At 50.6% G+C, this 70,553-nt stretch overlaps 2 protein-coding genes across 2 annotated transcripts; one reads left to right on the top strand and one right to left on the bottom strand.

The window, feature by feature from the left end:
* Nucleotides 1-1,051: 1,051 nt before the first annotated feature.
* NLRP11 (NLR family pyrin domain containing 11) lies at nucleotides 1,052-32,181 on the top strand. The gene is made up of 10 exons (XM_070063472.1): nucleotides 1,052-1,331; nucleotides 5,261-6,827; nucleotides 7,829-7,990; nucleotides 10,588-10,755; nucleotides 11,167-11,337; nucleotides 15,285-15,455; nucleotides 20,282-20,452; nucleotides 20,667-20,837; nucleotides 23,644-23,909; nucleotides 32,078-32,181. The coding sequence occupies exons 1-10, from the start codon at nucleotides 1,052-1,054 to the stop codon at nucleotides 32,179-32,181; spliced, it is 3,231 nt and encodes a 1,076-aa protein (XP_069919573.1).
* A 4,299-nt stretch (nucleotides 32,182-36,480) lies between these two features.
* On the bottom strand, nucleotides 36,481-39,283 carry RFPL4AL1 (ret finger protein like 4A like 1). The gene is made up of 2 exons (XM_070063204.1): nucleotides 38,994-39,283; nucleotides 36,481-37,036 (listed from the first exon to the last, which is right to left on the bottom strand). Exons 1-2 carry the CDS (start codon nucleotides 39,277-39,279, stop codon nucleotides 36,507-36,509), a joined length of 816 nt encoding a protein of 271 aa, XP_069919305.1. The 5' UTR covers nucleotides 39,280-39,283; the 3' UTR covers nucleotides 36,481-36,506.
* Between the last annotated feature and the right edge of the window lie 31,270 nt (nucleotides 39,284-70,553).

The following is a 70,553-nucleotide window of genomic DNA, read 5'->3' on the forward strand; positions in this document are numbered from 1 at the left end:
GAGCCATTAGGGAGCTAACAGGTCTCAGACCGAGGCAAAGCCGTAAAGTAGGAGCCGTCTCTGACCGGCTGAGCCACCAGGACGGCACAGAGCACCTCCTGACGCTCGGGTTTCCAGAGGCTGGCAAGACTGCCTGGAACGCGTCTGACCGACAGCACCTCCTTGCGGGAGGGCTTGCAGGTGCCCAGGTGCGAGGACGCGCACCCCAGGTGGGCAGTCATTGAGAAGGCTGCAGCCAGGTGTCATGCAGGTCACCCCAGCACAGGGCCGACTCTGGTGAGGTGAGGAGCACAGCCCTCCAGCCTGCACGAGGCTGACTGTCGGCCGCCAAAGACCCGTTCCCACCGGTTCACTCAGTTCTCACAAACCCAAACGCTGCTCACTGCTCAAGAGTTGCTTTCTACAGTGTGTGCATTGCTTTTTTTTTCTTTTATTGGAAAGTCAGTTACACAAAGAGAGAAGGAGAGGCAGAGGGTGGGGGTGGGTCTTCCATCTGATGGTTCACTCCCCAGTTGGCTGCAACAGCCGGAGCTGTGCCAATCTGAAGCCAGGAGCCAGGAGCCTCTTCTGGGTACCCCACGCAGGTGCAGGGGCCCAAGGACTTGGGCCATCTTCTACTGCTTTCCCAGGCATGTTAGCAGGGAGCTAATTGGAAGAGGAGCAGCTGGGACTAGAACCGGTGCTCATATGGGATGCCGGTGCTTCAGGCCAGGGCATTAACCCGCTGTGCCACAGCGCTGGCCCCGGGCATTGCCTTTTAATAGAACATATATTCTACGTTTATCTCAGCTTAGAAGTTGACCAAATTCAGTGGAAAAACCCATTTTCCCAGAGAAAGTTCAGACCTCCTTTACTGGGTCATCCAAAGAGGTGGTTTGTTTTGTTTGTTTTAACCAGACCGCCGGAGTTCTCCACTAGTCGGCTTCGAGTGAACCAGCGCCGCCACGCCGCCACGCGGTGTGAGTCTCTGATGGCGTCTCCGTCTTCCAGACCCTGCCCGCCTGGCTCCTCCGGAGCCGGCCTCTCTGAAACCAACACCCTGGAGAAGCAGATGGCGATGCTGGATCTCACCGACTTGGACCTGCTGTGGTTTCTCCAGACTCTCAGTGACAAGGAGTTCCAGAGCTTTAAGGACTGTCTGGAACGTGACCCCCTGGCGCTGGGCCTCACGCAGCTGCCGCTGCTTCCGCTCAGGAGGGCCGGGCGGGAGGAGCTGGTCGACATCCTGACAGCCACTTACGAGGCCCAGTACACCTGGATGATGGCCGGCAACGCGTTTGACAAGATCAACCGCATAGACCTCTGCGAGAGGATCAGGAGGAGGCGGAGGCGTGAGTGAGGCCCCGAGCAGGGTGGGGGCGGCGGGGGGGGGGGTTTCAGGAAGCTCCTTCCTTTTCCTCTTTCATGGTTGACAGGCGGTTGTAGAGACATGAGTGGCATGCGATGGCGACTATCCACAACTCAGAGCTGGAGGTCAGGAGAGAGGGTTTGGATTGGGGTGGGCTGTGGCCGGCTGGTGACTTGCCCGCTCTGCCCCTGTTGTCAACTAACTGCCTTAGAGAAAGCAGCCAGAGGCTGAGACCCCAGGAAAGTGCCGGCCAGAGGGGTCCCAGCGTGGCGCATTGCCCCGGCACAGCAGGGTCCACGCGGTGTTTTGAACGACCTGCAAAGACCATGAGGGTTCGCATCCCAGGGCCTCTGTGGAACAGGTCCGTCCAGAGGCCCCTTCAGTCCCTGGCATGCCCAATAGAAAGAAGCAGAGTGGCCGGCGCCGCGGCTCACTAGGCTAATCCTCTGCCTTGCGGCGCCGGCACACCAGGTTCTAGTCCCGGTTGGGGCGCCGGATTCTGTCCCGGTTGCCCCCCTTCCAGGCCAGCTCTCTGCTGTGGCCCGGGAGTACAGTGGAGGATGGCCCAAGTGCTTGGGCCCTGCACCCCATGGGAGACCAGGAGAAGCACCTGGCTCCTGCCATTGGATCAGCACGGTGCGCCGGCTGCAGCGCGCCAGCCGCGGCGGCCATTGGAGGGTGAACCAACGGCAAAAGGAAGACCTTTCTCTCTGTCTCTCTCTCTCACTGTCCACTCTGCCTGTCAAAAGAAGCAGAGAAGCCAAGCTGCTGGGAGAAATCCCTAAGGTCCCCAAGGGGGCAGAGCTCTAAGACTGTGAGGTGTAGCTGACTGTGCACCCCAGGGTTTTCTCTTGTTGTTTCTCCCTCCTCCACCTGGGAAGACTCAGATTCCCACGGGGACCATCCAGGCAGGCAGCACCAAGGTCCACTCGCAGCTGCCTTGAGGTTAAACATGTCTTCAGGGTCACAGCAGGCTGAGGCTCCCTTAGCTGAACGGCCGGGACCAGAGTGTCTCAGCGTCTGGATTTAGGAAAATTGGCATCGGCATCGCGACATGTTTGTGGGAGGGGACCCAAGTGGAAACACAAGTCACTGACGCTTCACGTACGCCTTAGCTACCCCGAAGGCAGTTTTAGGGGACATTTCTGGCGCACCTGGGTTTGATCAGCTCCAGTCCCACGAGGTCAGGTGTGGCATTTTCTGCTGAGTGTATCGCAGCTCAGCTTTCGGCTTACAGAAGCTCAGCCTGTACCAGCTCTTGTCCTCCAGACTGGCCTGAGTGACAAGAAGACTCCAGGCAGTCCTCAGCCGTAGCCCAAGAGAAGTCGCGTTAGGCGGCTGCACACACTGCGTGATGGCTGTCGGCTCTAAGTGCAGCCAGGTTCTCTGATGTGATGAGAAACCCTGGAGGTGGGGACCGTTCTGGGCCTCTTGGGACATTGACTTGCTGACAACTATTTTTCAAAAAGGTGATGACTTGTGGCGGAAGCAGCACCCCCTCTCGGGCTGTCCTGGTGGGGTAGTGGCACAGAATGAGGGGTGTGGCAGACGGAGAACAGCCGGGAGCCGTGGCCTGAATCTCACTTGGCCCCTTATTTGAAAACTGAAAATGCTTTGACCTTTATCTTTTCACGTCTTTTCTCATAGGACACGTTTATAGTCAGACAAGATAAATTTGATGTATAACTGGATATTGAAAGAGTACAAATGAATACAGAAAAATGGAAACAACCCTGCTCTTATCACTAAATGTTAAGATTTTTTTTTTTTTGACAGGCAGAGTGGACAGTGAGAGAGAGAGACAAAGAGAAAGGTCTTCCTTTGCCGTTGGTTCACCCTCCAATGGCCACCGCGGCCGGCGCACTGTGGCCGGCGCACCGCGCTGATCCGATGGCAGGAGCCAGGTGCTTCTCCTGGTCTCCCATGGGGTGCAGGGCCCAAGCGCTTGGGCCATGCTCCACTGCACTCCCGGGCCACAACAGAGAGCTGGCCTGGAAGAGGGGCAACCAGGACAGAATCTGGCGCCCCGACCGGGACTAGAACCTGGTGTGCCAGCGCCGCAAGGCAGAGGATTAGCCTAGTGAGCCATGGCGCCGGCCAAGATATTTTAAAGTAAGTTTAAAAAATTTGAAACCAGGGCTGGTGCTATGATTGACAGATTGGGCTGCCTCCTCCAGTGCCGGCATCCCATATGGGCGCCAGTTCAGGACCCAGCTCCCCTACTTGTGATCCAGCTCCCTGCTATGGCCTGGGAAACCAGCAGAAGACAGCCCAAGTGCCTGGGCCCCTCCACCCACTTGGGAGACCAGCACGAGGCTCCTGGCTCCTGGCTTTGGCTTGGCCTGGCCCAACCCTGCCAGTTGTGGCCATCTTGGGAGTGAACCAGAGGATGGAAGACCTCTCTCTCTGTGTCTCTCCCTGTATCTCTTTGTAACCTTGCCTCTCAAATCAATAAATCTTAAAAAAAAATCTGAAACTGTCCCCATGCTGGGTTCCCTCCCAGGAGGTAATGACTTAGCAGGTTTCATGTGTATCTTTCAATAAACTTATGTCACTCAGTGTATCAGATCAACTTTAGTGGGCACAGGGGGTTATAATACATAAAAAGCTTCAGATATAAAAAAAATCCCATTAGCGAATCTGCCTGTTGGATGCAGAGGGTTAGGGGAGACGATTGTGTCACTGGCTAGTGAGAGACAGACGTGTCCCACACGGAGGGCCCACGGGCCAGCCCTGCAGAAGGCCTAGGGTGATCTGCGCTGGCCAGTGAGGTCCCAGACACACCGCAGTATCATGGTGACGACCCCTGACGCAGGTGACACTTCTTAAAATTGGTACCTTGGGCCCGGCACCATGGCTCACCTGGCTAATCCTCCACCTGCGGTGCTGGCATCCCATATGGGCACCGGGTTCTAGTCCCGGTTGCCCCTCTTCCAGGCCAGCTCTCTGTTGTGGCCCAGGAAGGCAGTGGAGGATGGCCCAAGTGCTTGGGCACCTGAACCCACATGGGAGACCAGGAGGGAGCACCTGGCTTCTGGCTTTGGATCGGTGCAGCGCCAGCCATAATGGTCATTTGGGGGCTGAACCAACGGAAGGAAGACCTTTCTCTTTCTCTCTCTCTCTCTGTCTGTAACTCTACCTGTCAAATAAATAAAATTCTTTAAAAAACTTTTAAAAAATAAAAATTGGTACCTTATTTCTATGTTAATGTAATATTAACACAGAATTCGGACTCTGTATAGTTCATAGATGTAATTCTAAGAATATAAAGATGTTCTCCCTCCCTCCCTCTCTCTGTTTTTCTTCATCTTCCTCCTCTTTTCTTTCTTCCCCCTACCTGTTTCTTCATGTTCTAGTTTTAGAGGTTACATTTTAAAAAATCTATTTATTTATTTGAAAGGCAGAGTTAAAGAGGCAGAAGCAGAGAGAGAGAGAGAGAGAGAGAGAGAGAGCGAGCTTCCATCCACTGGTTCACTTCCCAGATGGCTGCAAGGGCTGGTGCCGCACCAATCCGAAGCCAGGAGCCCTCCAGGTCTCCCACACGGGTGCAGGGGCCCAAACACTTGGGCCATCTTCTACTGCTTTCCCAGGCCACAGCAGAGAGCTGGATCAGAAGTGGAACAGCTGGGACTCGAACCAGCGCCCACATGGGATGCCGGCACTGCAGATGGAACTGTACTCACTGCACCACAGCACTGGCCTCAAGGGCATCTCTTGAAGGATAAAGAAGAAATGATAAGACAACTGGAAGAGTTGGGTCAACTTAACCTCTTTCTTTTTAAGCAGCATGCGACAATATCCTAGTTTCTATGTTTATGCTGAACAGTAGTAAGTAGAAATACTGGGTGAAACTGTTTTTCCATTTTGAGTTTTTACCCATGTTCTGCATTTCTCCTGTGCTCGCTGGTTTAGGTCACGAAGAGATAGACAAAGTTGTCGTAGGAAGAAAAGTCCTATACCAGTGGGAACAGTGCCCTTTTGCAGAGGTGCACAACTACTTCTACGGTGAAATTGCCATCAACACTTTACACGTACTGCAGAATTCGTATACGACTAACAGTGACTACTCAGCTAAGAACCTTAACGTGTTCCTGTTCGGAGAAGGAGCGATTGGGAAAACCATGGTGATAAGGATGGCGGTGCTAGGGTGGATCAAGGAGGAGATCTGGAAGGACACAATCTCCTACGTTGTGTACCTCACTTCTCACGAAATCAACCAGATCACCTGTTGCAGCTTGGTCGAGCTCATCTCCAAGGACTGGCCTGGTGGCTACGCTCCGGTGGCAGACATCCTGGCTTACTCTAAGCATCTCCTCTTCATCCTTGAGGACTTGGACAACATCAACTGCAGCTTAAACGTGGACGAGCTTGCCTTATGCAGCGACAGCAGACAGCAGGTGCCAATGTCGGTTCTGCTGGCCAGTCTGCTGCAGAGGAAAATGGCTCCGGGTTCCTGGTTCCTCATCTCCTCCAGGTTCGGCGGCGAAACCGCCATGAGGACACTGATGAAGCACTCGGATTACTGCCTCACCCTACAGTTCTCGGATGAAAGGAGGAAGCTGTATTTCACCTTATTCTTTCGCAACGAGCAGAAGGTGATGACAGCTTGCAGACTTGTTCATGACAATGAGATGCTCATCAGCTTGTGTCAGGTCCCCGCGTTATGCTGGGTCACTTGCACTGCTCTGAGCCGGCACCTAGGCAAGGGTGATGACATAAAACTCTCCTACCAAACACACACTGACGTCTTCACCCACTTTCTTGCCAATACACTGACACCTGAGGCTGGAGCGACAGGCGGTCAGCATCGACTGGTTCTCCTGGAACGTCTTTGCACGCTGGCCGTGGAAGGGCTGCTCCACGACACCCAGAATTTTAGTGACGAGGACCTCAGGAGTGTTGGTTTGACCGAGGATGATGTCTCCCTGTTGCAGGCCCGCAAGATTCTCGTGCGGTGCAGCAATATTCAAGACCGGCACACGTTCATACACTTGAAGGTCCAAGAGTTCTGCGCGGCCATTGCGTATATGATGATACTGAACAGCTGCCAAATCCCCTCGGCCAGCAGAAAGCTTAAAGAGAAAAGGGAAACATACCCTGATTTCAGTCCAGTAACTGTATCCATCTTTGGACTTCTCAATGAGAAGAGGAGGAAAATTCTCGAGACGTCCTTTGGCTGTCAACTACTGGTGGAGCCGCTCAGACAGTACTTTCGGCAACAGATGGAGTGTCTGAGTAACAATCCCAGAGCGATGGAATACCACATGCCCGTGTTCTACTGCCTCTTTGAGAATCAGGAGGAAGAGTTTGTGAAACAGATAATGGGCTTTTTCTTGCAGGCTACTGTGAATATTCGAACAAGCAGAGACCTGATGGTTTCGTCGTATTGCCTGAAGCACAGCCAGACTTTGCAAAGACTGAAGCTGGGCGTGCTGTTTGTCTTTAAACACAAGGATCCCAACGTGAAGCTGACTTCTCGGTGAGTCTTGTGAAAAGCACAACTTCCCTTTCTGTATTCCTAAGACCCCCCGGTGCCGTTGACCATGACGACACTGTACTGGAGAGACTGCAGAACTTGGAGTCCTCTCTGGTGTCTCGCATCAAAGCACCGGTTTGAAAATCTCTGTGCTGCAGTTTACGCCAGGTTTCTGGGTTAAACCTCGGCATGACTGATACTTGGGGCCACAGAATGCTTCGTGGTCAGGGGCTGAATTGGCTGAGGGAGGCTGTCTAACAGCACCCCTGGCCTTGCCAAGTGTCTCTGTGAGGCTAACTTGCCTCATGGTGAGAATCAGTATTTTAATCTCGTTTCTTCTTTACGTTGTATGGCTCAACTGAGATAATCCTCACGGAATCGTGACAGGACACAAGAGCAGTTCCTGTCGACTGTACTTCTTTTTTTTTTTTTTTTTTTTTTTTGACAGGCAGAGTGGATAGTGAGAGAGAGAGAGAGAGAGAAAGGTCTTCCTTTGCCGTTGGTTCACCCTCCAATGGCCGCTGCGGCCGGCGCACCACGCTGATCCGATGGCAGGAGCCAGGTGCTTCTCCTGGTCTCCCATGGGGTGCAGGGCCCAAGCACTTGGGGCCATCCTGCACTGCACTCCCGGGCCACAGCAGAGAGCTGACCTGGAAGGGGGGCAACCGGGACAGAATCCGGCGCCCCGACTGGGACTAGAACCCGGTGTGCCAGCGCCGCAGGCAGAGGATTAGCCTAGTGAGCCGCGGCTCCGGCCAACTGTACTTCTTAGTAGTTGGCATTTTCACGTCCAAAGGCACTGTACTGGATCGGTTGTATCTTGTCTGACCTCAGAATTACTTTCTTCACGGGTCTGGATGTTACCGTTCATACTTGACCATATTTTATTTCTTCCCACCTGGTACTCGGGCTGAATCAGTGAACAGCTACTCTGAAAAGAGACGTTAACGTGTGGGCTGGATTGAATGGATTCTACTGTGCGGTGACATTTGTGTTCTGTGTAGTCAGGTGAGGAACCTCGCCTACTGGAGAGATATCTGCTCGCTGCTCCACACCAACGAGAACCTCCGGGAGCTGGAGCTCTGTAACAGTGACCTTCACAGCACCTCGGAAAGGATTCTGTGTAAATCGCTGACACATGCCAGCTGTCGGCTCCAGACACTCAAGTAGGTGCCTCCAATCCCAACCTCCAATTTCCCCGAGGAATAACAGGAACCTCCTTTTCATTTTCTGGTCCAGGATGATTCCAAGTGATAAAAGCAGTACTGGAAAAACAAACTGAAGCAGGTGAACAGAGCACACGCAGTGGGGCTGCAGTGGGGTGGGGAATTCCGGAAATTCCTGGCCACGTTTCAGAAATTAGAAGAAGGAGATGCTGCGTCACAAGTTGTCTGGGTGAACAGAAGATGCTGTATCACTTCGTTTTTGTTTTTTTTTTTTTTTTTTTAAGATTTATTTATTTGAAAGAGTTACAGAGAGAGGTAGAGACAGAGAGAGAGGTCTTCCATCTGCTGGTTCACTCCCCAGATGGCTACAACAGCCAGAGCTGAGCCAGTCTGAAGCCAGGAGCCGGGAGCTTCTTCCAGGTCTCCCAGGTGGGTGCAGGGGCCCAAGGACTTGGGCCATCTTCTACTGCTTTCCCAGGCCATAGCAGAGAGCTGGATTGGAAGAGGAGCAGCCAGGACTAGAACCGGCGCCCATATGGGATGCCGGCGCTTCGGGCCAGGGCTTTAACTCGCTACGCCACAGCGCTGGCCCCATGCTGCATCACTTTGGATTGTATTCAAGCACTTGTAACAGAACAGCCTTCTCTTCCCCAAGAGCAGCTCTATTGCACAGGGCTTGATTTTCCAACCCACACAAAGGCCTTGTGGGAAGCCTGCGGTAGACAATCCTGCAAGCCCGGTCTGTCTTGGTCTAGGGCCCCATACACCTCTCTCAGCCATCTGCAGTGCACCTCCTAGGATCAAGATGCCCTTGGCCATGAGATTGTGAAGCCCCAGGCACTGGGCCTGCCCTAGAGGCAGGAAGCAGCAGGAGGGAGGGAGGGGCAGCTTCCTGGCTGGAGCCCTGCTGGAAGGCTTGCTTGGATCACTTTGGTTCGCATTTCATTGACCTGCTCATCTTGTCACCACTTAACCTTGCAGAATGCAAAGAGGGGCTGAGAAAGAAGTCTTTATTCTTGGTTGCAGTTGGAAATAGTGAAAAACTGGAGTTGTCCTAAAGAAGAAAGCAAACAGACCATCATTGTAGGGGCATTGGGAACAATGCCTCTGCCTGCGAAATGGGCACCATTTTGAGACCAGATTGCTCTACTTCCAATCCAGCTCCTGAGGAGGCAGCAGGAGACAGCCTTGGCCCTGCCACCCATGTGGGAGACCTGGAAGTGGCTCCTGGCTTCAGCCTGGCCCAGCTCTAAGCCGTTATGGCCATCTGGGGAGTGAACTAGGAAATGGAAGATCTCTCTGTAACTTGGCCTTTCAAATAACTAAAACAAAAAAAAGAAAGAAAAAGTTTTTTTTGTTTTTTTTTTGTTTTTTTGTTTTTTGTTGTTGTTGTTGTTGTTGTTGTTGTTGTTGTTTTTGACAGGCAGAGTGGACAGTGAGAGAGAGACAGAGAGAAATGTCTTCCTTTGCCGTTGGTTCACCCTCCAATGGCTGCCGCGGCCGCCGCGCTGATCCGATGGCAGGAGCCAGGTGCCTCTCCTGGTCTCCCATGGGGTGCAGGGCCCAAGCACCTGGGTCATCCTCCACTGCACTCCCGGGCCACAGCAGAGAGCTGGCCTGGAAGGGGGGCAACCGGGACAGAATCCGGCGCCCCAACCAGGACTAGAACCTGGTGTGCCGGCGCCGCAAGGCGGAGGATTAGCCTAGTGAGCCGCGACGCCGGCCAGAAAAAGTTTTTTTTTAAAAAGCAAAAGTATGTCAGGGTGGGAGTCAACCACTTCCCCAGAAGCCCATCAGAATAGGGTGAAAACTTGTCAAGCGTTGCTGAGAACACAGCACTGGCCTGAGTTTGTTAGCGGCTCTGCAGGAAATGGTACTGAGTGATTCAGTACGGCCAAACATAAGGGGGTGTGATGGTCTCAGAGCCTGGCAGCCCAAAGGCCAGCTTTATTTTCCTTTGGGCAGGAGGCCTGCTTGGCTGCAGGTCCAGCCTAGGTATCTGGGTTCTCTCAATGAACGGGAAAATAGATGCCCCTGCTTCCCATCCAGTGAGATTGAAAATGGACGCACATGATACTTAAATTCATGCGCTTTAAGACAGATAACAGGTTATGGGGAGAGAGGGAGAATATCAATGAAAGTTTCTTACGAGTATACTTTGGTGGTGGTGGTGGGGGTTCATGTGCTAAGCTCCAGAGAGGCGAGATTGGCCATAAAGGAAGAGATGGATTAGGTGAATGGTTGGTCACAGAGTGCCCCTGGGAGAGTGGTCCACGGAAGAAGGCTTGGTGTGCTCAGAGGAGTTCAGAGCCCCCCATGTGTAGACCACTGTGGGGGGGATGGTCCCAGGGACATAGCTCGTGGGTGTGCTTGGCAAGATTTCAGGTGTCATCAACAGTATCAACAATGGATTTTTCTGGAATGAGGGGTGGGGTTTGGAGCAGACATACCATAATATGAGTTGCATTTTAATAGGCTCATGATGGAATCCGGAATCTGTTCTACAGTGCAGCAGGCTATGAGAAAACTCGCCAAGAAGATCCTTCTCAGTGTGATCCTCTCTTCACTGGAAGTCTCCTCCTCTCTCTCTTCCACAGGTTGTCAAATCTTGCAGTGGGCTCTGAATTTGATGACTTGTTCAGGGCTATTGCCCAGATCAAGAGCCTGACTTCCCTGAGCCTGAACCGCATGGACATGTCCCCAAAGATGTTTTCACTTCTGCATGAGATCCTGGATAGCCCAGCCTGCAACCTACAGCACTTGTGGTGAGCAGCGTTCAGCTTGTGTGCCAGGGGCACGACCGGGCAGTGCCGCAGATGCCCTTGAGATGGTTCTACCGCCACCTGCTTGGTACCATTCACTCCTAGACGGTTCTCTCCTGCCACCATGACTCCTATCATCTTGGTCGATTTCAGCTTCTACATAGATGATCTTTTCTGTAATTGGCTTGACTCCTATTTCTTTAATGGTCTAGTTCCTCTGACCACTCACAGCCCTGCTGGGTCTGCAACCTTACCCAAGTATGAACTAGCGTAGGATGAGATTAGAAGCAGAGGACTCTACTGACTTCCCAGTGTAAGCGTAGGTATCCTAGCACTTGGTGGGGACTGACTGCACTTGACAGAGAAATGACATAGAAAATAGCCCCATTTACTCCACTCGAATTGTTCTTGCAGCTTGATGAAATGTGACCTGAAAGCTAGTGCGTGTAGAGACGTCGCCTCGCTCCTTGTCGACAGCAAGAAGCTGAAGAAGCTGACCTTGTCCAACAACCCACTGAAGAACGATGGGGTGAAGATACTGTGTGACGCCTTGCTCCACCCAAATTGTATTCTGGAGTCGCTGGTGTAAGTTGGCTTGGGCAAACCCACCACTTAGGAACTGGGACTCGGGTTTGAAAGTCTGTGCGTACAGCCAAGTACCAGAGGGGAAAGCACACGGAAGCCTGTTAGCTGAAGAACCATTGAGTGTCTGGGCTTGGACAGGTCTGGGTTCGTGGTCAGCGTTGCCGATGAAAATACGGCAGCAGGCTGGCATGAAGTTTTCTCAACTTGCTTTCACCGCCTGGAGCACGAGGTCACCACACAACCCCCTTACCACTGTGGAGAGGGAGTTCAGTGTGGTGCCAACGCGATTCCACACGTAGACCCTGGGCTACAGCAGCGGCATGATGAGAGAGGGGAACCTGCGTCGGTACCTGGACAGGAGCACAGAGGCCAGGTGTGGTGCGGGACGTGCTGTATCTGGGGGCACAGGAGGGAAGCCGAGGAACGGGGCCTGGTGCTAGACCGCCTTGAAGTTGTTTTCCTAGCTCTTCTTTCAAGGTGGCCGGTGATGGGATCCTCCTGTGCCTGCCCCTGTCCCTTGTTTCTGTCATGGAAGACAATCTCTTTCTCTGCTCTGGGAAGTTTCTAGAAAAGTAGGTGTTTCAGGTGGTCAGGGCACAGAAAATAGAGCAAAAGCAGAAAAAATGGGACAGAAGTAAGGCATAGACGCACAGATGAAAGGTGGTAATTTGCAAGGGTGGTCAGAAAGACAAAATGGAATAAGTAACTAGGTGGGTTAAAGGACACACCACCTAAATTCAGCTTCAATTAAATTCAGTTCTACATTACCAAGGGTTTAAGAATGCAGTAGGGCTTAATTTTTTCAGACTACATGGAGTTCCCAAACATGACAGTCTAAACTGAAACGGTATTCCTTATGTTCTCTATTCATATATGTTGCTATGGAAACATGTATGTGTTTGATTACAGGATAACATCATGAACCCTGGTAGGATTGCATAATACTGCTTTATAATTGTTTCCAAAATCCCAGCTGGTTGGAGGATATCTCTGAGCCCCCACAGGGATTCCGTAGAAAGTGATTGCCAACTTGACTAAATTCATACTACGAAAGAAGGAAACATGGAAAAAGGGCACCGGGTCATTGGCTTGGCACTGACTCCAAACAGGGCCACCTTCATCTCATCTTCACATCCCACAGCGTTTTTTTTTTTTTTTAAGATTTATTTATTTATTTATTTGAAAGTCAGAGTTCAACAGAGAGGCGAGGCAGAGCGAGAGAGAGAGAGAGAGAGAGAGGTCTTCCATCTGCTGGTTCGCTCCCCAATTGGCCGCAACAGCCGGAGCTGCGCCGATCCAAAGCCAGGAGCCAGGGGCCTCTTTCCAGGTATCCCACATGGGTGCAGGGGTCCTAGGACTTGGGCCATCTTCTACTGCTTTCCCAGGCCATAGCAGAGAGCTGGATCAGAAGTGGAGCAGCCAGACTAGAACTGGTGCCCATATGTGATGCCGGCGCTTCAGGCCAGGGCATTAACCAGCTGCGCCACAGCACCGGCCCCCACCCCACAGCTTTGAGATATACATCATGTCCCAGAAAACTCACCTATTTAAGTGCATATTCAGTGGATTTTTAGCACACAGTTAACGATCACCACAGTCTGACTTTAGAACACTTGCCCTCACCCCGTGAAGTTGCTGGCATGCACGCCTTCATAATTCACATCTATATTTCAAATATTGCAGATATAGTCAAGCAAGAAACATTTTTTTCTCTTATTTTTTAAGTAGGCAAGGAATTTCCAAATCCAAAAGCAGTGAAAGAAATTGTAGTAATCTAAGGAAAATGTCTAAAAAGTCACATTAGATGTTGACCAAATCTTATTGATGGAAAATATTAGCGTCCTAGTCAGCCGATAGCATTGGCTTTGGAAAAACTTTGAAAAACAACAGAGGGGCTCTTTAGTTTTTCTGATTTTTTGACTTTACATGTAATTTCTAAAAATTGAACACTAGTTTCTACACAAAGAGAATCCAACCCATGACTCTGGTGTTCTGATGGCCAAGTCAGCACACGCAGAGCTCCCGTAATGCACAGCCCCGTTCCTCGGCTTCCCTCCTGTGCCCCTGGATACAGCACGTCCCGCACCACACCTGGCCTCTGTGCTCCTGTCCAGGTAACGACGCAGGTTCCCCTCTCTCATCACGTCGCTGCTGTAGCCCAGGGTCTACGTGTGGAATCGCGTTGGCACCACACTGAACTCCCTCTCCACAGTGGTAAGGAGGTTGTGTTGCGATCTCATGCTCCAAGCTGAGAACTCTAATTAGCAGGCATAACAATACGTAAAAACGTTGTCTAGAATCCAGCAGAAGTCGGTAAAAGCTGATATTTGACTTCTAACACAAGTTTGACATTCAATAAAGCTTAAATAGTCAAACTTGTAATAAACGTTATTTTCAGTATGATAAATGTAACAGATTAAAATAGACCTTACCATTTAGAGGTAGCTGTGGAACTATTCACAGTGAGGAACTGGGGTGTCCGGTGTTTGCTTCAAAATGTGGCTGAGAAGTGGGTAAGATACAGAGAGCAAACGAGACTGACCATGGACAGATTGTTGATAGGGATGGTGTGGGACTCAATCTAGCATTGCCTGATGTTTGAAATACCGTTTTAAGAATGATGTAAAACCACCCAGGTACTCTAGGAAAATGAAATAAATTGAAGATATAGATGGCAAATACATATTAAGATATTAATAAATATTACATGTTGTTGATGTAATCTTAGCTATAGGGTCACAGTTTGTTAAATAGTTTTATAAAATGTATAAAATGATATTGCTAAGCTTAAAATCCTAGGGGCACAGAAATCCAGATCTTGTCATAGATATGATCATTTCTTCCCTATGCATAGAACAAAAGAAAGCCAGAAAAGCCATGTCAGTACTGCTTCATGAGTACAGTTGCACCTGAGGGTTGGGTGCCAGGACCCCAGACGCATACCAGAATCTCTGGTGCTCAGGTCCCTGATCCATAACCTGCACACATCCTACCCCACACTGTGCTTTAAATTCCCTTTAGGTTACCGCTGTGCACAATGCCAAGGCTGTGAAGTAGCCACGCTGTGTTGTCATGAGAATAGGACAAGAAGGAAGTCTGTGTGCCTTCAGTACACACTCAAGTCTCCCTAGTGTTTTTGATCCGTGGTTGGTTGACTCTGTGGATGTAGAAGCTGACGATACGGAGGGCTGTGTATTAAAATCTGAATTTCATATCAGTTCCATCTGCCACAGTTTTCTCTATTTCCCAGTCATTCAAAAGGTGAAGACCATTTCTAGCCCATGGGAGCTGGATCTGCCCGCTGGCTACACTTCACCAATCCCTGCTCGGGCTTATCTGATCCCCACATAGGAACAAACACCCAGGGTGGTGACTTCCAGGTTTTTTAAAGAAAACAGCTAGAGATAAAGATTGGGAACAAGTGAAGCTTTCAAACATTGGCGATAGATTAAAACCACGAAAACGGCAATTGTGGGCGCCACAAGGTGGGTTTACCAACCCATAACCAGAGGGTTCCAATGCACTGCCCATCTTTGTCCTAAAACTTTTCAATAGTTCCCTTATTCACTTGGAAGCAGCAAGATAACTGCTAGAATCATAGAATTTTTAACCCAAAAGCAATCTCAGGATTAAGTCAACTCGAGCACGTCCTGTCCAAAAAGGAAGAAGCCGAGTTACTGCAGTCCTCTGACTCTCCAGTGGGTGGAAGTGGGAATGTGACTGTTCCCATGCCCTGTTTGTGGCGTGCATCCTGTACTTGAGCCTCCGCACCGCGTTAGGTACTTCTATCCCTTCTTGTCAGTGGGAAAGTGACGGGTGGCCACCCGGGGCTGGGGCAGCAGAAGGCAAAGCGGCCTCCGTGGCCTGGGGTGGGCGGCCACGCGCAGCCTTCTTTGAGCCCGTCCGCTGTCGCCGACGCGCGGCTCTCTGCCGGTGTTCCCACGCAGGTTGTTCTTCTGCTGCCTCACCGAAGCTTGCTGCAGCTCCATCGGGAGAGTTCTTCTACTCAGCAAAACCCTGAAGCATCTAGACCTGAGTGTGAATTTCCTGCAAAACCACGGAGTGCTGGTCTTGACCCTGCCTCTGATGTTTCCCGCCTGCAAATTACAAGAGCTGGAGTAAGTTCCCCTGGCTCCCTTGCAGGTCCGCATCCCTGCTGTGTAAGGCGTGGGTGCGAGAGCAGCCAGCAGAAGCGAGGAGACTGGAGCAACGCTCCCCGTAACAGGCAGCATAAAAGCAGGGCGAGATCTGACGGTGAGACCAAGCGGGCACAGGGTACGAAATCCCTGATGCTCCGTGTCTCAGAGAGACCCAGCTAGCAATGCCGGGGCGGGAGTGGTCACACAGGAGAGCGGACCCAGGGAGTCAGCCCTGCCCTGGCCCCCGTGTTGGTGGAGGAGGGGGAACGGGGGGCGGGGTAGACAACAATGAGGGCATCTGTGTTTGGCAATAGCTTTTTTGGAAAAAGGGGATGTTGGGAGCGTAGCTAATGGGGAGACGGCAGAGCTGAGCCCACTGGTGTGGAAGCATCTAAGGGTGCTTCAGAGAGTTCATGGGAAATGGAGTTAAAGGGTTTATTTTGGTGAAAAATCTGAAGTCCATGAATGGTCTTCTCATGAAGTGTTTTACAGATCCTCGACGCACACACACATGTACACTCACACACGTGCACACACGTACACACTCACACGTGTACACACACACACACACTGTGCTCCCTTGGTCACGAGGCGATGGCCTTGGACTAAGCTCTCGGGGGAGGCAGGTGCAGACACACATGTACACACACATGTGCACACACGTACACACTCACACGTGTACACACACACACTGTGCTCCCTTGGTCACGAGGCGATGGCCTTGGACTAAGCTCTCGGGGGAGGCAGGTGCAGACACACATGTACACACACATGTGCACACACGTACACACTCACACGTGTACACACACACACTGTGCTCCCTTGGTCACGAGGCGATGGCCTTGGACTAAGCTCTCGGGGGAGGCAGGTGCAGACACACATGTACACACACATGTGCACACACGTACACACTCACACGTGTACACACACACACTGTGCTCCCTTGGTCATGAGGCGATGGCCTTGGACTAAGCTCTCGGGGGAGGCAGGTGCAGACACACATGTACACACACATGCATACACATGTACACACTCACACGTGTACACACACACACACACTGTGCTCCCTTGGTCATGAGGCGATGGCCTTGGACTAAGCTCTCGGGGGAGGCAGGTACAGACACACATGTACACACACATGCATACACATGTACACACTCACACGTGTACACACACACACACACTGTGCTCCCTTGGTCACGAGGCGATGGCCTTGGACTAAGCTCTCGGGGGAGGCAGGTGCAGACACACATGTACACACACATGTGCACACACGTACACACTCACACGTGTACACACACACACACACTGTGCTCCCTTGGTCACGAGGCAATGGCCTTGGACTAAGCTCTCGGGGGAGGCAGGTGCAGACACACATGTACACACACATGTGCACACACGTACACACTCACACGTGTACACACACACACTGTGCTCCCTTGGTCACGAGGCGATGGCCTTGGACTAAGCTCTCGGGGGAGGCAGGTGCAGACACACATGTACACACACATGTGCACACACGTACACACTCACACGTGTACACACACACACTGTGCTCCCTTGGTCATGAGGCATGTACAGACTTGGCAGGGCCTCGCCTCCGTGCCAAACCACATTGTCAACTTCTGAGTGGATGAGAGACATCATCTCTCTGAAAAACAGTTGCTGTGGTTTTTATCCTTTGGAGATACTTCCATTGAAGTCGTATTTTGAAAATGTAGCTCCAGTGTCCTCCTTCAGCTCATAAATATGAAAAATGTAAATAACACGTGTACTTTTCATAGGCCAGCAGCACCATGGTTCATGAGCTCCTGAGCCGCAATGCCCAATGCACTGTGATAATTTAATCAGCGTTATGGCGTCCTCTTATTTGAAATGTATTTTTGACGTGTAGTTACAACTTAAATCCACGTCTCACTTTAATTTGGGAATAGGCGGGTCAGCAGGAAGGTAGAAACTCTGGGGGCCTCCTTTCTTCTATAGTCTTGGCTCTTCCGGCCTCTCCTAGGCACCTGTCTTAGGGAGTGTGGCACAACCCTTGTTTCTCTCCTTTGGTTTCCGTGGGTGCTCAGTAGGTTGAGGTACATTCCCTCAATGCTGTGGAGTAGGAGTCAACACGCATTGTCTCTGAAAGATAAATAATGTTTGCAGCTTGGTGGGCCACATGGTCTCTGTTACAACTGCTCAACGCTGCCACGCCGATGAGCAGCCGTGAACAAATCGATCATTGAATGGATGTGTCGGGTCCCATTGAAACTCGCCCTGCGGACCCAGAAGTTGTCAGGCTTCAGCTCACGGCTGCGTTTCACCTGTAGACCCCAAATGCGATGCTTCGCTTAGTCTTCAAGTCTACCCCCTCGGTCTGGGCTGGGGCCTCTCCCGAGAGCTCCCATACTCATCTCAACCTCAGCATCGTTGGGGGCACTTCCTTTCCCTCTCAACTTGAAGATGTGGGTGTGCTTTGTCACTGCAGGTGTGGTTGGCACGTTGTTACTGTTTCACGATTATTAAATAGAGAATACGCTTACGGTTTTTTAGAAACTACTTCCGGCCGGCGCTGCAGCTCAATAGGCTAATCCTCTACCTTGCGGCGCCGGCACCCTGGGTTCTAGTCCCGGTTGGGGTGCCGGATTCTGTCCCGGTTGCCCCTCTTCCAGGCCAGCTCTCTGCTCTGGCCAGGGAGTGCAGTGGAGGATGGCCCAAGTGCTTGGGCCCTGCACCCCATGGGAGACCAGGATAAGTACCTGGCTCCTGCCTTCGGATCAGCGCGGCGGCCATTGGAGGGTGAATCAATGGCAAAGGAAGACCTTTCTCTCTGTCTCTCTCTCTCTCCCTGTCCACTCTGCCTGTCAAAAAAAAAACAAAAAAAAAAACCTACTTCCAAAGTTACTCAGCAAATAATTACGAAGTGTGGACTAGGCGGCAGGCGCTCCTCTAGGTGGCTTGGATACATCAGTGAACACACAAATCCAATGTCTTAAAGGATCTTGCTTTGGCACTGTGGAAGACAGAAGAGAAATAGGACATGAGCACATTATGTATCGTTAGGCTAGGGACCAGCAAATTAGATCACCCGGGGGCCAGGTCTAGCCCTTAGCCTGTTTCTGAAAATAAAATTTCTGAAACAGTCACTCATCTATATGTTGTCTGCAGATGCTTCTGACCTACTATGGCACAGGTGACTGGCTGTGGCAGATACCATGGGGTCCATGATGCCTAAAATGTTTATCATGTGGCCCTTTATAGGAAAAGGTCATTCCCTCCATCAGACATGAAAGGTGCTATGGGAACTTGGAACATAGTAGCCATTTCTTTTTTTGTTTTTCAAAGATTTGCTTTATTATTATTTTTAAATGTCAGAGTTACACAGAGAGAAAGAGAGGCAGAGAGAAAGAGGTCTTCCATCTGCTGGTTTACTCCCCCGTTGGCCACAATGGCTGGAGCTGTGCTGATCTGAAGCCAGGAGCTTCCTCCGGGTCTCCCACGTGGGTGCAGGGGCCCAGGGACTTGGGCCATCTTCTACTGCTTTCCTAGGCCATAGTGTAGAGCTGGATGGGAAACGGAGCAGCCAGGACTCGAACCGGCACCCATATGGGATGCCGGCACTGCAGGCGGCGGCTTTGCCCACTGCACCACAGTGCCAGCCTGATAGTGGGCATTTCTAAGCAGGATCCATCAGTGTAAGCCTCATTGACAAGGGGACACTCGAGCAGCACGTTGGCGGAGAGAAAGATCTCAGTGGTGCAGTGCACTAGGGTTGGGCTTTTAGGGGAGGACACTGGCCAGGGGGCCAGGGCAGAGGGCTGGCGCATCAGCATCCCACAGTGCTGGATGAACAGCGAGAAGGGCAGGAGGATGGGCAGTGAGTGCAGCTGTGGCGGTAGAAGACGTGGGCGACACGGGCAGGGAAAACACAATGGCAGAGCGTGTGAGAACACGCACAAGTGTGAGGACTTGGGGAGGAGGAACCACGGGGTGCATTTTGGGTTATAAACAGAGTGCATTTAGCCGGCGCTGCGGCTCACTAGGCTAATCCTCCGGCTAGCGGCGCCGGCACACCGGGTTCTAGTCCCGGTCGGGGTGCCGGATTCTGTCCCGGTTGCCCCTCTTCCAGGCCAGCCCTCTGCTGTAGCCAGGGAGTGCAGTGGAGGATGGCCCAGGTGCTTGGGCCCTGCACCCCATGGGAGACCAGGAAAAGCACCTGGCTCCTGGCTCCTGCCATCGGATCAGCGCGGTGCGCCGGTCGCAGCGCACCGGCCGCAGCGGCCATTGGAGGGTGAACCAACGGCAAAGGAAGACCTTTCTCTCTGTCTCTCTCTCTCACTGTCCACTCTGCCTGTCAAAAAAAATAAATAAAAATAAAAAAAATAAAAATAAAAACAGAGTGCATTTAGCTCTGTCAGTGCTGCTGGTTGTTGACATGAACACTGGAAGGTAGAAGAGCGGATCTCAGTAGAGTTTGTCTAAAGTAATTGTTTGGAGCTCAGGTTCAGCGTCATGGAAACCTGGGTTGGAACTGTGACATCCCGCTGTCTGTGTCCTTAGATGAGAGAGGCTTAGCGTGCCCTGGTTCCAGCTTCCTTGTCTGTCAGATCTGGATAACAGAGACCGCAGGGCCAGTCAGCAAGTTAAGAGCTTCAGATAGTGCCGATATGTTTTATGCCATCTGTCGACGTCAACACTGCGTGTGTCCCATCGAGCCCCTTCTTCACGAATGTCATAGACGGGACCAGGAACCCGGCCCTCTGTGACATGAAACCTTTGAAACCGTGGCCACGACTCAAACACTTGCTCGTCTTTTGCAGGCTGTCTGGCTGCTTTTTTAACGGTGATGTCTGTCGGGATATCGCCTCCGCCATCGTTAACAATCAAAACCTGAGGAGCCTGGAGCTTGGGAGCAATTACCTGGGAGATGCGGGCGTGACGCTGCTGTGTGAGGCCTTGCGACATCCCAGCTGCAAGCTGGAGAATATCGGGTGGGTACCTGGTGGAGACGTCGCACTCTGAGTTCAGAAAACCTCAGGGAGGGGTGAGGACAGGACCAGGTTGGCTGGGAAGGGAAAGTTCAAACATGGTGACACCCTGCTGTGTGATGTGGTCTTTGTCCAGCGTCTCACAAACATCAAGTTGACACCTGTCGTCTCTGCGTGAGGACTGGGTCCTGTCTTACTGTGCGTCTCCTCGTTGCAGGCTGGAAGAGTGTATGCTAACCAGTGCCTGCTGCGAATCTCTCGCATCTGTTCTTAGGAGCAGCAAAACGCTAAAAAGACTGAATCTGCTTGGGAACAAGTTGGGTGACGAAGGAATTGTGCAGCTTGTTCAGGGCTTGGGAGAGCCAAGCTGTGTGCTTCAGACCCTTGGGTAAGTGGACACTGTTTGCCTTGCGTAGGGGCAATTCTGTGTTGGGATGGTCGCGGGTATATGAGGTGGTAATAAGCCCTATTGCCAGCTTCAAATACCTTGAAATGAGAATACTTTTCCCTCGTTGCTATGTTGAGAATGCGTGTCAGACTTGTAGAGCATAGTGTGTTGTTAATGCTGAGTACAATGTAGCAGTTGGTACTTCCTGTTACATGTGATCTAGGGAGGAAAATACTCTACACGGCAGTGTTTTCTGTGTTCCTTGCTTGGGTCCTTTATTACCAGAGAACTTACATAGCCACCTCTCAGCCCAAAACAAAGATCGCCTTCCTTTCTGTGTTAGCTACTACTGTGCAACACGTTTCTGTCAACTTGGGGTTTGACATACTTCTTACCTCGTGGTATGGGAGACAGGAGTCCCGTCGTAGCTTTGTCGGTCCCAAGAATCTCTGATGAGGCTGCCATCAACATATCATCCGCACTACTGTTGTAGGTGTGATCCAGTGTCTGTCGGGCTGTTGGGTGGAGGCTCTTGGTGCGTGGATGGCTGTTGGTGGAAGTACTTCCTGGCCATCAAGGAAGTGACATCTCATCATTTTTACCTGTTAGCAGCAAAATACAGATCCCACCTACACTCAAGGGGATTTTGCAAGGGTGTGGCTGCCACAGGAGAGGATCATTGGAAGCCATATTGTTTTATTTTTTACAGATTTACTTACTTGAAAGGCAGAGTTAGAGAGAGAAGGGGAACAATAGAGCCTTCCGATCTGCTGGTTCCTTCCCTAAATGGCTGGCCACAACAGCCGGGCTGGGCCAGACTGAAGCCAGGAGCCTGGAACTCCATCCGGGTCCCCTACATGGATGATGGGGGCCATCATCCAGACCATCTGCCACGCTTTCCCAGGCACGTTAGTAGGGAGCTGGATCCGAGTGCGGCAGCTAGCACTGAAGTCAGTGCTGACATGGGCACAGTGCTGGCACTGTGGGCGACATTTTAACCTGCTGCACCAGAACACCGGCTGCAGGAAGGCATCTTAAAAACTGCCCGCCACGAGTTTCATCCATACTTTGTCCACATACCTAGAAAGTTGGGGGGAAACCTAGGATTCGGTTCCTAGTCTATTATGTTCTTCGGTCTTTAAATATGTACGTTTTCTGATTAACATTCAACGATTGCTTAAATGTCAAGGCTATAGGTGATATCCTTAAGAATGTCCATGGTGTGTACCGACCGGATCGAAGCAGTCACCCGTTCGCTCTCCCCGTTTTCACTCTGTCCTGGAGTCATCAATGTTCGGGTTGCTGTGCCTTGGATTAGAGACCCCGGAGTCGTCAGTGTTCAGGTTGCCGTGCCTTGGATTAGAGACCCAGTACAAGTATCCTGGACTCACCCTGCTCAGGCACAGGCAGGGCGTTGCATTTCCCACTTGGCTTTTCTCAGATGGAGAACCGGGATATTTATCTCAGGACACTTACGGTTAGGTCTGACTCAGTCTGCATGAGACTTGGCTCTGAACTGTTATCCCGTATCCTCCCGAGTGACACTTTTCCATAGGCACAAATACTGAGTCACACAGATGCATAGAAAAACTCAGTTCAAACCCCACAACCTTTCCAAATCCTTTACTCCCTTTACCCAAAGATCACCTCATCTTCCAAATTGCAAAACAGCACAATAAACGCAGCCTCTGTTGGCCATGCGAGAAGTTCCATGATGGCAGGGATTTCTTCCCATTCAGTGTTACGTCCCAGCACCTACATGCTCAACAACGCGAAAGAGAAGGAATGAATGGATTTGGGGTAAGAACGGTACTTTGTGCCAGTGTGCCCTTAGGACGTTCACGACGGAACGGAGGGGCGCAGAATACGTGAGGTGACCATGAATCCCTCTCCTAGACTTGAAGAGAGGACTTCATTGTGAAGGAGCAGGTGTGCTGGGTCTCCAGCCGTGCAAGTGCATTGCAGTGGAAGGCTTTGACCCTCGGCGCTGGATTCTATAAACCACGAGTGGTGCCACGCGTGATGAGGCTGCAGTGAGCTAAGGTTGCCAAGACTGAGTGCACAGCAACACGGAGACCACGAATCCCAACTCTTCTCCCATAGACATTCCTGCCTCGTGCTCCAAACCTCATGGAGAGACTAACTCAGCGTTTCTAGTCCGCAGGCAGCATGGGATCCACCCCCCAGTGCCCAAAGGATGATACATGGGAGATTAGTCATTAAGGTAGCAAGATTGAAACAATGTAGTTCAAAAAGTTCACATAAAATGGAGTTGGAGGGGCCGGTGCTGTGGTGTAGCAGGTGAAGCTGCCGCCTACGGAGCCAGCATCCCATATGGGCTCCAGGTCTAGTCCTGGATGTTCCACTTCCAATCCAGCTCTCTGCCATGGCCCTGGGAAGCAGTAGAAGATGGCCCAAGTCCTTGGGCCCCTGCACCCACGTGGGAGACCTGGAAGAAGCTCCTGGCTTCGGATTGGCTCAGCTCAGGCTGTTGTGGCCATTTGAGGGGTGAACCAGCAGATGGAAGACCGCTCTCTTTCTCTCTCTCTTTTTGCCTTTCAAAAAAATAAATCTTTTTTTAAAATGGAGTTGAAAGGCAATTTTGGTGCCAAAAACTTTTGAAATCTGTGCATATGTGGGATCTTCAAAAAGTCCATGGGAAATGTTTAATATGAAAAAAACGATATGGGATTTAAAGATTTTTTTTGCATCAAAAGAAACTTGCCTTTTAAGTAAGTTTTTCCATGAACTTTTTGAAATGCCTCTAACATTTTGAAATAATGGGATTCTCCCTCTATTTCCTCAGGCTAGAAATGAGCAATGTGGGTGAAGAAACCCAGAAGCTACTGCAGGCCGTGAAAGAGAAAAATTGCAGCCTTGAGTTTGTGAGTCAGTCCTGGGCCAAGCGAGAAGGCAGAGGGGCCGGTGGCCGCACTGACTGTCCGAGTCCTTCGGAGCCGAGTTTTGCGAGGCAGAAGGAAGCCTGGCACTTAATCACCTCCCGAATGCCCAGGCAGTTCAGACCCTTAGAAGGGTCTGCCGCAGGCGGTGGGCAGCCCCCTCAGACGCACTGTACGTGACATGTGTGATGGAGACGTTGGCCACGGCCGGGCTGCAGGGACGTCGTGGGTACACTGTCCATCCTGCTCGTCCTGGGCCCCTGCTGACGTGAGCTGCTTGCTGGTGCAGTTCCTATGTGTTTTCACAGTTCTGAGAGGATTGTATGAATTAATAAAGGTTAAAATGCAGCGGGGAACGCCTGACACATCATTGCTTCGTCACAGGTCTTTGTGGGGTGACACATGGAACGGGAGGAGTGGGGTCATTTTGTGGTCCTGTTGGGGGAGTGTCATCGGAAGTCTCCAAGAATCCTGTGAAAGGAAATGGTTCCTTCCTTTCTTTCCACCGCTGCCTCCACGCTCCGATCGCTCTCTGCTCACAAACCCGTGAGCATGTCCCATGAGGTGAACACTGGCCCCCACAAGCTGCCGATTCTCAGACCCTCTGCCTTGTCTGCCCCATTGCAGGGGAGGGGGCACGCGCTGAGCCTCCTCCCATCCCCATGGTCCCTCCTGCTGTAGTGCCCCATTTACCACCTTCCCGTGATAATGTCACAGGGAAGTCAGGAGATCAAGTTTCCCAGTAGGAAACAGAAATTCTGTGCCAAAGAATTGAAACAGAGGCTTCTAGGACCCAGAGATGCTCTATCCACTCATGGTGCACCCCCCACCCCCACTCGGCCCCGAGCAGTGGATAGATGGTCCTAACATGAGCTGGAAAACGATGCATATCCCACCTCTGTAGTCCCACAAGTGGGTGGCTCGGTAGGTTAATGCCACGTGGCTGGTTGGTTGCTGAGTTTGCGCTCCCTACATATTCCGATATGGATCCTTTATCTGAGGCATGGTTTTCAAATGTTTTCTCCCCTTCCATCAGCTGTCCTCTTTGCTCTGCTGATTGCTCCCTGTGCCATACAGAAGCTACTTGGCTTGCTAGAATCCCATTAGGCTTTGACGTCTCGGCCAGTGTCTTCTGGTATTTCCCCCATGTTTTCCTCTGATAGTTTCAGTCCTCGAGTTCTTGTTCTTGATCCATTTGTTAGTTTTGTACCAGGTGTAAGGGATCTTGTTTCAAACATCAGCATGAGTAAATTCAATTTTCCCAGCACCATTTGTTGAAGAGACTATCCTTTCTTCAGGGAATGTTTTTAGTGTGTTTATCAAAGATCGGTTGGTTGTAGGGTGGATGTATTTCTGGGGATTCTATAATGTTCCATTGGTCTATATAGTTTTTTTTTAAGGATTCATTAATTTATTTGAAAGTCAGAGTTACACAGAAAGAGAAGGAGAGGCAGAGAGAGCGGCCTTCCATCTGCTGGTTCACTCCCCAATTGGCCGCAACGGCCAGAGCTGAGCTGATCCAAAGCCAGGAGCTTCTTCCAGGTCTCCCACACATGTGCAGGGGCCCAAGCACTTGGGCCATCTTCCACTGCTTTCCCTGGCCACAGCAGAGAGCTGGATCAGAAGTGGAGCAGCCGGGACTCGAACTGGCACCTATATAGGATGCTGACACTGGAGTCTGGGGCTTTACCTGCTATGCCACAATGCCAGACCCCTATATGTTTGTTTGTTTCTTTTTTGTTTGTTTGTCTTTGCCAGTGCCAAGCTGTTGTGGTTGTAATAGCCCTGCAGTGTGTCTTGAAATCTGGTATTGTAATTCCTCCACATTTTTTTTTTTTTTTGGCTGTTTAAAATTACTTTGGCTACTTAGAGTCTTTTTTGTGACCATAAGAATTTTAGGATTGCTTTTTCTAGATCTGTGAAAAATGTCCTTGGAATTTTGATGAGGACCTATAAATTGTTTTGGGCGGTGCAGTCATTTTGATAATAATTCTTCCAATCCATGAACATGGAAGATTTCCCCATTTTTATGTCCTGTCTTCTATTTCTTTGAGTAATGTTTTACAGTTTTTATTGTAGGGATCTTGCACACCTTTGGCTACTTTCATCAACATATTTAAGCGAATGGGATTGTTCTTAAAAGTTCCTTCTCGCTGGTGCCACGGCTCACTAGGCTAATCCTCCACCTTGCGGCACCGGCACACCGGGTTCTAGTCCCAGTCGGGGTGCCGGATTCTGTCCTGGTTGCCCCTCTTCCAGGCCAGCTCTCTGCTGTGGCCAGGGAGGGCAGTGGAGGATGGTTCAAGTGCTTGGGCCCTGCACCCCATGGGAGACCAGGAGAAGCACCTGACTCCTGGCTTCGGATCGGTGCAGTGCGCTGGCCGCGGCAGCCATTGGAGGGTGAACCAATGGCAAAGGAAGACCTTTCTCTCTGTCTCTCTCTCCCTCTGTCCACTCTGCCTGTCAATAAATAAATAAATAAGTTCCTTCCCAGAACATTGTGTAGACGACTGCTGTGGTCTGGTGTTGATTTTGCATCCTGCAACTTGGCTGCACTCCCTGAGCAGTGCTCACGGTAGAGTCTTCTGGTTCTGCTACATAAAGAATGACAGCAGTAGGATTTAGAGAGGACCTCTTCATTACCCCAGAAGCCCTTCCTCCGGGCAGAGGGGAACATTACCCCAAATCGGCAGTCCCTCTCCCCTCCCCCCATCACGCCACTGCAGAGGTGCCTCTCAAGCTGGAACCAGGGGTGGGTCGTGGACTGACCAGGCCTCATGGGTGAGCCTTGCATTTCCCGCTCTTGGAGCGCCAGGGACCCCGTGTGACCCAGCACACTCCCTCTCGCTACCTGCAACTCGCTGTCCCCTCCGTCTCCTGGCTGTTTCTGACCCTGCGGTTTTCCTAGAATGCAGCCATGCGCACTGGCTTGTGTTGCCTGTGGCTGCTGACGTTACAACAGCAGAGCTGAGTTGTCTCTGCCAGGACTGTAGCTCACGAAGTCTGAGATATTCCCCACCAGGCCATTTGCAGAGAAATACTGTGAATAATACGACAAACCACAGAGAGAAAAGGCGACAGAAAAAAAGGATGCAGAATGCTATGGTTAGGGGCTGGTGCCGCGGCTCACCAGGCTAATCCTCCGCCTTGCAGCGCCGGCACACCGGGTTCTAATCCCGGTCGGGGCACCGGATTCTGTCCTGGTTGCTCCTCTTCCAGGCCAGCTCTCTGCTGTGGCCAGGGAAGTGCAGTGGAGGATGGCCCAAGTGCTTGGGCCCTGCACCCCATGGGAGACCAGGAGAAGCACCTGGCTCCTGCCATCGAATCAGCGCGGTGTGCCAGCCGCAGCGCGGCGGCCATTGGAGGGTGAACCAACAGCAAAGGAAGACCTTTCTCTCTGTCTCTGTCTCTCTCTCTCACTATCCACTCTGCCTGTCAAAAAAAAAAAATATGCTATGGTTAGGCAGCTGGCTTCGGAGGATGTGGGACTTTTTATTCTGGTCTTCGGATGCGATGGTACTTCAGAGTGTCAGTTCTTGTGCCAGTCCTGTCAGGTGCAACCATGTATTACTAAGCTGATAAAAACTTAAATTGTAGGTCATTTCCAGCTGTTGAAAAGAGTGAACTGATTTACCCTGTTATAGAATAATCCATATTAAGCATCAACTAAACTCATGACATTATTCATCAAAGTCTGGAGACAAAACACCCTTTGATGGGCCGGCGCTGTGGTGTAGCAGGTAAAGCGTTACCTATGATGCCGGCATCCCATATGGGTGCCGGTTCAAGTCCCTGCTGCTCCACTTCCAGTGCACCCCGCCCCCCGCTAATGTACCTGGGAAAGCAGCAGAAGATAGCCCAAGTCCCTGGGAAGCTCCTAGCTCTTGCCTGCCTCAGTCCTGGCTGTTGTGACTATCTGGGGATGGAACCATCAAATGGTATTATTATTTACTGTCACTGTCACTGTTACGGAGTGATGTCCCTCGCTTTGTAACTCTGCCTTAAAAAATACCCTTTGAAAATTGGGCCGGCGCTGCGGCTTACTAGGCTAATCCTCCGCCTTGTGGCGCTGGCACACCGGGTTCTAGTTCCGGTCGGGGCGCCGGATTCTGTCCCAGTTGCCCCTCTTCCAGGACAGCTCTCTGCTGTGGCCTGGGAGTGCAGTGGAGGATGGCCCTGCACCCCATGGGAGACCAGGAGGAAGCACCTGGCTCCTGCCTTTGGATCAGCGTGGTGCGCAGGCCGCAGCGGCCATTGGGGGGTGAACCAACGGAAAAGGATAGACCTTTCTCTCTGTCTCTTTCTCTCTCTCTCTCTCTCACTGTCCACTCTGCCTGTCAAAAAAAAAAAAAAAGAAAAAGAAAATTGGTAGCTCTCTGAATACACAAGCGACCCTCACGTGTCCTCGAATATTTGATTCAGCCACAGAAAATCCCCAAGGAGACTGAAGGCAGATAGGAAAGGGTCTCGTGTGTGGTGCGGCCTGGGGAGGGCCACAGACCGCTGAAGAAGAGCTCCGTGGGACCTGCTTAAAAGCACCGCAAGTTCTGGGGCAGCGTCGAGAACTGGGCTCTGCAACGAGAGGCTCCAAGCGCCTCACGTCCTGTGTCCTAGACTGCGCCCTTGTGTTCTCACACAGATGGATGCTGCTGGCTTTTGTGCAGATCCAATCTCGTTTCAGACCCCCGGCTCCAGCCTGCATGTGGTAACGCGTCCTGGACGCCATGGGCTGCTCGCGGGAGTCTCCTGACAAGCTCTCCTCTGTCACAGAGCAGGCCAGTGTGGCCTTGACCCCTCAAAACTTCAGAGATTTAGTCAATTAGGAGAGTTACAGGGGCTGGCGCTGTGGCGCAGCAGGTTAACACCCTGGCCTGAAGCGCCAGCATCCCATATGGGCGCTGGTTCGAGACCCAGCTGCTCCACTTCTGATCCAGCTCTCTGCAGTGGCCTGGGCAGGCAGTGGAAGATGGCCCAAGTCCTTGGACCTCTGCACCAGCATGGGAGACCCGGAAGAGTCTGCACAGCTCCTGCCATTGCGCCAATTGGGAAGTGAATCAGCAGATGGAAGACCTCTCTCTGTGTAACTCTGACTTTCAAATAAATAAATAAATCTTTTAAAAAAATCACACTCACTAGTCCACAGTCACTTCTTCAATGGGCTTTGTCTCCTCAATCAGGTATTCTCTGTAGATTGTTGATAAAGAAACCCTGAACTGTTCCCTGTCAGCCAGGGGTAGTCCTGCTTATTCATAACAGTCAGAAAATAAAAGAAGCGTCTTGTTACAGTCTTACTCTTCCCCACCGAGCACAGTATGTGATGCATCTCCGCACAGAATTGTTACCGCAGGTGCATCGTGGTGTTGGAGCGGCCACAGGTGACCAGGTGTGAGGTGCAGGATGTGGAATTAGGAGCTGGTAGGTATCTGGGGAGAGGCACAAGGGGCTCAGAACGTATTTAAGTGATTAAAGCCAGCATCTTGATCTCCCACCGGTGTTGCTGGGCCCGCCCATCACTTCATGCCTGTGCCGGTTAACTCCAGTAGCCAGTTGGGCCGGGTTTAGAAAGGCCCAGAGGGTGGGCAGACAGTGTGTGAGTGTTCCCTGAGGGCGTGTCTGGGTGAGCAGTGTGGGGAAGGGGAGCTGCTGAGTCGGCACTTCTTCTGCGGCCGTGAACACGGTAGCCGCGCTTCCTGGGAGCAGAAGCTGCGGTGCTGGTACAGTGGCCCTGGCCCCCGGGTCCTGGCCTGGGCCAACAGTTACACCGCTGGCCTGTCCAGTTCTGAGGCCTGCGACGGGGACTGAGCCACTGGTATACTACGAAGTATCGGCCTCTGTACCGATACTTCACCCACTCTCTCTAAGTCAGTTACCATGCACTCCTTTTAGAAACATTGCAGTGTGGTAAAGTAACCGTTATCTAATCACTGTAGCCCTCCCTAAGCGCCCAGTTCACGTCATTAAATGCATCTGTGGTGCGTAACCATCACCACCATCCCCACACAAGCCTGTGTGTGGTCTTCCCACAATGTCCTGGTGTGTAACTCCAAGAATCCCTGGGCTCTCTGGACTGACAGTGTGTGTCTCTGCTAGTGAGCTGACGGGAGGCTGGCAGCCCTAGGGCCCTCGCTCAGCAGGGGGACGGCCACCCAGAGACCCGGTCAGGAGTAGAGGGTTGAGACTTCTCAGCCCCACGCCCGACCCCCTGGGAAGGCAGACGCTGCGAGTTAAGCTGACCACCAGTGTCCAGGGGTGGAAACAGCCCTGCCTGTGTGATGAAGCCCCCGCCGGCTCAGGGAGCTTCCAGACGGCCAGACCCACGGTGGCTCCTGGAGGGTGGCACAGCCAGAGAGCTCGTGGCAGCCCCGCAAGCCCCTCCAAGCCTCACCCTCCACCTCTGTCTGCTTTGCCACGTCCTCCACAGTGGACGGGCCGCTGTGTCCCCGTGAGCTCTGTGAGCCGCCCTCACAAACTGATCAAACCTGAGGGAGGGGTTGTGGAGGCCCTGACTCGTACCCGCTACATCAGGCACAGAGTAGAACCGCCTGTCTGTCCGTCTCGAGGCCCGAGTCCCCACCCTGTGGGGCCAGACAGCATCTCCCAGGACAAGACTGGATTGGGGGCACTGGCTTGCTGCTGGAGAGAACACCTACACGTTTTCAAGTCACAGAGGAACGTTTGCTTTTCTTGCAGCCACGCCATCAGCATCCCAGGGCCCAACTTTTGGACGGTTTGTCGTGGACTTTAGATCCACAACCGTTAGAACTAATGCCCAATAAATACACAACATCCATGAATAGACCGAAGAACTTCGAAAAGAAAATGGAAATAAAAGATAACTTCATTTTGATTCCAAGTATTCAGCTGCCACAAGCAGCCCCTCTGTGGTTTTTGGTAACAAAGCCAAAGTGCTTTGATTTGCCTCCCTGAACATTCTGGAGCTGTGTCCATGTTAACGTCTGGGTTACCAGTCCTCCCAGTAAGGAGAAGGGAAGAGAAAATTCGCTGACTTTGCGTGTAGGCTGCTCCGAGCATTTCCCCAGCTGGAATTCGGGGGAGGACCCGCCTGCTTTCTGTGGGGAAGACCCTCCTTGCCCGCTCCCCACCGCAGATCAGCACCTGAACCGTCTCCTGGTTTCCACTTAGCAGGGGCCACGTCCTCCGAGCCCATTCCCCGCAGGTGTGTCCCACAGGAAATGGGGAAGGAACAGCCCAGCGCTGCTTCCGGTGGGGCGGGGGCGGAGCGGAGGGTGGGGCGGAGCGGAGCGGTGGGCGGGGCGGTGGGCCGGGCGGGGCGGGGTGGGGCGGGTGGGAGGGCAGTGGGCCCTGCCCCTCGCCTCGGACCCCATCGCCGTGGTTTCATCTGAGAACAGCTCTCAGCTGGGGGTCCCGGGCCTGGGTGCTGGAAACCAGCTGCCCTGCTGCCAGGTGGGCCTGGCCCTGCGCCCCCTCCCGCCTGAGCCGCTGGGCACGGAGGGGACCGTCCACTCTTCAGGTACGTGGCTTCTCAGTGGGCTGGGCGGAGGGGCGGCTGCGGGCTCCTTGCCCCAGAGCGGCCCTATTCCACATCGCGGGGAGTGGGCTCTGCGGAGCGGAACCGCGGCGGTGCCCACAGAGACAGCTCTGCAGCGTGGAGCCCCCGTGCCCACAGACAGCTCTGCAGCGTGGAGCCCCCGTGTCCCAGCGGCTGCCTTCCCTGGGGTGGGACACTGACAACGAACTGCAAGTGCTTGGTCCCTACCTTCAGCGACTTGGGTGCTAGTCCAGAGAGTCTCTGATTATTTTTTATTTTTATTATTTTTTTTTTTTGACAGGCAGAGTGGACAGTGAGAGAGAGAGAGAGAGAAAGGTCTTCCTTTGCCATTGGTTCACCCTCCAATGGCCGCCACGGCCGGCGCGCTGCGGCCGGCGCACCGCGCTGATCCGATGGCAGGAGCCAGGTGCTTCTCCTGGTCTCCCATGGGGTGCAGGGCCCAAGCACTTAGGCCATCCTCCACTGCACTCCCGGGCCACAGCAGAGAGCTGGCCTGGAAGAGGGGCAACCGGGACAGAATCCGGCGCCCAGACCGGGACTAGAACCCGGTGTGCCGGCGCCGCAAGGCGGAGGATTAGCCTAGTGAGCCGCGGCGCCGGCCGAGAGTCCCTGATTATTACGGTGCCTTTATTTGAGGTCATTGGAGGGCCCATGCTCCTGGGGACCCTGAGACCCTTGGAGCAGAGTGGCCTGGCCTATTGCCGCCTCAAACTCCTCAGCTCTGCATTGACCTCGCAGTCGGAAGGACACAGCTGACCCGCAGGTCCCGAGGAGTCTGAGGCCATACCCCGATAGGGCTCTCCCTGCAGCTTGTCTCAAACCCCTTGACGTCTGGACCCTGTCCATTGGTGTGTTCTACACGTGGAATGGCCAGCAAATGGAGCTCACTGGCTCGCTGCACACTGAGGAGTAAAGGCGTTCAGGAAAGCACCGTTTTCAAATCCCCGTCACTTGGCCCAGTCCTTGGCCCACCCCAGGCAGCAACCGTGGCCGAACAATTTGGAAGCAGGTGTGTGACCAGGTGTCCATCGTTTTTTATTTTTAAGCATTTGATCCCTAGTGACTGTGCATGTTTAACTGGTACAGTCTGCAGTTTGAAAGCACTGAGTGTCCTCCCTCAAGGGGTCCATGGTTGAAGTGTACACATACCCACAGCGTCTCTACCATTCTCTGAAGGACAGCAGCTCGGGGAGACGGCTCATGGTCTCTCAGAACAGCATCAGGCACCATGGGCAGCCGGGGTTGCTGGTTTTGAATACCAAGGCCCTGGAGCCCCAGCCAAGAGCCACACAGCAGGTGCACCCACCGTTGGCAAAGTTCTTTTTTGTTGTTGTTGTCAGAGAAGATACATTGTATGAAGTCTCTCTCTCTCTTTTTTTTTTTTTTTAACAGGCAGAGTGGGCAGTGAGAGAGAGAGACAGAGAAAGGTCTTCCTTTGCCGTTGGTTCACCCTCCAATGGCCGCCGCGACCGGCGCGCTGTGGCTGGTGCACCGCGCTGATCCGAAGCCAGGAGCCACGTGCTTCCTCCTGGTCTCCCATGGGGTGCAGGGCCCAAGCACTTGGGCCATCCTCCACTGCACTCCCTGGCCACAGCAGAGAGCTGGCCTGGAAGAGGGGCAATCGGGACAGAATCCGGCGCCCTGACCGGGACTAGAACCTGGTGTGCCGGCACTGCAAGGTGGAGGATTAGCCTATTGAGTTGCGGCGCCGGCCAGCAAAGTTCTAATGTAAGGACCCCGTCCTCCCTGCCCCTCCCCCTGGAGAAGGCGGGGTCACTGCCCATGTAATGAGCTTTGTAAAAGGCTGGGAGGTTGGCCGGCTCTGTGGCTCAATAGGCTAATCCTCTGCCTGCGGCGCCAGCACACCAGATTCCATTCCGGTTGCCCCTCTTCCAGGCCAGCTCTCTGCTGTGGCCCAGGAAGGCAGTGGAGGATGGCCTAAGTGCTTGGGCCCTGCACCTGCATGGGAGACCAGGAGGAAGCACCTGGCTTCTGGCTTCTGGCTTTGGATCAGTGCGGTGCGCCGGCCGCAGCAGCCATTGTGGGGTGAACCAACAGAAAAGGATAGACCTTTCTCTCTGTCTCTGTCTCTCTCTCTCACTGTCCACTCTGCCTGTCAAAAAAAAAAAAAAAAAAAAAAAAAGGCTGGGAGGTCCCTGGACGTCTGTCCCTCACCTGTCTCTGTGTCTAAGCAGGCAGAGTCGCCTTGTGACTGTGACTAGCGGCTGTGAACCAGCCGCTAGCTGAACGGAGGCTAACTCCCATGGGAAGGAATCTTGGTGGACCTGGGCTACTGATGGAGTCCTAAGTAGGAATTCAGAGAATGTTTTTGTGGGGAGGCAGAAAGAAATGAAGTGCCATGCCGTGGAGTCTGGGTCACTGCGACGGCCAGGGCGTGTGTGGCATCCCGCTGTCCTTCCCGCTCCCTCCTCGGTGTCGGGGAGTGTTGCACCCAGGAAGGAACGGGCATCAGCCAAGGGCGAGCCTGCCAGAGGCTCACACGCAGCTGGTGCTCTGTGTCCCGGCTGCTCCCTGTGCACGGCTCACCACCAACACCACCAGGCAGCTGTGGGAACCAGCAAAGAGTGAGTGGTGTCGGGGGGTTGCAGAGCATCAGTTTTCCCACAAGGGGAGGTCACCTGTTGTCACACTGGATCCTGGATGGGGAATCTGTGAAAGGGAGGCTCTTCTGTGCCAGCCGTGGGCTTGGAACCGCCCTCTGCATGGAACCCGGTGCTGGCTTCCTGCATAAGGGCATTGGAATTCTTTTTTTTTTTTTTTTTTTATTTTTATTTTTGACAGGCAGAGTGGACAGTGAGAGAGAGAGACAGAGAGAAAGGTCTTCCTTTGCCATTGGTTCACCCTCCAATGGCCGCCACAGCTGGCGCGTGGCAGCCGGCGCACCGCACTGATCCGATGGCAGGAGACAGGAGCCAGGTGCTTTTCCTGGTCTCCCATGGGGTGCAGGGCCCAAGCACCTGGGCCATCCTCCACTGCACTCCCGGGCCACAGCAGAGGGCTGGCCTGGAAGAGGGGCAACCGGGACAGAATCCGGCACCCCAACCGGGACTAGAACCCGGTGTGCCGGCGCCGCTAGGCGGAGGATTAGCCTAGTGAGCCACGGCGCCGGCCTGGAATTCTTTTTAAGATTCAGTTGTGGCTGGCGCCGCGGCTCACTAGGCTAATCCTCCGCCTTGCAGCGCCGGCACACCGGGTTCTAGTTCCGGTCGGGGTGCCGGATCCTGTCCCGGTTGCCCCTCCTCCAGGCCAGCTCTGCTGTGGCCAGGGAGTGCAGTGGAGGATGGCCCAAGTGCTTGGGAGAGCCCATGGGAGACCAGGAGAAGCACCTGGCTCCTGACATTGGATCAGCACTGTGCGCCGGCCGTGGCAGCCATTGCGGGGTGAACCAACAGAAAAGAATAGACCTTTCTCTCTGTCTCTCTCTCTCACTGTCCACTCTGCCTGTCAAAAAAAAATTTTTAAAAATACCATATGGACTGTGGGTCGTTGTTGAGTTTCCTGAGCTCCTTATGTCTTCTGGGCATTGATCCTTTATCATCTGCATAGTTTACAAGTATTTTCTCCTATTCTGTCTGCTATCGCTTCACCTGTTAATGTTTCCTTTGCGAACAGGAGCTTGACATAACCCCTTTTGCTGTTGCTGCCTCTGCTTTGGAATGCCCAAAAAGACGACCCAGTTCAAAGCCTCGCAGCATTTCCCCCGTTTTCCTCTAGTAGTTGGATAGTTCCAGGTTTTCAGTTTCGACTTTTTTATCCACTGTGGGTTGATTTTTGTACAGGGTGTAAGGCAGGGGTCTTGTTTCAAATTTCTGCACACAGAAATCCAATTTTCCAAACACCGTTTGTTGAAGAGATTGTTGTTTCTCCAGGAAATCTTTTTGGAATGTTTGCCAAAGATGGGTGGATTTGTTTCTAGGGATTCTCTTCCGATCCATTGTTCTACATGTTTGTTTTTGCCAGCACCAGCTGTTTTGTTTATAACTGTCCTGTAGTACATCTTGAAATTTGGTATTATCTCCAGCTTTTTGTTTAAAATTGCTTGGCTTTGGCTGTTCAAGGTCCATTGTGCCACCGTCTATAGTGCCTGCATTTCATATGGGTGTGGGTCCTAGTCCTGGCTGGTCCGCTTCCAATCCAGTTCTCTGCTGTGGCCTGGGAAAGCAGTGAAAGATGGCCCAAGTCCTCGGGCCCCCTGCACCCGCATGGGAGACCTGGATGAGGCTCCTGGCTTTGGATCAGCCCAGCTCCAGCCTTTGCAGCCATTTGGGGAGTGAATCAGCAGATGGAAGACCTCTCTCTCTTTCTCTCCCTCTCTGACAGTAACTCTACCTCTCAGATAATAAATAAAATTTTTTTAAAAAAATTGATCTGAAAGTTCCATTTGAACAGAAATATCAACTTCAGTCTCCAGGAAATAATACGTTGAATGAAATAAGCCAGATGACCTGGGAAGGGTGGGAGATCTGAGGATGAGAAGATGCAGAGAGCTGAAGGTGCTGGGCCCTGGCGTTGCCCAGAAGGGTCGGATACATACAGGAAAGGAATGGAAGGACCACGTGCCTGGTGTGAGGAGTGGTTTATGTTACAATCCTGCGCCTATACCCGATTAACATAAAGGGATTTTGCGTTAATCCAATGATACTTAGAATGCTTTAGATTTAATTTTTCCTTTTCAATATAATCATGTTCCTGTTTCCTAGACTGACTTCTATTTTCTGCTATAGTGTTGTACCATACATGCACCAAGCATAAGAGTTCCTAACTTCGTTAGGAGCACACAACAGTGTCAGAGGGACAGCACTACGGCGTAGCAGCTAAAGCCACTGCCTGTGACGCCAGCTGCCCACAGTGGCACAGGTTCAAGTCCCAGCTGTTCTACTTCCAATCCAGCTCCATGGTCATGGCCCAGGAAGGCAGCAGAGGATGGCCCAAGTGCTTGGCCCCCTGCACCCATGTGGGAGACCTGGAAGAAGCTTCTGGCTCCTCGCTTCAGCCTGGCCGTTTTGGCCATTTGGGGAGTGAACCTGCAGACGGAAGATCCCTCTCCCTCCCTCCCTGTAACTCTCCCTTTCAAATAAATAAAATAGATCTTTTTAAATGATCATAAAACCCCAGCATTGGGTCTACATTTCAATAATAATTTCCTAGCGAAGGCTTGGTAGACAACGTTTATTTATCTTGGCCAGGATAAGTCAGTGAATTAGAAGTCTGGACTCGTCACGGGATGACACGCAGGAAGGCTTTGTCACCGCGGGCGATGTCTGCTGGAGCAAAGAATGGGCGCAGAGGCTCTTGGACAGAGATTTTGCTGAACGTGAAGAGATGGGCTCCGTCGGCCACGTTACAGAAGGAAACCGTCCCAGTATCCAGGTCCACAAAAACCCCCACTCGGGTTAACCTGGGCTCCAGAAACAGGTGAGTCAAAGGCACGGTGCTGGCACAGAACACATCGTCGTCTCTCACACTCAGGGTCCAGAAGCCGTGTTCTGAAGACAGCTCTACGGGCCCCTTGCGGTTAGCCGACTCTCTGCAGACCCCCACGTCCCATTCTCTGCTGCTGCCCACGTCCACCTCCCAGTAATGGCGTCCAGAAGTGAACCCCGGGGAGCCCAGGACGCACAATGCGTAGTCGAATCTCTCGGGACGCTCCCTCCGAGTCAGTGGGGAGAACCCACAGTGGACGGTCTTCCGGTTCTTAGAGACGACCAGGCAGTTGTGGGCTGTGTCCTCGTCCAAGGTCACATCCACTGCGGAGAGGAAAACCGGAAGTTCAGCCAACGCGTTCTACACTCTTCACAACGCACCCCTCCCCCTCGGCTTCTCTGCCCTGAGCATCTCCCCAGGGAAGCCTCCCGGGCCCTCGCTGCATCCCATCTCATACAGAGAATGAGGAGCTGTGGCTGCTGCAAGTCTGATTCCCACAGGCTGCTTCTTGCTTTAAATTATTGGATCACTTAAAGATTTTTCTCTTGAAGCACAAAACAGGAAGACTGTTTACTTTCAAGATTATGACACATCACAATTCTGAGAAGATACAGGCATCCGCTCAATGGAATGATGAAGCGTTCCTGGGTGCAGATCAGTGGTGGACGTCCCAGTTTGCTTCCACTTTGTCCCCTTTCCCTTGCGTCCTGTTGCCTAGGGAGTCACAGGGCAGGGTTTGCTCTCCTGTGCTATAAAAAGATGGAGAGAGACTGCAGAAGTCCAGGGGTGAGGTGAGCTCTGGGAAACTCAGAGGGAAGGACGCCCCGGCCCGGGTGCAGGTGCGTTGGGCGTCAGGGCAGCCGCTGCTCCAGAGCCGGCACGAGGCAGTGCTGAGGGGCAGGTGACCTGCAGGAGAGCGGCTGTGGCGTGTGGCGCCATCTCCAACCAGCCCAGCTGTCAGGGCGGGGGCGTGGGGTGCTCTGTGGCACGTGCCCGTGCCTGGAGCCCGTGGGCACCTCTACAAGGAATCTCGGGGCCAGTGCCTTCCTCGGCTCCCTGGTGACTCGGCTCAGAGGCCACACTCAGTCTTCCTACAGAGCTGACAAGCCAGAAGGCATCTGGACAGAGTCGCCATTCCAACCCAGGTGCTATGGAACAGACGCGTCTCTCCCCACTGACACTGCAGAGTGAATGCCCAGCAGAGCACGCCTGGCCCCGATTCCATGACCAGGTCGGGGAGCAGTGAGCCAGGACACTCCGGGGGCCTGGTTCAGGAACCCGGCCGTCTGGTCTGGGTCCTGACCACGCTGCAGCTGTGCAGCTCAGCTCGCGGGTAACTCGGTGCGATACGGACTCAGGCACTGCGTCTCCTGTTCTGGCTCCGAGAGGCACGTGCACACCTCGGGGCTAAGGCCTGGAACCTGGACCGGGCCACAGGAGCTGACCACAGACAGCCCCGGGTAGCTGCCCCAGCCTTGCCCCGCTCACTATGGTCAGCGTGTCTGGGGCTTCCCACACGGCGGGTTCCCGGGTCGCGACAGCTGCAGGCTGTCACTGCTGTGTGTGGCTCACGAACCAGCAGCACTGGTGACTGAAGGTCAGAAATCCAGTTTCTCAGGAAAGCCGGGGGCCACAGCACCGGGGTCTGCATGTATAGACCCTCAAGGTTGTGCATCTGTGTCATTTCAAAATGGAATGTAAACACAAAGGGGAATCATGGAAAAGTGATTTAACATTTTACGTAAGAATATTCTTAGATCTAAAATCTCATTTTCATATAGTCAGTAGTCATTTTTTGAGCTAAGTGCCATTGGCTCTGACATTTGGTATAAGAGTCTAGTACATGGCTTAAATGCTCTACTTTTTCCTGAGCTAGAAATATTTTAAATTTCATTTTCTTTTCTTAAAGTTATACAAATTTCATGTATTTTGTGTACACGGATTTAGGAAAATAGTGCGGCTTCTCACCCTATCCTTCTTTCTCCTCACTCTGCTACTCCCACTCTGAATTTTTACAAAGATCCATTTCCAGCCTCCTTTATAGTCATAAGACTAGCCCTACACAAAGTAGAGTTCAACAAATAGGATTTCAGAAGAACAGGACACAAAACACTGTTCCTCAACAGGAGAGACGACCTTTCTCGGTGGTTGTTTCCATTCTCAGTTGAGAACAGTTGCTTCTGTAGGAGGGCTAAGAAGTTCAGGCACAGAATCTCCCTTGACCACAGGGGTCGCGCACTGCCTTTGCGGAGCCCTGCGTGGCTCCGATGGCAGACTTACCTTGGAACTTGAGCATCCTGGGGTTCATGGACAGCACGGCGCTCAGATGGGGCTCCAGCTCCTTGACGGCGTCCACCAGGTCCCTCAGCTGGAACGCAGACTTGATGTCCTGCTTCCGAGAGACCACAGAGCAGCCGGGGCACAGGAGACCCTCCCCGTCGGGCTCCCTCTGCAGGGAGTCGGTGCAGCGCAGGCAGCAGGTGTAACCACACTTCAGATACACGGGTTTTTGGAGGTGACCGGAGCAGATAGAACATCTACATTTCTCTTTAAAGTGTTCAGCCATGGCCACTGCCTAGGGAAGACAGGTGTGTTAGCGTCCAAGTTGAGTGACTAATAGAGATGGCGTGGGCCTAATGCTCGCAATCACTCGTACCAGGTATTGAAGACACCACCTAAGCACAGATCAACAGCTCACAGCCCCAGACTCCCGATTTTTTTTTAAAAGACGTCTGTGTGCATATGGCTTTGAGATACAGCGGTACAAGGCCATGGGACTGGGCTGTCCAATATGGCTCTAGTACAGAGGATCTGAAATGTGGCTTCCGAGTGGAGATGTGATCTGAGTGTAGAGTGCGCTCAATTTGAAGATTTAAGGCGAAAAATAACCGTCTCCCTTACAGCATTTAAAAATGGATTACTGCTGAAATGACTGTTCTTTAAACTGACTCGTTTCACTTTAGGTGGCTGCTACAGACACTGATAATTACACACGTGGGTCACCCCGTGTTCCTGTTGCCCAGCACTGGTCTAGATTCAGGGACCCTGAATCACCCCAGCTGTTGAACTTGGACGTGGGGAAGAGCCCAGGCATGATGGGACGCTGAGACAAAGGCAACAGAAGCAAGTGGGGCCGCGTGAAACTGCAAAGCGTGTGCAGGGCAGGCACTGGGTGCCCACCTCCCACGGAGGAGTCCCTAGATGGGAGCCCTGGCTCCTCCCCTTCCGATCCAGCTTCCAAAGGCAGTACCGGGGGGACAGCAGATGGTGGCTCAAGGACTTAGATCCTCGGCACTCGCATAGGAGACCCAGGGGTAATGCAGGCACCTGGCTTCACAGTGGCCCAGCCCTGGCTACCGCAGGGATTTGCAGAATGAGCCAGTGGATGGAAGCGCTCTCTCCTCCCCTCCTTCCCTCCCTTGCTCCTTCTCCCTCTACCTTTCAGGAGAATGAGAATAAATAAAACTACAAAGAAACTGCACAGCCGAAGAACCAACAACGAAAAGGCAACCTTTGGAATGGGAGAAAGTAATTGTAAAGAATTTGTCTAATAAGATGTTGATATCCAAACACCATAATAAAAGGGACTCATAAAACTCAATAGGGGCCGGCGCCGCGGCTCACTAGGCTAATCCTCCGCCTTGGGACGCCGGCACACCAGGTTCTAGTCCCAGTCGGGGTGCCAGATTCTGTCCCTGTTGCCCCTCTTCCAGGCCAGCTCTCTGCTGTGGCCAGGGAGTGCAGTGGAGGATGGCCCAGGTGCTTGGGCCCTGCACCCCATGGGAGACCAGGAAAAGCACCTGGCTCCTGGCTCCTGCCATCGGATCAGCGTGGTGCGCCGGCCGCAGCGCGCTGGCCGCAGTGGCCATTGGAGGGTAAACCAACGGCAAAGGAAGACCTTTCTCTCTGTCTCTCTCTCTCACTGTCCACTCTGCCTGTCAAAAAAAAAAAAAAAAACTCAATAGGGCCGGTGCCACGGCTCACTAGGCTAATCCTCCGCCTTGTGGCGCCGGCACACCAGGTTCTAGTCCCGGTCGGGGTGCCGGATTCTGTCCCGATTGCCCCTCTTCCAGGCCAGCTCTCTGCTGTGGCCCGGGAGTGCAGTGGAGGATGGCCCAAGTGCTTGGGCCCTGCACCCCATGGGAAACCAGGAGAAGCTCCTGGCTCCTGCCATCGGATCAGCGCGGTGCGCCAGCCACAGCGCACCGGCCGCGGCGGCCATTGGAGGGTGAACCAACGGCAAAGGAAGACCTTTCTCTCTCTCTCTCTCACTGTCCACTCTGCCTGTCAAAAAAAAAAAAAAAAACCCTCAATAGCAAAAACATCTACTTCACTTTTAAAAATGGGCGAAGGACACTCATAGGTATCCCCCTGAGGAACACACACACATGGCCACGTTCTTGAGACGGGGCTCAGTTCCACTCCTCCCCAGGGACAAGCAAACCAGACCCACAGTGAAACATCAGCTCGTACCTGTCGGGTGCTGGTGTGAACGGTCAGAGGCGCTGGTGTGGATGCGGGGAGACGGGGACCCTCGTGTGCTGTCGATAGAAACACAAATGGTACCGCACTGTGCAGAGAACGGGTTGGAGGATCCCCAAAAGTTAACAACAGCTCTGCCCTCTGACCCCAGCTCTGCACACAGGGAGAAGCCAAGGCGGCGTCTGGATGAGACGGCTGCCCTCCCTCCCACGTTGCAGGCAGCACTGTATGGCAAGACGTGGAGACAGCCCGTGTCCGTGGCGGTAGAAGGGGCCCTGTAACTGTGCCATGTGCGCACACATGTGTGTTACATGCCCATGCAAATGGCCTGCGTGAAGGAGCAGCAGTCTCCCCAAACCGGGCGAAGTCTTGCATTTGCAACAGAGGATGAACCTCGGGGGCTCTGCCAGGTCAGGTGAGCAGGCAAAGACAAGCCCAAGATCTCACACCAGGAACGGGGCAGGGTGGGGAACACCACAACGGGCCGGCCTAGCAGATCAGCAAACAGAAGCACTGCCCGCGGTGCCCCCTCCCACCTCGCAGTAGCAGTGCTGGTCCCACTGCTCCACCTCTGAGCCGGCTCCCGGACAGCGAGCCTGGGAAGGCAGCACAGGGCGGTCCAGTCCCGGGGCCTCCACCACCCGCGTGCAAGACCTGGATGGAGCTGCAGTCCCCTGTCTGGGCCTGGGCCATTGTGGCCATTAGGGGAGTGAACCAGTGGATGAAAGATCTCTCTTCTCCCTTCTCCCTCTGTCACTCTGCCTTTCAAATTATATATAACTTTTTTATTTTATTTATTTGAAAGAGTTACAGAAAGAGGTAGAGACAGAGAGGTCTTTCATCCACTGGTTCACTCCCCTAATGGCCACAATGGCCAGAGCTGAGCTGATCCAAAGCCAGGAGCTTCTCCCGGGTCTCACATGCGAGCGCATGGGCCATCTTCTACTTCTTTCCCAGGCCACAGCAGAGAGCAGATCTGAAGAGGAGTAGCCGGGACTAGAACCGGCGCCCATATGGGATGCTGGTGCTTCAGACCAGGGCTTTAACCCACTGCGCCACAGCACCGGTCCCTGTATATACATTTTAAACCCATAGCAGGGGCCAGTGCTACAGCGTAGAAAGTAAAACTGCTGCCTGCAGTGCCCGCTGCCATATGGGCGCCAGTTCGAGTCCTGGCTATTCCACCTCTGACGCAGCTCTTGGGTCCCTGCACCCATGAGGGAGGCCCAGAAGAAGCTCCTGGCTCCTGGCTTTCGTTCGGCACAGCTGTGGCCATTTGGGGAGTGAAGCAGCAGATGGAAGATGGAGATCTCTCCCTCCCTCTCTGCAACTGCCTTTCAAATAAGATAAATATTAGAAAAATATATATATATATCGCAGAACCTGAATAAATCAGTGACTAAACACATCACATAAAGTCTGCAGGGTTTGGGTCCCGTTTAAGAGAACAAAGAGGATCAGTTCTCCAGTATTGAGGATTAAAGAGCTGAGTTCTATCTGCTCGCTCTCCCCCTCTGCCTTTGGCGCCAGTTTGAGAAATAAAAAGGAATCCCCTACGGTTGCACTCACCTGGCCCCGCTCAGCTCTCTCTGCCTCCAGCGCGTCCCGGACAGCACAGCCACGCTCTGCTCTACTCCAAGTCGCCTCCCAGGGCCTTTTATTGGAGAGGCCTCCCCTCCCCTTCCGCGACACCCTGCAGCCTCCCTAATCCAATCAGACTTCATTCAAATCCAGTGTGAGTCATTTTGCTGTTGGCCTAAGAGTTTTTCTTTCTTTCTTTCTTTCTTTTTCTTTTTCTTTCTTTTTTTTTTTTTTTTTTTGACAGGCAGAATTAGAGAAAGGTCTTCCTTCCGATGGTTCACCCCCCAAAATGGCCACCACGGCCGGTGCAGCGCCGATCCGAAGCCAGGAGCCAGGCACCTCCTCCTGGTCTCCCATGCGGGTGCAGGGCCCAAGGACCTGGGCCATCCTCCACTGCCTTTCCGGGCCACAGAGAGCTGGACTGGAAGAGGAGCAGCCGGAACAGAACCGACACTCCAACCGGGACTAGAACCCGGGGTACTGGTGCCGCAGGCGGAGGATTAGCCTAGTGAGTCATGGCGCTGGGCAAGCCTAAGATTTTTACACCAAAAAGGGAAATGAGTGTATCTTCAGAGTGTCATTTCTTTATTTTGATTTCTTTCTATTTATTTAGTTATATTGATTGATTGATTTGAAAAGCAGGGTTACAGAGAGAGGGAGTTTTTCCATTTGCTGGTTCATCCTCCAAATGGCTGCAACAGCTGAGGCTGGGCCAGGCTAAAGAGCCAGGGGCTCCTTCTGGGTCCCCCACGGGGATGCAGGGCCCCAAGCACTTGGACCATCTTCTGCTGCTTTTCCTAGGAGCGTTCGTGGGGAGCTGGATCGGAAGTGGAGCAGCCAGCACTCAGACCAGCACCCATATGGGAAGCCGGCCCCACAGGCAGAGGCTTAAACCGCATCCGTGTCCACGTCCATCCACAATCACACCCAGCCATGGCCCCCAGTTGCTCATCTGGGTTTACAAACAAAAGTGGCCCAGAGCCAAACAGAGCCGAGCAGAGTGTTGTGGGCAGCTGGCCAGGCAGGTGGATCTGTCGGTTACCATGACACCATTACTGTCAAGGAAGAGATGGGGGCACAGATAAAGGGGCAAGTGCAAAAGGCCTGGGAATAGGGGAAACTCTTTCTTCCAAATTCCTGCCCTCAACAGATATGTCTGTTGTTCTACCTCTAAAGTAAATGGATAAATAAGTAAGTAAAGTACCAGGACGCGTTATTGATCCCTCTGAAATGAGTAGGGCTCATTTCGAATACTTCTTGGTGGTGAAATTCAAACTTCGCACTTAAACCGAGCAGAGTATACCACCACCACCACCACCACCACCATCACCATCACCTCCATCGTCGTCACCATCGCTATGAAGGGTTAATATTAAAGAAGTCCAGGTCCTGTCCCTCTGGGGACTTCTCTCTAAAGACTAACTTGGCAGCCTGGGGCTGTAAGTGCTGTTTCCCTTGCAGGAAAAACAAGCCCTGTTTTGGCTCAAGATGCGGATCAAGGACAGGTGTTCCTTCAGCCCCTGGAGGAAAGCACGCCCTAAGAGGTCGCGCAAGGACTCCTGCATGAGGGCCGCCTGGGCTCAGGGTATCTAAGGGAACTAGGGAGGCAGGGACTTTGTAACCTCACCAGCCAGGACCTCCCCATTCCCCAGCTGTGAAATTTTGGGAGCTGGTGTTACCGCGATGTGGCGTTGTTTTCTTCTGAACTTTGTTTGATCAAAATAAATTCCCGATTGTTCAATCCCTGTGTTGAGAGTGTCTTGTTGCCTGCAGGTTTATCTCTGCTGAATTCTTCAGCCACACCTCTCTAGTACTACACACCATAACCACCCTCTCCACAGTCCTTCATCACCACCACCACCACCACCACCACCACCATCTCCATCACCAGGTCTGCCATCACTATCACCATTGCCATTACCATCACCACCATCATCACTAGCACCGTAGTTTCCACAACTACCTCCACCCTGGCCATCATCCCATCCGTTTCTCACAGGAGCATGAAGTGACGTCCAGAGGCTTGACCACAGATGAGCTGGCCTGAAGCCAGGTGCTCCAGCTCGATTCCTTAATGACCTTCAGCCTCCTATCACACACCTGGGGGCAGCTAGCAGGACATTTTTTTAAGCGGTCAAGACACAAATCCTCTAATGTGTGAGCTGTGGCCCAGCACTGAGTGGGAGGGAGAAAGTCAAGTCAGAATTTTGATGGACCGTGTCTGTGTTTTATGGTGACCCGGATCTTGGAGTGGAAAGTTTCATTACGTCTCTCTGCTCCGTCTCAGTCGCTAAAACTAAGCCACACCTGCTCACTGACCCAACACTCATGTCTCTAACCCTCAGTCTCCACGGGGAGGCGGTGCAGTGGTGAGAATTTGAGTGGCCACGTGGGAATGTGCTCGGCTCCATTGTCCATCCTGACGACCTCAGGTATCTTCGCAATGGGCACAATAATGCTGCCCACATCCGAGGACTGTTAGGCCAAACCGATGGAACTAAAGGATACCATGTTAAGTGAAATAAGCCAGACGCAGAAAGACAAGTACCACGTGTTCTCCCGCACGTGTGGAAGCTAAAACTACTCTGAGTGCCGAAGAGTTTGTGAGGGGCGGGGGAGTTGAGGGAATGTGGATAATGGGTTAATGGGTGTAAACCCAGAGTGAGTGAAGGGAGAGTTTGAGTGTTACGCAGCCCAGTGGGAAGCTATAGTTCACGATGACCTGATGCTTGCTGTGTGAAGAAACACAAGAGGCTCCTGCCTCCAATAATAAAGTCAAAGATGGGGAGTGTTGGCTGCTGTGGCCATGTGTGTGTGATTTTTAATTATTTATATAAGGTGAACACATTTCATGTCCTTCATCTATACGGACTCAGGAGCACAGGGATACTTCCACCCTACCCTCCCTCCGCCCTCCTTTTTTAAATTAATTTATTTCTTTGAAAGGTGGAGTTACTTAGAGCAGAGAGAGGGAGAGAGGGGGAAGGGGCGGGGGGAGGGGGAGAGAGGGAGAGAGAGAGAGAGAGAGAGAGAGAGAGAGAGAGAGAGAGGTCTTCCATCTGTTGGTTCGCCCCCCAGATGGCTGCAACGGTGGGAGCTGCCCTGATCCAAAGCCAGGAGCCAGGAGCTTCTTCCAGGTCTCCCAGTGGGTGCAGGAGCCCAAGGACTTGGGCTGTCTTCTGCTTCCCCAGGCCACAGCAGAGAGCTGGATTGGAGTGGAGCAGCCAGGACTCGTATGAACAGGCGTCCCTATGGGATCCTGGCATTGCAGCACGGCTTCACCCACTGTGCCACAGCTCCGGCCCCTCCTTCCTTTCTTATTTTTTTCTTTTCATTTTTTCGCTGACATACTTTATTTTATAATCATAAACTGAACCCTCCACTAAGTGAAGAATTCCACAAATGGAAGAAAAAGCACTGTTGCTGAACAGTGAGACAGGAGCTGTAAACAAGTGAACCTCAGTGTCCATTCCGCTCGCATGCATCACCGTCTCGTGCTCCGTTAGTTACCACAGATCAGGGAAAACAGGATCGTTGCCTTGTGGGGGCCTGGCGTATTTCACTAAGCAGAATACACATTTACATACCATACACACGTACATATAGTAAAAGGTGACAATGGCAAGTGTAAATATGTATGACTGTTAATGAAAATTTTTTGCCAGTTTAATGCCGATACTCTAGCCTTCATGGGAACGTGGCTACTAAGAGTATTGCTCTGGTATTCCTCAGCTGAGAAACAAGAGAGAAAAGCAGATTAGATCTCCCACGAAAGGCCCCTAGCAGTAGGGCTGCCACCTCATTAGCATTCAATCAGCATTAGAAAAGGTGGTGGGGCCAAGGTCGCACAGGGTTCCACCCTGAGGATAACCTAAGGTGCTAAGACACCTCCCAGCTCTGAATTCTGCCCTTGTGACCCCCGGGGCCATGCAAGAAAAGTCCCGGAGTTCTGATGTGGGAGGCTCCTTTCTGAAGGGCTGCTCTACAAATTGTGAAGATGCAGGCACTCATTTGCCCTGCGATGAGCCCTCACTGGTGGCAGGTCGCAGGAGATCCTGAGGTTTGAACTCTATATAGTACATTGTTATGCATGTGGTGCTATGGAGGAGTGTGTTAGTAACACCGTGGAGACACCCAGCCGCCAGGGTTCCCAACAATGCCTGGAGGAAGATCTTTCACACCTGGGACCCAACACCCACCCACACCTGTCCCGCATCACCGCGGAGTGGTAACCACCAATGGGGAAGCAGCGCTTCCGCGGCCAATCAGAGGGCAGGCGCGGACTCTTCCCGAGGCCTCCACAGCTGGCGCCTGATGAAGACCAGCCAGGAGGACAGGCGCCGGGCTGGGTGAGGACGCTCGCTTCTCCTTTTCTGGGTTCCGTGGTTGGGCAGGGTCTGGGGAGCCTAAAGGCGGTGGCAGGAGGGTTCCGGGACCTGGTCTTGCGGCTGCCCTGTAGAGGACATGCTGGAGAGGCCACCGGGATTTGCATGCGGGCCACCCACCCCGCGCTCCCGCCATGAAACCTGCGCTTGCGGCACTGAATCCGTGAGCGGAGGTCACTCCTGCAGGAGGGACCCGGACTCCTGAGCTTTTCTTTATTTTGAGAGGCAGAGTTAGAGAGAGAGGTCTTCCATCCTCTGGTTCACTCAAATGGCCGCTAAGGCCAGAGCTGGGCCAGGCCAAAGCCAGGAGCCAGGAGCTTCTTCCAGGTCTCCCACACAGGTGCAGGGCCCAAGGACTTGGGCCATCTTCCAGTGCTTTCCCAGGCCACAGCCGAGAGCTGGATCAGAAGTGGAGCAGCCAGGACTCGAACTGGCGCCCATATGGGATGCCAGCCTTGAGCTCTTTGTAGTTTTACGTATTGAAATATTTTAGATATGAAAGCAAAACTAACAATATTTAGCTGGAGACATAGAGAATGGAGGGCCTTGGGTATTGGAGAACTAAGGAGAAGTCATGAAAATACCTGGCGTCCTAGGTTTGTTTTCAGACCTGGTGCATCTCTGGGGTCTGGCTGTGATTTATGCAACCTGGCGAGATGGGTAAAAAGCAAATCCGTAGCAATGAGAGGTTACAAAAGGAGAAGGCAAATGGAGGGAGTTAAGTTTGAAACTCAAGGCCATAATGATTTCACTGATTGATTGGCTTGCTATAAAGTAATCTTTGCGCCCCAGAACTTCGAGGGCATCCTGATTCTGTGCTCAGGGTGAGTGGCCTCTGCTTCGTATGAGCACGGCATGAGGCCGGTGGTGGCAGGACTGTAGATGACGACACCACAGGCCTGAAGTCTGGCTGCTGAGAGTCAGGCGCTGGTGTCCGTGAGGCTGTCGCCCGCTTCTGGGCCCTGCAGCCTGGCGGATGGGGCCGATGAGATGGGCAGCCTGAGAGACGGGTGCCTTCAGGGAAGGCTTCAGCTGGAGCAGGACGGAGAGAGGAAGGCTTGCAGAAGCTAGGACACCTGAGGCTTTTTCGGATTGTGGCCAAACACGACTCCGAATGGGCCGTGTTAACCACTTCTAAGGCCCAGAGTCAGTTCGCGTTGCTGTGTGGTCACCACCGCCATCCACTTCCATTCCAGGTGCGCGCGCTCTCCCGAACACCACGAAGCAGTGACACCTGGCTCCCCCGCGCCAGGTCTGCTGTTGGCTGTCTGTGGGTTGGCTGTTCTAAGGGAAATCGTACATTTGTCTTCCCGTGCATCTGTCACTCCACCCGGCATCATGTTCTCAGAGTTCGTCCAGGAGAGGCGTATGTCGGGGTTTCGATGCCTATCTCCTGGTCAGATAGCCCACACTCCATTGACCCCTCTGTCCCCAGTGCACATTTGGGCTGCTGCAGTTTCACAGCGTAGCTCCGTTCTGTGACCCGTGAAGTTTCGTTGAGGATGGTAGATTCTCTTCCCAAGACCTCAGCTGTTGGGGGCAAGCAGATAAGGGGACAAAACTGACTGAAACAGTTGGGGAAGGCTGTTGGTGCAGTAGAACATGCACGTTGTGGGATGCTTGGGTTACAGACACGCACAAAGTGCACACCGGCCCCAGGCCGTCAGCCCCACTCATCAGGTAGCCACGGTGAGCCTGGAGTGCGGGGAGAGGGCAGCAGTGTCCGGAGCCCTCCTTACTCCTGCTGATGGGGAGCTCTGTGGCCCACGAAGGGCATCTACTAAGGTGAACGAGACTCTCCCTGGTCTCAGGAGGGCTGATCTCTCTGACCAGGCAGGAGTCCCCGTGGATCCACTCAACATTGAGTCTGTGGTCCAGTGAGTGTATCAGACAGCTGGCTTAACTGTTGTCTTATCGTTCAGATTTTTGCCTTTGAAATATTCAAGCCCTGCAGTGGTCGTTTGTGCGTGCAAACCTCTGGAGATGCACGCACCTGCCACCTGGGAAGGACTGCCACGAAGTAAATCACAGGGCTGAGAAACGGCTTCTGTTTTCATGGTTTGCCAGCTCTCCCTCTGTGAACTTGGTTCTACCACCGCGTTAACACTATTTCTCCATCTATTGTAATGGAAACGATATCTTCCACATATTGTATATTCAAACATGGAAAAGTGAGTTCCTAAAACTTTTTCATATATTTAACAGCCAACTAAATTCCTTTATTCAAGGCTGTCCATTTCTAAATAAGTGAGTTTTCTTACGTGAATTATATTAAAATGTACATGAGAAATGTTTACTGATTTACCCTTTGAGTTCATAATTGTGCTTTATTGTGATACTGTGACTTCCTATTCCTTTATAGTGTTGCGATTATCCACTGAAGCAATGATTTTGGACTTAGAATGCCTGTTTCCCTGGTAACTTTGTGCCTAACAGCGTCAAGGATAGAAAATGCCCCATGTGTGTTCAAGTGAGATGGACAGACTTGATTTGGCATTAAACTGCTTTACCTTTACAGAACACAAGTGTGTATTTCGTATGCACACTGGGAACTCTTTTTGCATTAACCAAATGGTATGTCACTTTTTCAACTTTTCCTGTAGTAAAATACACATATAACATAAAAACCTACCGTGTTTACCGTTTTAAGTGTACCGTCCAGTAGCATTAAATATCTTACTGCGAAACGATCACGACCATTCATCTCCAGAACGCCTCTCACCTGGTAAAAGCCAAACTCTGCACCCAGTAAAGCAATTACTCCCATTCCTCCCTCCCTCCAGCCTCTGGAAACCGTTCCACTTTGTGCTTCGAGAATTTCTTTCCAAACACAAAGTAAGCAGGGTGGATATGCTAACAGCACACAGTGTGGAATTGCAGACAAAGATCAGAAAATAAGAATGGCTTATTATGTGAGGAGTGTAATTCGGGGAAGACATTAATAAATGTCTACGTACCAAATTCTTTGTCTACACTTTATAAACCATAGTAAAACTCATGTTTTACTATGAGAACATGTGGTCTTGCCTTTCTGTGGCTCATCTCACTTATCACGAAGGCCTCCGTTTTCCTGATTTTGTTGCAAATGCCAAATTTTTATTTTTATGACTAAAACTGCACTGTGCACACGGACCACTTTTTCTTACCCGTTCACCCGCTGATGGGCATCTAGGTTAATGCAGCATTGTTGCTGCTGATGGGGTGTATCATGATTATCGAGTAGCAAGCAATGAACCATCCTTGCATTCCTGGCACGAGTCCTGCTTGGTCATGGTGAGCCATCTTTAACAGTGCTGTTGGATTCAACTCATTAGCACGTGGTTGAGGATTTTTGCATCCATCTTCATCAGATACAGTCTTACAGCTCTTTTTGTTGTGGCATTGATTTTTGGCGTCAAGTTAATGCTGGCCTCATAGAATGAGTTTGGAAGAATTCCCTCTTCCGTTTTTTTTTAGAGTAGTTTAAGAGGAATTGGTGTTAATTCTTTAAATGTTGGTTAGTATTAGGGCTGATGCTGTGGCTCAGTGGGTTAACGCCCTGGCCTGAAGCTCCAGCATCCCATATGGCCACTGGTTTGAGACCTGGCTGCTCCACTTCTGATCCTGCTCTCTGCAGTGGCCTGGGAAAGCAGTAGAAATTGCCCAAGTTCTTGGGCCCCTGCACCCATGTGGGAGACCTGGAAGAAGCTCCTGGCTTTGGATCGGCTCAGCTCCGGCTGTTGTGGCCAATTTGGGAGTGAACCAGCAGATGGGAGACCTCTTTCTCTCTGCTTCTCTTCTCTCTGTGTAACTCTGACTTTTGAATAAATAAAATCTTAATTATTAATAAGTCTTTGGTAGTATTGAGCAGTGAAGCCATCTGGTCCTGGGCTTTGTTCTGATGGGAGACTTTCCATTGTGGACTCAATATTATTATTTGGATCAGTTTAAGTGGTATTATTCATAATTCATTCTTGGTCAGGTATGTGTGTCCAAGAATTGGCCCATTTCCTCTGGGTTATCAAATTTGTTGCCATATAGTTGTGCATAGTAAGCTCTAACAATCCTTTTTAGTTCTGTAATGTCGGTTGCCATCTCTGCAAAGTTTTCATCTCTGTTATGTATTTTTTAAACATTTATTTGAAAGGCAGAGTGAGAGAAAGATCTTCCATTTGGGGGCTGGCCCCGTGGTGTAGTAGGTTAATCCTCTGCCTGCAGTGCCAGCATCCCATATGGGTGCTGGTTCGAGACCCGGCTGCTCCACTTCTGATCCAGCTCTCTGCTGTGGCCTGGGAAAGCAGTGGAAGATGGCCCATGTCCTTGGGCCCCTGCACCCATCTGGGAGACCTGGAGGAAGCTCCTGGCTTCCGGTCCGTGTGGCTCTGGCCATTGCGGCCATCTGAGTGAACCAACGAAAGGAAGACCTTTCTCTCTGTCTCTCCATCTCACTGTCCATAACTCTACCTCTCAAATAATCTGTTAAAAAAAAATTTCCATCTTCTGGGTCACTGCCCAGTTACCCATGACAGCCAGGGCTCCACCCAGTTCTCCCACGTGGGTGACAGGGACTCAAGTCATCAAGCCACCACCTGAGACCTCAGCGAGGTGCTGGGCCAGAAGCAGAGCATCCGGGATTCCAGCTGGGCCTCCAGTATGGGCACAGACATCGCGTGTGGCGGCCTAGCACGCTGGGAACAGGCACGGCTCATGCACTTGTACTTGAAGCTCACCTTTCCTTAGTCTACGGGTTTTAATTTGTCTTCAAAGAACATGCTCCATGTTTCATTGATTTTTTTTTTCATCTTTGTTTTAGCTTCCATGTCATTTGTGTTCTGAATTCTCTTGGCTTCTGCTCAGGCTCTTTTTGGTTCTTGTTCTTCCAGTTCCTTGAGATGCACCAACAGTGCCTGCTTGTTGGTGCAGGCATTGATCACTGTAAGCTTCCCTCTTACTGTTCCTTTTGCGGTGTCCCATAGGTTTTTGTACATTGCGTCTCCATTGTCATTGGTTTCAAGTTTGTTTTTTTCTTCAGTTTCCTCTTTGGTTTCTTCCTTGGTCCATTGTTGGTTCAGGAGTAAGTTGCTTAATTTTCATATACTTACGTAGTTGCCACAGTTTTCACTACTGCACTGTGATCAGAAAATACACTTAATAAGATTTAGTCTTTAAGTTTGATGATGCTTGTTCTGTGTCCCAGTGTTTACTCTCCCCTGGAGTGTTTCATGTGCTGTTAAGAATAGTGTATATTCCGCAACTGTTGGATGAATGGTTACATCCAGTTATTCTAGGGTGCAATTTAGCTCTGCTGTTTGTTGATTGGATGATGTCAGGTTCTGAAAATGGGTGTTAAATTTCCCTTTATTGAAGTCTCTGCCCCTTTAGGTCTGATATTTGCTGTATGTGTTTGAGTGTTAGGATATTGGGTGCATGTATTAGCAATTGTTTTGCCCTTTTGCTGGGCTGAACCCTTAATCAGTATACAATGACCTTGCTTGTCTCCTCTTGTTGCTTTTGATGTAAAATCTGTGTCATCTGATAGAAGTGGGCTACTTCTGTTTTCTTAAGTCCCATTTACGTGGAGTATCCTGTCTCACGCCTTCATTTAAGTCTGTGTGTGTCCTTAGGTGAAAAATTTCTTCTCAGCATCATGGTTGGGTTTTGATTCTTCATTCGGTAACTGTAGTTTAATTAGAGAATTACTCCATTTGTAGTTACTGGCAGGTACATTCTCGCTACTGCTGCTTTGATACCTGTGTTTTTACTGTGGTTCCTTAAAATCTTCATTTGTGCTTAAGGGATTTTCTTTAATGATGTACTTTGATTCCTTGTTTTTTGGTAAATCTGATAAAGGTATTTGCTGTGTGATAACCATCATGCTTGCAAAGAAAGTTTTGGCTATAAGAAATTTTGAAATAACAGCATTGATTATAAAGATAAAAAGATAAATGCTAATAAAGAACTCTATACTTGTGTTGCTGTGGATTTGATTCTGGGAGGAGGAGCGTGGTAGGGGCAAGAGGCACGGAGTCACCACACAGACCCGGGGAGTCAGGTGAAAGCAGGCCTGAGGCGAGCAGCCTGCAGACTCGTTTATTTCAGTTGGTACACAGCTTATATAGCCAAGGCAGCCAATCCAGTCAAGGGGCGGTCTATGCCCCAACCAATCACAGCCTGTTGCCAGGCAGGCTCCGTTGCCATGTGGGTTTCAAAGCCATCCAATCACAGCCTGTTGCCAGGCAGGCTCCATTGCCAGGTGGGGTTTCAAAGCCATCCAATCACAGCCTGTTGCCAGGCAGGTTCCGTTGCCAGGTGGGATTCAAAGCCATTCCTGAGTAACTGATGCTCGCTTGCCAGTGGCCATCTTGGCATGGCCTTCTCATTCCACCACATTTCCCAATGGGAACGGGAGGCATGATTCTTGGCCATACCATTGTTGACCCTGTTTCCATGCGGTCTCTGTACACAGCTGTGCCTGTCTTAGGTTGTCTCCCAGGAGATCTTACCCGTCATTGACTAACCAGCGCTCAAAACGGGAGACCACAGGAGTGCTTGCTCAGATGGGGGTAGGAATGAGGAATAATGGTTACAGGAATGGCATGACACACACAGGCTGTGGGCCATTTGAGTGGCTGACCAGAGCTAGTGGGGTATAAAACAGTAACAGGTGTAGCTATGGGCAGTTTCTCAGGGTAGGATGATAGGGCAGGTGCGTCTGCTAACAAGGTGGACTCTCAGTCCTGTTCAGCTGGTTCTGGTTGGCTGTCAGTTGCAGGCTTGATGTTTCTGGCTGGTACCCAAATGGGCTGTCCCGCATTCTCTGGAAAGACACAGCATTTCCTCAGCCCTTGGTTAGCAGAGGGTGTGGTCCCCTCCATTCTCCTGTCAGGGGTCTTTCCACCTAACCACAGGGGCCGGGGTCTGGGGTGGAAAGCATCCCCAGTGTTTATAAGCTGGGCTTATCCCTTGGGAATCAAAAGTAAGAAAATTGATAATGAAAAGGACCTCAGTCAAAGCAAGCTGTGGGTCTGAGGGCATATGATTGTTTCTTTTGTAAGAGATCTTTAATCATCCTGAGTTCTTTCAATGATTGCCTGTCCCTGTGGGTTGTATGGGGTACCTGTGGCAGACTGTATGTTCCAGGATTTCAGGAAGGAATTAAATTCCTGTGATGTATATGCTGGCCTGTTATCAGTCTTTATTGTCCAGGGGACACCAAGGACCAGCATGGCTGACTTAACTGCCTTTATCACATTACTAGCCTTTTCTCTGGATTGGGCTGTTGCAAATACAGCCTTTGAATAAGTATCTACCACCACATGGACAAACTTAAGTTTACCAAAGGAGTTAATGTGGGTGATGTCCACTTGCCATTTTTGGGCACCAAAAAGTATGTTGTGCCCAGATCGTTAGATCCCCGCAGAGACCCCCAGAGAGTCGATCACACTGAACTGCAAGAGCAAGGTTTATTCAGGAGTACAAGCCACAACAGGGATCCCATCCAACCAACCGGCACCGCAGAGGAAGGAGTGAGGCCCCGGTCTTTGTTAGGGAGAGTTCTTAAAGGAAAAAAGGGCTACATCAGCAGGAAAAAAGTTACATACAGCATGGAAGCTTTGGGTACAGGGAGTTACAGCGGGGGCTCACAGCAGGGGAGCTCTGGGCACAGGGAGTCACGGGGGGGCTCACAGCACGGGAGCTCTGGGCACCGGGAGTTACTTTGTTCAGCAATCTCTACTGTGCTGTCCTTGGTCTGCCGAGCTAGCTGTCCCTGGTGAGCTTTGATGTCTCTGGAATGCCTGAATGCCTGCTTTTACGAGAACCCAGGTCTGCTATGGGAAATGGAGGCTGCTTTTTTTTATTGTTTAAAAATGTAGTCACTTTGGTTCTTCACAATAGCTTATTAGGAGCAAAGCCTTGCAGGTTCAACTCCTGCCTGTTGCAGTGGGCCTAACGGGGCGAGGAGTGTGCAATTCTTGCAAGAGTGCACTAGGTGTTTGCATTGACTCACTGTTAGCTCTGGGAAAAGCAGTTTTATGTTGCTTGCTGACACATGAAATTTTTGGTGTAGAATACAGGCTTATTCTAGGTGTCCAATGGAAGCCGTGTTGCAGGAGATAAGATGATCAACCTTTCTGTTGCCTTGGCAAATAAAGCCAGGTAACCCAGTATGTGATCTTACGTGTGAGATATAACATGGGTGTTTTCTGTTCTCAGCTCTTTAAGTGTTGTGAACATCTGGTCAGTTGGCTTATTGGTCGGGTTAAAGACTGCAAAAGGGATCGTCTTTGCTACCTGTACAGAGTATTTGCTGTCTGAAAATATTTACCGGCCCATCCTGGTTAAGGAGTAGAACCTTGACTGTTGCCCTTATTTCTCCCAACTGTGCTGATCCCCCGTGGGGTTCTACCTGGATCTTATCACTGCTCCAATCAGTGACTTGTCGGCATCCGTAAACACACACGGTGCCATGGTTGATTAGCAGGGAAAGCATATTTTGGATAGTCTATTTCTAAGGTTTGTAACATCTGGAGTAGCCTGTCCACTGGCAGGTTATTGTCAACCTGTCCTGGGAAATTTGTCATTGAAGTTTGAAAGAGCGTGCTATTCTGCATCAATGTGGACAGTTCTAATTGTGATAGGGGTAGGACCACTATATCTGGCTCTGTGTTAAATATCTTATTGGCATAATATCTTAACAAAGTAGATGCCATCCTTATGATGGGACTTAACTATTTTACAACACTCACTCCAGGCTATGTGCACCCAAAAAAGTGGTCCATGTTGTTGTCACATAACTCCTAATGGGGCCTTGAGGGTAGAATATGGTTATGGCAAATAGAGGCACATGAGGGTCATATCTAAAGGTTTTTAAATTTGACAACTGGGTGTTGATCTTTTCTATAGTGGATTTGGCTGCAGGTGTCGATGTGATTTTTGAAGAAGGGCTGTTCCCTTTAGTCAGTAAATCATATAGTGGTCTAAGCTCTGCAGGTGTTAGGGGAAGGAAGGGCTTCAGCCAACTGATTAGGCCACATAGTTGCTGAAGTTCATTAAGTGAGTATTTATGCTTGACTTTTAGGTTTGGGCCCATTGAAGATATATAGGAGGAGATTTGATAACCCAAGAATTGAAAGGGAGGAAAATGTTGTACCTTTTCTGTGGCAATAGACACACCCAGGAATTGTAAATTTCTTACTGTCTCACTTAGGCCTTCCGAGTGCCGCATTCTTATGAGCAAGTAAGATATCATCCACATAATGTATGACCAAGCACTGATCTTCAAGTGTGCTGGTCACATGAGAAACGTATCTTTGGCAAATGGCAGGGCTGTTTTTCATGCCTTGTGGGATACTGTCCACTGGAATCTTTTTGCAGGGAGCTGGAAATTGGGCTCCCAGACTGTAAAGGTGAGGTAGGCCTTATCCTGCTCCACAATGGGAATGGAAAAGAGGGAATCTTTGATATCAATGGTAACTATGTGGTATCCGTTAGGAATGGCCCCTGGAGGGGGAATGCCAGCCTGGAATGTTCCTGCCTTTTTTGATTTTGTTGATGGCTCTCAAGTCCTGTAGTAGCCTGTATTTTCCCTGTTTCTCTGGTATCACAAAAGTGGGTGTGTTGTGAGGGCTAGTGGAGGGCTCTATGTGTCCCTTTTCCAATTGTTCCTGCACCAACTCTCTAAGGATGCCAAGTTTGGGTTGTAACATTGGCCACTGCTCTACCCAGATGTTTCCTATGTTTTCCCATTCAATGGGGATTGGGCCTGGCTCTTATGAGGTGAGCAGTGGCCCCTAGAATTGGGGGTGAATCTTACTCGTAGGTTCTCCATTAAAGCTGCTGGCTTGTGGAGATTTGTGATCCGTAGTAAAGACCGCTTGCATTTGTGAGAGCACATCTCTTCCCCCATAAGGTCAGGGAAACCTCAGCAATTAGTGGAAAGATGGTTCCTGTATCTCCATTGTCATCTCTCCACGTTACAGGCCTGATGACCTGATCAGCCAATTATAATCCTCCGGCCCCGGGCGCTGTCTTCCAATATTGCATTTTTCTTGCCTCCCTAGCTTTTTTTTTTTTTTTTTAATTTTTTGACAGGCAGAGTGGACAGTGAGAGAAAGAGAAAGGTCTTCCTTTTTCCGTTGGTTCACACACACCCCCCAATGGCTGCTGCGGCCAGCGCACTGCGCTGATCCAAAGCCAGGAGCCAGGTGCTTCTCCTGGTCTCCCACATGGGTGCAGGTCCCAAGCACTTGGGCCATCCTCCACTGCACTCCCGGGCCATAGAGAGTTGGCCTGGAAGAGGAGCAACCAGGACAGAACACGGCACCCTGACTGGGACTAGAACCCGGTGTGCCAGTGCCGCAGGCAGAGGATTAGCCTATTGAGCCGCGGCACTGGTGCATCCCTAGCTTTTAAGACAGTGGCATCTGCCCCCATATCAATTAAACCCACAAAGGCAATGTCATCTAAATATAGGGTCAATTTCAGCCTCAGATTGAAGATAGGCATTGACCAGTTAATGGTGGTGGGACTCCCTCTTACTTGCTGGGCTGAGGGCCACCCTGCTGAGAGTTTAAAGGTTTGGTCTTGCAATCTTTTGCCCAATGAAAGCCTTTTTTACATCTGGGACACAGTGTTTTGGGCTTGCCCCATCTTTTAGTGTTTGGGCAGTTTCGCTGTAGGTGTCCTGTTTTCTTACATCCCCACAATCTGGAGGGTCATTAGACTTTGTGTTCAGTTTGTTAATGGCTGCAGTCAGGGCCTGTATGGGTGTATCAGCAGGGTTTACCTCCTTTGTGGCTACTATCCATTTAGAAATGTCTTCATTATGGACTGGGGCGATTGCTGCTTTTGCCTCTTTGGTAGCACCTTCCCAAGCTAATTGTTTGACCAAATTGTCTTGATCAGGGCCAGGCAGAAGTCTTTTCTCTACTGCCTCCAAGAGTCTGGCAAGGAAATCGGGGAACTATTTGCCTGGGCCTTGAACTAGGTTTCTAAAGAGCTGACTATAATCAGGAGGATTTATATTTTTTAAGGCTTTAAGTGCCAAATCTCTGACCTGATCAAAACAGGCAGCTACTCCAACGCTGGCCTGTTCTTGAGGATATATGTAAGTGCCATGGCTTGTAAGCATATCAAAGGTTACTGCTATTCCATAGGCAGCATTAGTCCTCGCCACAGTTGCAGCCTCTTCCTGATAGGAGGCTTTCCACTGTAAGAACTGTGTCTCAACAAACACACTTTGAGCAGTGTAACCCAGTCAAAATGAGTTTGAGGGTTCACTGCCCATTGTATGAGCACCTGTTCAAAGTAGGGAGAGTTGGGGCCCGACCCTTGAAGCCTTTTTTAGCATAGTAAGGTCATTTATGGGCGTTGGAATCCAGGGCCTGAATTCTGCATCCGCTCCTATATTAACAGCAAAGGTGTGGGTGGGATGGGGTCTAGTGGCTGCCCTGAGAGCCTGGGGTGCCTGTGAACCACCACAAATGTGGGGATCCTCACTGGGTGTGGATGCGATGACCTCACATGGGTTATTGCCTTGAGGTCATCTAAGTTCATCCCACGAGTATTTGGAGGTGGCTAACCAGGCATTGCTGCGTTGTCTGCTGTCATGTCATTTCACTGTCGGAGTTCTCTCTCCCCAAGTGAGACAGGGACGTGGAGTGTCAGGCTCTTATCACTCACAGATTGACTGCTCGGTAATCTGCGTGCACTTCTGAGAGGGGGGTATCTTTCCCATGTTTGAGCACTTAAGAGCGGCACACCACGCCAACTCTAGCCAAAGGAAAGACACGCACAGCACTGCTGCCGTAAGAAAGCAAATTCCTAGCACCTCAGCGGCTGATGGCATTCTGCAAGGGTTCCCTACGTTAGACGGACAGACAGCGGTGTATCAGATCATATGTATGTCCTGAGCTTAGTGGGGGACTTCCCTGACTCGTTAGGTCAAGGCCATATGCCTACACGGTGTCTCCAGAGCATCACCTCTCTCGAGTGAGGGAAGATGACTTGGTTCCGAATTCTGGGATGATCAGTCCCTTATGTGAATTCACCAGGCAAACCAAAAGTAAAAGGAGGAGCCGAGACGTGGCATTAGGTTTCTGGGTGGTGTGTGCCTAACCTGGGGTCACTTAGACCGAGGACAAGGAAAGGGGCATAGGAGGGGGTTCTGTGCTCACCCTCACAGAACCAAACAGCACACAAAATATCGAGGGGCCTACTTGCCGAAATCCGGGGGGGACCTTGCCGAGTATGACATGCTGTCCTTCTCTGTCATGTTGGTGCCAGATGTTGAGGTGGATTCGTTCCTGAGAGTAGGAGCGTGGTGGGGGCAAGAGGCACGGAGTTGCCACACAGACCCCGGGAGTCGGGTGAAAGCAGGCCAGAGGCGAGCAGCCCACAGACTCGTTTATTTCAGTTGGTATGGCAGCTTATATAGCCAGGGCAGCCAATCCAGTCAAAGGGCAGTCTATGCCCTAATGAATCACAGCCTGTTGCCAGGCGGGCTCCGAAGCCATCCAGTCACAGCCTGTTGCCAGGTACATTTCGAAGCCATTCCTGAATAACTGACACTTGCCAGTGGCCATCTTGTTCCGTTGCTCCCCACATTTTTGAATTTTGGTGGTTGTACTTTACCTCCTTCTGTGTCACCTGTTTCAACATTGTACCAGTGAGTTGACTGCCTCATTAGCATCACTTTTAGTTTCAAGAACTCTTTAGACTGCAGTGATGAATTCTCTCAGCTTTTTTGGTGAATGTCCACTCTCCCTCATGCCTGAAGGATGCATTGGCTGGGTGTACTGTTCGTGGCTGGCATTGTTTTTGCTTCATGACTTGCGAGTCTCGTCCCAGTCCTTCCCAGACTGTAAGGGTTCTGCTGTGCAGTCTCTGCTCTTGTAGCTTTGAAAATCCTCTTCACCCTTACACCTGGGAAGTTTGACTATAGTATTTCCTGGAGTAGAAATCACTGGGTTGAATGACTTCTGAACTTTGATCTCCTGCATATGGATAATCGACTGTTTCTCTAGGTTTGGGAAGTTTTCTGTCATCTTTGTGCTTTCTGCTCCTTTGGCATTCTTATTTTAAAAGACTTACCTAGTTGAAAGTCAGAGTTACACAGAGAGAGGTCTTCCATCCACTGGTTCACTCCCTGAATGGCTGCAACAGCTGGAGCTGCACTGATCTGGAGCCAGGAGGCCCAAGGACTTGGACCACCTTCTTTCCCAGGCCATGGCAGAGAGCTGGATGGGAAGTGGAGCAGCCGGGATTAGAACCAGTGCCCATATGGGATGCCAGCACTGCAGTTGGTGGCTTTACCCACTGTGCCACAGCACCGGCCCCCACCTTTGGCATTCTTAAGACTCACTTGATGCCCCAATAACTGAGATGTTTTCTTTCCATGCTGTTCCAAATGCCCCAAAGATTTTCTTCATTCCTCCTAATTCTGTTTTCTCCTCCAACTGTATATTTTAGAATAGCCTGTCTTGGACTCACTGTTTTGTTGGCTGTATCCTATTGATAATTTCTGCTTCATTTGTACTATGCTTAGGATGCTTTCCAGCGAAGCATTTCTCTGTATTTTGTTTAATTACTTCCATCTATTAGAACATTAAATAGTATCTCAGGGTTTTTCTTGAAGTTTACTGAGTTTCCTTAAAGCAGCTAGTTGGAAAAGTCACCTGAGCGTTTGGTCACTTCAGCTCCCGGAAGCCGGTTTCCGGCTCTTACTTTGCTCCTCAGACGAGGACCCACTGACCTGAAGTCTTTGCTGCTTCTTGGTGCATGATGTCACCTGAACACGATGAGTCACAGTGATCTGGCTCTGCTCTGGGCTGTCCTGCTCTGAGCTCACAGACACTTCAGCAATTTCAGCACTGGACAGCGCCCAAGTCACGCTTTTTCCCAGGCCTTGTGTGAATATTTTTTTAAACCGAACTCAAGCCTGCAGTTGTGGTATTCAGAATGAACTGGAAGAGTGCCTACAAAGGGGCCGTCCACGCCTACGAGCTTCTTTCCCAGATGTCGTAGGCTGTTTCTTTATCTGTTCCACAAATGCCATGGGACTAGATCATGCCTTGAATCCACAGCCCACCAAGACAGGTAGAGCCTGGGGGTTTGATGGAATTCCACCCTGCTGAGGTCTGTCTGCTGCCAAGGTGGGCTCACTGCCCAGTGCCACATCTACCAGCCACTGGTAACACTGGCTGTGGCATAAGACTGAGCAGCTGGGACCACAGATACCCACGTGGCAGCAAGACAGTTCCAGAGGCTCTGACTGAAGACACGGAGCTGGTGTAAGGGCTACTGGGATTTGCTCTATATTGGGGTACACAAACTTGGCCCTGAGTCTCAGAATAGCCCTGTGTTTCCTTGCTGTCGACCCAAGGCTGTGGGAGAGGTGGTAGAGGCAGGTACCCTCGGCTGCGTGGCTGTGGGCCGGGCAGGTTGCATCTGTCACACCAAGTCAAGTCCGTCTCATCAAGATGCAGTGCCTGATACCGTGGTGAATCCAGAGAGGATATCTGCAGGTACTTGCTGGGAACAGAAACCTTGAAGATCTACCCAGCATTGGGCACCTGAGTCCTAAGACACAAGCCCGTGACCTTGGCCATCTGCTCACTGTGGGAGGGCAATGATAAAGCCAGCTGCTGGCCACCTAGCCTGGCTCCAGGCTGGGTCACACCTGAGTCCCATAGTCACCGAGCCCCAGAATGGTCCAGGAAAAGTGTAAAATAGTGTAGGACACACCTCCCACAGGGGTGTAACTCTCTGCCTGACCAGGTCTAGAGGCTTAGTCCAAGCACTAACCCTGTGGTAGAAGCCTCTAGGCTTTATCAGGTGCTGGGTCTCAAGATGAAAATCCAAGCTCTGAGTTCCAAGGCATGATCCCGACTCCCACCCCGGCCTCTCTGCGTGGCTGGAGCTTGGAGCTCGGGGCCAGCGGCTGGGGGAGGGGTGGTGCTGACTTTTTGACTGCCGCTGTCTTCAGTGCAGCTTGACTCATTCTTGGGCACTAGGATCTCTCTCGCCTGGCTTCATAGCTCTTGTGACTGCATGAATGAATGAAGTGGTGTCCCGTGGGGAGCTGGTCATCAGTGTGTCACTTTGCCACCATCTTGGTTCCCTGCTGATGTGAGACGTGAAATAGTTCTTTCCCCCTCTCCCCTACGGTCTTTCTGGAGCCTGAGTGGAATGGACGTGGGAGTTTCTGGAGCTGTTAATAGGTAGATAGTTCATCTTTTCCATCCTTTATGCATGTCAGCCTCCCCCACCCATGCAGCTGTGTGGGAGAACCTCGGCACCTTCCCTGGCCGCCTCCTTCCTACTCAGGACCACTGCGCTACATGTCCTTGGAGGGTCTCTTCCTGCTTGCTTCTTAAAATTCAAAATTATTTTCTATCAAAATTTTGCTTCTACTTCTGATTCTCCAAAATTTTCACGTAACTTCGGGTTTTATTTTCAAAAACTGTATTTATACAAAGAACAGATTATACATATTTCATATGTGATGATAAGCACATAATGATACTTTCTACCCTCTTGCCTTCCTCTTTTTTCCTTTTAAGTTTTACAGTAACACACTTTGGATTTATTTCGTAGTCACGGGCTTATTTCTCCATTAAATACAGAAGTCAACAAGTAGTAAGTAGAAAGACCACTGTTCCACAGGAATATAGACAAGGGCTACAAACAATCAAATCTTAAGATGTCAATTTTACTCAAATACTACTTCTTGGTACTCTATACTAGGTACCACAAATTAAAAATTATTTTGGGGTCTGGCTTACCTCACTAAGCATAGTGGTCTCCAGTTTCATCAACTATCTTGGAGAAGATATCTCATTCTTTTCTATGCCTGAGTAGTATTATATTGCTTTATCCAGTCATCAGTTGATGGACATCTGTTGATTCTGAATCTTAGCTGTTGTGAATTGAGCTGCTGTAAACATAGGGGTACAGATAATTCTTCCATGTGCTCATTTTCTTTGGTTAAATTACCAAGCTTGGGATGGCTGGGTCATCTGGTAGATCGGATCTATCTTCAAATTTCTGAGGAATCTCCATACTGTCTTCCACAATGGCTGTACCACTTTACATTCCCACCAATGGTGTATTAGGTTACCTTTTCCCCCACATCCTCACCAGCATTAATTGGTTTTTGATTTCTGTATAATAGACATTCTAACTGGGGTAAAGTGATACATCACTGTAGATTTAAGATTTATTTATTTGAAAGGACTGGCGCCGTGGCTCACTAGGCTAATCCTCCACCTAGCGGCGCCGGCACACCGGGTTCTAGTCCCAGTCGGGGCGCCGGATTCTTTCCCGGTTGCCCCTCTTCCAGGCCAGCTCTCTGCTGTGGTCCGGGAAGGCAGTGGAGGATGGCCCAAGTCCTTGAGCCCCATGGGAGACCAGGAGAAGCACCTGGCTCCTGCCTTCGGATAAGCGCGGTGCGCGTGCCGCAGCGTGCCAGCTGTGGCGGCCATTGGAGGGTGAACCAACAGCAAAAGGAAGACCTTTCTCTCTCTCTCTCTGTCCACTCTGCCTGTCAAAAAAAGAGTTAGAGAGGAGAGGCAGACAGAGAGTGAGAGAGGTCTTCAAGCCAATGGTTCACTCCCCAGTTGGCCACAGCGGTCAGAGCTGTGCCAATCCAAAGCAGAAAGCCAGGAGCTTCTTCTGGGTCTCCCACACAGGTGCAGGCACGCAAGGACTTGGGTCATCTTCTACTGCTTTCCCAGGCCATAGCAGAGAGCTGGACTGGAAGTGGAACAGCCGGGACTCAAACCAGTACCCATGTGGGATGCTGGCACTGCAGATGGCGTCTTTACCCACTAAGCCACAGTGCTGGCCCGTTATTGCAGTTTTTATTTGTGTTCTCCTAATAGCTAGTAATCCTGAGCATCTTATGAGTCTGTTTGTCATTTGCATTTCATCCTTCGAAAAATGCCTGTTCATATCCATAGCCCATTTCTTAACTGGATTGTTGTTGGGGTCTTAAGCCTGAGGCTGCCCCCTGACCATCAGGGGGCAGTACAAGCACTCCCCAACAAGGCGAACGGGAAAGGTAAGGTCGACGGGTCAAGCACACCACAGCAAGCACCCGTGAGTTCTGTCAAAGCAGGAACTACTTTATTGAGGAAATGCACAGGCTTATAAAGCTTACAAAAGACATGCGTAGTAGGGGAGCCAATCAGCGAAAAGGTCACGCAGGCACGGGGGGACCAGGGACCACGCACAGGGCGGGCCATCTTTTTTTTTTTTTTTTTTTTTACAGAGTGGACAGAGAGAGAGGTCTTCCTTTTGCCGTAGTTCACCCTCCAATGGCCACCGCAGCCAGTGCACTGCGGCCGGCGCACTGCACTGATCCGATGGCAGGAGCCAGGTGCTTCCCCTGGTCTCCTATGGGGTGCAGGGCCCAAGCACCTTGGCCATCCTCCACTGCACTCCCGGGCCATAGCAGAGAGCTGGCCTGGAAGAGGGGCAACCAGGACAGAATCCGGTGCCCCGACCAGGACTAGAACCCTGTGTGCTGGTGCCACTAGGTGGAGGATTAGCCTTTTGAGCCGCGGCGCCAGCACAGGGCCATCTTAAGTGAGCTATAGGGATCATGCACTGTCCACATGTCCGGAACTAAATTGGACCTATCCCTGCAGGTGGTCCAATCTCACGTGGTGTAACCACAGCAGCCACAGACACCCCCCCCCCAAACATCCGCCAGGCGCCATGTTGTTAGGGACTATTTTAGGCAATGCCCAGTAGGTTGTTTTCTTGTTGAATTTCTTGAGCTCCTGTATATTCTGGATAATAATCCTTTCAGGTGTATAGTTTACAAATATATTCTCCCATTCTGTCATTGCCTCTTTGAGTATTTCCTTTGCTGTGCAGAAGCTTCTTAGCTTGATGGAATCCCATTTGTCTATTTTGACTTTTTTTTTAAAAGATTTATTTATTTGAAAGAGTAACACAGAGGCAGAGAGGTCTTCTCTCCACAGGTTCACTCCCCAATTGGCTGCAAAGGCTGGAGCTGCACTGATCCAGGAGCTTCCTCTGGGTCTTCCCATGCAGGTGCAGGGCCCAAGGACTTGGGCCATTTTCCACTGCTTTCCCAGGCCATAGCAGAGAACTAGTTCAGAAGTGGAGCAGCTGGGACTCAAACTGGTGCCAACGTGGGATGCTGCCATTGCAGGCGGCAGCTTTACCTGCTACACCACAGCACTGGCCCCATCTATTTTGACTTTGACTACCTGTTCTGTGTTCTTATCCAAGAATTCTTTGCCTATTCCAATGTCTTGCAGTGTTTCCTCTGTTTTCCTCTAGTAGCTTTATGGTGTCAGGTCTTAGATTTAGATCCCTGATCCATTGTGAGTTGACATTTGCATAAGGAGTAAGGTAGGGAGGGCTCTTGTTTCATACTTCTGCATGCGGAGATCCAATTGTCCCAACATCTGTTGAAGAGACTCCTTTCTCCAGGGAGTGAGTTTAGCTCACTTGTCAATAATAACTTGCTTGTTGATGTTTGGATTAATTATTGGGGTTTTTAATCTGTTGCATTGGTTCAAATGTCTATATTTGTGCCAGTAATAAGTTGTTATGATTACATCTGCCATATGATGTCTTAATCTAGTAATGTGATACCTCCAGCTTCATTGTTATTGTTTTAAAGTGCTTTAGCTATTTAGGGTCTTTGGTGTTTCCATATGAACTCTAGGGTAGTTTTTTCTAGATATGAGGAATGTCATTGGTGTCTTGATTGGTATTGCATTGAACCTGTAAATTGCTTTGGGCAGTGTGGACATTTTGATAACATTCTTACCTATAAACATGGGATATTTTTCCATTCTTTACCTTCTATTTCTTTCATTAATGTTTTTCAGTTTTAATTGCTGAGATTTTTTGTGTCCTTGGTTAATTTATCCCAAGGAATTTAATTTTTGGTAGCTATTCAGAGTTGGATTGATTGTAGAAGTTTTCTCAGCTGTGGCATTGTCCTGTATATACAAAAGCCGTTGATTTTTATGTGTGGATTAGATACCCTGCAACTTTTTGACAAATCTCATGCATTCCAGTAGTCTTTGTGGAATCTCTCGAGGTGTGTGTGTGTGATATATAATTCATGTCATCTGCAAGCAGGGGAAATTTGACCTCCTCCTCTGCAATTTGTATCCCTTTGACTTCTTTTTCTTGCCTAGTGGCTCTGGCTAAAACTTCCAGAAATATATTTAATAGTAATGGTGAAAATGGGAGTTCTTGTCTTGTTCTGGGTCTTAATGGAAATTTTTCCAAAATTTTCCCCTTTCAATATGATGCTGGCTGTGGAGTTGTCATATTGCCTTGATTGTGTTGCGAAATGTTCTTCTATACCCAATTTGCCTAAGGATTTTTAATGATGAAAGGAATTTGCATTTTTATCAAATGCTTTTTCTGCATTTATTGATCATATGGATTTTATTCTCCAATTTATTGTGCTGTATCACATTTATTGACTTGTATATATTGAACCAACCCTGCACAGCAAGGATAAATCCCACTTGGTCCTGGTTTCTGATGTGTTTGTTGGATTCGATTAACTAGTGTTTTTGTTGGGTTTTTCATCAATGTTCCTCAGGGATATTGGTCTCCAGTTCTGATTCTTTGTATCTTTTTCTGGTTTGGGAATTCAGGTGATACTGGCCTCATAAAAGGAGTTTGGGAGGATTCTCTCTAATGAAATTGTTTTTGAATAGTTTTAGAAGGATGGGGACTAGTTGATATTGAAAAATTTGGTAGAATTCAACATTGAAGTCATCCAGTCCTGGGTTTTTCTTTGTTGGCATGGTCTTTATTATTGACGCAACCTCCATCTTGGTTATTGATCTGTTTAGGTTTTCTGTGTCTTTGTGTCTCAATTTTGGTAAGTTGTATGTGTCCAGAACCTATCCATTTCTTGTAGATTTTCCAATTTGTTGGCATATAGCTACTTATAGTAATTCTTGATCTCTTTTCTGTGGTATCTGTTGTAACATGTCCTTTCCATCTCTTTTAGTAATTTGAGTCTTTTTTTGATTAGTTGGCTAGCGGTTTATCAATTTTACTTTTTCAGAAAACGAGCTCTTCGGCCAAGATGGCGGAATAGTGAGGGCGCGCACCGATAGTCCGGGAAAATTTAGTTTAATAAAAGGGGAGTTACGGTAGCCTCAGAAAAAAGAACCAGGAAAATATTGCAGACAAAACTCTTCTGGATCCAGTGGGCGTGAATCGGAGGACCTACTGGGAGAACAAGGTCGCCCACCGCGCGCGAAAGCCGAACCGCAGGACCGAGCCGCGGGACTGAGCCGCGGAAGCTGAGCCGCGGGACTGAGCTGCGCAAGCTGCAGGGTCTGCGCGCAAGTGCTTGAAGGGGAGTGCAACAGCGGGGAGACTTGGGACGTCCAGGGCTCCGAGTCCACACATCGGCGCTGGAATGGGAGTGGACCTGCGTGGAGAGCGTGGGAGCCCACAGTTCAGGACATCAGCGGCAGACTCAACACACCAGCGCTGGAACGCGAGGTGAGCCGAACCTCAATAACCCGAGACACCGGCAGGCAAGCGGAGAGAGGAGACTAGAGGGAATGACCCCCGGGGCGGGGGGGACTTCACCAAGCTAACTGGAAGAGAGAGAGAGGGAAAAAAAAAAAGGTGACTGGTATGGACACGGGTTTCTCTCTCTCTGCTCACCTCTCAAGGGTGAGCAAGACAAAGAGCAGGCGCCATCTTGGACATACGTCATAAGCAGAGCGACCTCAGGTCTGCACCAGCCCTGAGCCTAGCAGTAAAACCTGACTCTGGGTGGGGCGAATTAACAGGAGATTAGGACTTAGTAAATTTATGGTGCTACTGAACTGAGACTGTGAAAAAAGAGACGGTGGGGGAGAGAACTCATTGAATTCACGTGAGCACTCTCCAGAGACGCTACAATTCCGTAACTTTGGCAACCCAGTGGGAGACTGAAGGAGAATTTGAGCCCACTCTAAGGGCCGAACAGATTCCCTGTGTGGTCCTTGGGAAAGAGCTTCTGATCTCTGGCTCCTGTGGGTATATCATTTGCCTGCTAACTACCTCCAACTTTGTTCAGCTGTGCAGAATAACTTCCCTGTTGAATCAAAAAAAAAAAGAGAGAGAGAGAGAGAGAGAGGTTTACCACGCCTAACCTGGGAGTGTCACCTTTGGCACACCAAACAGAGCTCTCAGGCCACACCCATCTCAAGCCCTAAGGCTCCATCAAAAACAGAGAGTCCACTTAATCTAGAGTCATAGTATAACAAGAAAAAGCACCACAGTGAAGAAACCAAATATCTCCAATATGACAAATAACAAACGCAAAAACCAAGGTAATAAAAACAAGGAAGTCACCATGAAGCCCTCAAATGAAAAAGACACCCCAATTCAAGATTATGAGGATGATGACATAGAAGAAATGCAAGAAGCAGATCTCAAAAAATTGATAAGAACATTAAGAAGTTCTCAAAAACAAATTCTTGAACTACAGAAATCCTTAATGGACAAGATAGAAAATCTCTCTCGTGAAAATGAAATATTAAGGAGGAATCAAAATGAAACGAAACAACTAGTACAACAGGAAACTGGGATAGTGACTGAAGTGAAGAATTCAATAGATCAAATGAAAAACACAATAGAGAGCCTTACAAACAGAATGGGAGAAGCAGAAGAGAGAATATCGGACTTAGAAGACAGAGAACAGGAAAGGATACAGTCAGACCAAAGAAAAGAGGAAATTAGGAATCTAAAACATATTGTCGGGAATCTTCAGGATACTATTAAAAAACCCAACATTCGGGTTCTAGGAGTTCCTGAAGGCATGGAGAGGGAGAAAGGATTAGAAGGCCTTTTTAGTGAGATATTAGCAGAAAATTTCCCAGGTTTGGAGAAGGACAGAGAAATCCTAGTACAGGAAGCTCACAGAACCCCTAATAAACACGACCAAAAGAGACCCTCACCACGGCACGTTGTAATTAAACTCTCCACAGTGAAACATAAAGAAAAGATCCTAAAATGTGCAAGAGAGAAACGTCAGATTACTCTCAGAGGATCTCCAATCAGACTCACAGCTGACTTCTCATCAGAAACTCTACAAGCTAGGAGGGAATGGCAAGATATAGCCCAGGTACTAAGAGAGAACAACTGCCAGCCCAGAATATTATATCCTGCAAAGCTATCATTTGTGAATGAAGGTGAAATAAAGACTTTTCATAACAAACAGAAATTGAAAGAATTTGTTGCCACTCGTCCAGCCCTGCAAAAGATGCTTAAAGATGTGTTGCACACAGAAACAAAGAAACACGGTCATCAATATGAAAGAAGGTAAAGGAAGGAAACCAGGGAAGGAAACCTCACAGCAAAAGATCACAGGGAATTCAAAGCATATATTAGAACTTATCTTTGGCAAATGGCAGGGCAAAGTTACCACTTATCATTAGTCACATTGAACGTGAATGGCCTGAACTGTCCAGTTAAAAGACACCGTTTGGCTGATTGGGTTAAAAAACAAAACCCATCTATTTGCTGCTTACAAGAAACACATCTTTCCAACAAAGATCCATACAGACTGAAAGTGAAAGGCTGGAAAAAGATATACCATGCCAACAGAAATGAAAAAAGAGCAGGCGTAGCCATCTTAATATCAGACACCATAAACTTTACCACAAAAACCATTAAGAGAGACAAAGAGGGACACTACATAATGATTAAGGGATCAATTCAACAGGAAGATATAACAATTATCAATGTATATGCACCTAACTACAGGGCACCGGTTTATCTAAAAGATTTGTTAATGGACTTAAAGGGAGACTTAGACCCCAATACAATAGTACTGGGGGACTTCAATACTCCACTCTCAGAAATAGACAGATCAATAGGACAGAAGATCAACAAGGATACAGTAGATTTAAACGACACTATAGCCCAAATGGATCTAACAGATATATACAGAACTTTCAATCCTACAGCTAAAGATTATACATTCTTCTCAGCAGTACATGGAACCTTCTCTAGGATTGACCACATACTAGGCCATAAAGCAAGTCTCAGCAAATTCAAAAGAATTAGAATCATACCATGCAGCTTCTCAGACCATAAAGGAATGAAGTTGGAAATGAACAACTCAGGAATCCCTAGAGCACACGCAAACACATGGAGATTGAACAACATGCTCCTGAATGAACAATGGGTCATAGAAGAAATCAAAAGAGAAATCAAAAACTTTCTGGAAGTAAATGAGGATAACAGCACAACATACCAAAACTTATGGGACGCAGCAAAAGCAGTGTTAAGAGGAAAGTTTATATCAATAGGTGCCTACATCAAGAAATTGGAAAGGCACCAAATAGATGAGCTTTCTATTCACCTCAAGGATCTAGAAAACCTACAGCAAACCAGA

This window comes from Oryctolagus cuniculus, chromosome 18 (assembly GCF_964237555.1).
Source record: "Oryctolagus cuniculus chromosome 18, mOryCun1.1, whole genome shotgun sequence".
In the NCBI taxonomy this organism is placed as follows: Eukaryota; Metazoa; Chordata; class Mammalia; order Lagomorpha; family Leporidae; genus Oryctolagus; species Oryctolagus cuniculus.

Coding starts and splice junctions, on each gene's coding strand:
- NLRP11 (XM_070063472.1), top strand. CDS start 1,052: ATGGCGATGCTGGATCTCACCGACTTGGACCTGCTGTGGTTTCTCCAG. Junction 6,828..7,828: donor AACGTGAAGCTGACTTCTCG/GTGAGTCTTGTG, acceptor TGTTCTGTGTAG/TCAGGTGAGGAACCTCGCCT. Junction 20,838..23,643: donor TGTGTGCTTCAGACCCTTGG/GTAAGTGGACAC, acceptor CTATTTCCTCAG/GCTAGAAATGAGCAATGTGG.
- RFPL4AL1 (XM_070063204.1), bottom strand. CDS start 39,279: ATGGCTGAACACTTTAAAGAGAAATGTAGATGTTCTATCTGCTCCGGT. Junction 37,037..38,993: donor CAGGATGCTCAAGTTCCAAG/GTAAGTCTGCCA, acceptor TCCTCTCCGCAG/TGGATGTGACCTTGGACGAG.